This window comes from Blastomyces gilchristii (assembly GCF_000003855.2).
Source record: "Blastomyces gilchristii SLH14081 genomic scaffold supercont1.12, whole genome shotgun sequence".
NCBI classification, from domain to species: Eukaryota; Fungi; Ascomycota; class Eurotiomycetes; order Onygenales; family Ajellomycetaceae; genus Blastomyces; species Blastomyces gilchristii.
This window is the reverse complement of record NW_003101671.1, coordinates 407,032-479,120: the sequence shown is the minus strand read 5'-3', so window position 1 is coordinate 479,120 and position 72,089 is coordinate 407,032. Positions and strand designations below refer to the sequence as shown.

General features: G+C 33.2%; 8 protein-coding genes across 8 annotated transcripts; 3 read left to right on the top strand and 5 right to left on the bottom strand.

Moving 5' to 3' along the window:
* Positions 1 to 23,730: 23,730 nt before the first annotated feature.
* Positions 23,731 to 24,256, bottom strand: BDBG_17314 (uncharacterized protein; the record flags this gene model as incomplete). The annotated part of the gene is made up of 3 exons (XM_031725067.1): positions 23,731 to 23,820; positions 23,874 to 24,065; positions 24,165 to 24,256. Coding segments are annotated over 3 exons (373 nt in total), but the record flags the coding sequence as incomplete, so codon positions are not given.
* Positions 24,257 to 36,038: 11,782 nt separating this feature from the next.
* BDBG_17313 (uncharacterized protein) lies at positions 36,039 to 36,434 on the top strand (the record flags this gene model as incomplete). The annotated part of the gene is made up of 2 exons (XM_031725066.1): positions 36,039 to 36,085; positions 36,316 to 36,434. Coding segments are annotated over 2 exons (166 nt in total), but the record flags the coding sequence as incomplete, so codon positions are not given.
* Positions 36,435 to 37,766: 1,332 nt separating this feature from the next.
* Positions 37,767 to 38,222, bottom strand: BDBG_17312 (uncharacterized protein; the record flags this gene model as incomplete). The annotated part of the gene is made up of 1 exon (XM_031725065.1): positions 37,767 to 38,222. The coding sequence occupies exon 1, from the start codon at positions 38,187 to 38,189 to the stop codon at positions 37,767 to 37,769; it is 423 nt and encodes a 140-aa protein (XP_031579183.1). The 5' UTR covers positions 38,190 to 38,222.
* A 9,073-nt stretch (positions 38,223 to 47,295) lies between these two features.
* BDBG_05823 (O-acetylhomoserine (thiol)-lyase) lies at positions 47,296 to 49,945 on the top strand. The gene is made up of 6 exons (XM_002623603.2): positions 47,296 to 47,809; positions 47,912 to 47,966; positions 48,017 to 48,100; positions 48,183 to 48,542; positions 48,760 to 49,328; positions 49,423 to 49,945. Exons 1-6 carry the CDS (start codon positions 47,757 to 47,759, stop codon positions 49,619 to 49,621), a joined length of 1,320 nt encoding a protein of 439 aa, XP_002623649.1. The 5' UTR covers positions 47,296 to 47,756; the 3' UTR covers positions 49,622 to 49,945.
* Positions 49,946 to 52,657: 2,712 nt separating this feature from the next.
* On the top strand, positions 52,658 to 56,072 carry BDBG_05822 (uncharacterized protein). The gene is made up of 3 exons (XM_002623602.2): positions 52,658 to 54,010; positions 54,105 to 54,384; positions 54,496 to 56,072. The coding sequence occupies exons 1-3, from the start codon at positions 53,935 to 53,937 to the stop codon at positions 54,611 to 54,613; spliced, it is 474 nt and encodes a 157-aa protein (XP_002623648.1). The 5' UTR covers positions 52,658 to 53,934; the 3' UTR covers positions 54,614 to 56,072.
* Positions 56,073 to 56,698: 626 nt separating this feature from the next.
* On the bottom strand, positions 56,699 to 58,471 carry BDBG_17311 (uncharacterized protein; the record flags this gene model as incomplete). The annotated part of the gene is made up of 1 exon (XM_031725064.1): positions 56,699 to 58,471. The coding sequence occupies one exon, from the start codon at positions 58,469 to 58,471 to the stop codon at positions 56,699 to 56,701; it is 1,773 nt and encodes a 590-aa protein (XP_031579182.1).
* Positions 58,472 to 58,487: 16 nt separating this feature from the next.
* Positions 58,488 to 60,939, bottom strand: BDBG_17310 (uncharacterized protein; the record flags this gene model as incomplete). The annotated part of the gene is made up of 5 exons (XM_031725063.1): positions 58,488 to 60,004; positions 60,084 to 60,275; positions 60,376 to 60,499; positions 60,607 to 60,758; positions 60,927 to 60,939. 5 exons carry the CDS (start codon positions 60,937 to 60,939, stop codon positions 58,488 to 58,490), a joined length of 1,998 nt encoding a protein of 665 aa, XP_031579181.1.
* A 3,409-nt stretch (positions 60,940 to 64,348) lies between these two features.
* Positions 64,349 to 64,783, bottom strand: BDBG_17309 (uncharacterized protein; the record flags this gene model as incomplete). The annotated part of the gene is made up of 1 exon (XM_031725062.1): positions 64,349 to 64,783. One exon carries the CDS (start codon positions 64,781 to 64,783, stop codon positions 64,349 to 64,351), a length of 435 nt encoding a protein of 144 aa, XP_031579180.1.
* Between the last annotated feature and the right edge of the window lie 7,306 nt (positions 64,784 to 72,089).

The following is a 72,089-nucleotide window of genomic DNA, read 5'->3' as shown; positions in this document are numbered from 1 at the left end:
ACAGAGTGTCTGACAGAGAAACACTTCTCTTATAATATTTATCTCTGACTTCAATATCAAGATTCTAGAAGCAGGTGATCAATCTTGAGAGAATCAAATAAAGATTAGCCTGCTCAAGAAGATATTAACTTTTAAACTCTTAAAGACTCTTGTAAGTGTAGATAAAGACCAGACTTATGAAGATTTCTATGTATAACTTCAGATATTGAATAACTGTCTTATCAAGCTCAAGAGTATATAGAACAGTAGTAGAAGATGTTCCACTTCAGTTACTTATACACCTGCACTGAGAAATAACAACAATGATGTAGATGCCATGAATTGAGTAGACTTGAATATTTATACATAAGCAAGAGTCTCTGTCATCTGAACAGGCTTCTGAGTTTCTGAGATTACTTCTGAAGAAGTCTCTAACTGATGTTAATAAGAGATGTGCATTAATTGTAACTGATTAGAACACATTATTTTCAACTGCTGATCAGTCTACATATCTTCTCACTTAAGAGAAAGATCAGTATCTCTTTATTCAAAGAGTAAATCAGTGTCTGTTCACATCAATCACATTGCATTGAAGAAAGATTTAGAAGACAATTATAAAGAAGTCTTAATAAAATAGAGAAAAGATTATCTTCTGTTCAAATTCATAAACAGAAGCTTGAAGAGATTAAATGACAATAATTTAAAGAGAAAATAACAATGAATGCAATTCTTATATCTACTGTAGTCAATAATATATATAATATGAAAGTCATGATAGACAGCTATCTATGTTATTATACAATGATTAAATCTTCAGTCATAAGATGTTATAATCTTCAGTATATTCTCTTATTAAAACTCTGACTTCTTGTAGAATTTGATAATTCAAAAGACATTTACATCTGTTATATGATAAAACTAAACATAGATATCAGAGAATATCAATTTAAAGATGTCTATGTATATGAAGTTGATAATCTTGACTATAATTTTATACTAGAACTTGCCTGACTATCTGAACAAGACATCTTATTAAATGCTTAAAACAGGAGTTTAATATTCTCTAATAATGATAGAATTCATGAAGATAATATTTATAAGACTATGAACCTTACACAGATCTCTGTCAGTACTTATAACATACTCTGAAAAAGAAGTCACTGATAAGACTGCTGACAAAGTCACTGATAGTAGAATTATATATCAATTCATTTCACTAGTCTGACTGATTTTAAGAAAGCTTTAGAGAAGTTATTCTGTACTATAATAACAGATTCTTGTATAAAACTCTCTCAATAATATTATGAATATCTAGATATCTTCTTATAAGATAATATTATAAATATACTCTCTTTATAAGACTCAGAAGTGAATTATAGTATCAAGTTAGAACAGAAAAATAATAAGAACTCTGAGTTATTATAAGACTCTCTCTATAATATATCTCAAGATAAACTTCTTCTTCTTCAGAAGACACTCAATAATCTGTTAAATAAGAAATTTATATATATTAGTAACTCTTCTACTATAGCTTCTATTCTCTTTACAAAGAAATCAGGTGAAGAACTCTGATTCTGTGTGAACTATCAAGATCTGAATAGATTGACAATGAAAGATTATTATTTCTTATCTCTCATCAATGAAATTCTAGCATATATTAGATATGTCTGATAGTTTACAAAGCTAGATATTATCACTGTATTTCATAAGATTTGTATTACTGAAGAAGATGAATGACTTACAGCATTTCAAACATATTATAATCTCTTTAAATAAGTAGTCACACTCTTTGAACTGACTAATACTCTCAGTATATTTCAGAAGTATATTAACTAAGTACTCTGAGATTTTCTTAATGAGTTTGTATCTGTATATTTAAATGATATTCTCATCTTCATTGATAAATTCAGAAAGAAATATCAAGAATATATGTGAAGAGTATTACAATGATTATGAGAGACAGAACTACTAATAGATATTGATAAGTATGATTTTGAAGTCAAGAGTACAAAATACCTAGATTTTATTATAGAAGCTAGTAAGAATATTTGAATAAATTCTGAGAAGATCTCTGCTATTCTTGAGTGAGAAGCTTCATATACTATGAAAGATGTATAAAACTTCATCAGATTTACTAACTTCTATCAGTGATTTATATAAAACTTCTCACATATTATAAGATCACTCACAGAACTCATTAAGAAGAATTCAGTATTTCAGTGATCAGTAGATGCTGAAGCTGTATTTATATAAATAAAGAATATGTTTATTAATACCTCTTTACTAATAATATTTAATTCTGATTATAAGATAGTTGTTGAAGCTGATTTCTCTGACTACATCATAGAAGAAGCTATATTATAATATGATAATAAAGATGTCTTATAATTATGTGTCTTTATATCTAAGAAACTGAGTTCTGCTGAATGCAATTATGAGATCTATAATAAGAAACTTCTCATAATTATATACTATTTAGAAGAATGAGACTCTGAACTTCAAAATGTATTCAAATTTGAGATAATCACAGATTATAAGAATCTCAAGTATTTCATAACTATCTATAAACTTACTGAACATCAGATGTAATAATCTGAGCTATTAAGCTATTTTTATTTCACTATACATTATCACTTCAGCAGTCAGAAGTTGATAACAGATGCTCTCTTATAATAAGAGTAAGATATACCTTCTGATATAATAGACACTCATTGAATGAACTGAGAACACTGACTCTTAGATCTGAAGATATTAATTGATCAAAATGAAATATCTTATAATGTTATATATATTTCTTTGATTAGAACACTCTCTCTCTGAACTGTCACTGATACTGATATTGATATCTCAACTTCTCTCGCACTGAATAAACTGTGATATATAACAGCTCAAGCTGATAAACTTCTTCAGACTCTCACTGAACTAGTATAATAAGAAGTGTCTTAATTTTCTTCAGAACTATGTATAAAGACTGACATCTCAGAATGTTTAATCAATAATAATAATGCTTTATAATTTTATAAATGATATTGAGTCTCTCAGTTCAAACCTCTATGAACTTGAATAATGCAAGAGATGTATAATTTATATATAATTAGTCATCTGAGTTGTGAATAACTGTATTGAATAATCTCTCAAGAATTCTACTGATCTGAGATATTGAACAGTATCAGATACTTTATCTGAAACTATAACTACTGTTTCTCTATTACTTTATAAAAGAATTGTAGAAAAGATCTGCTTAAATCACTTAATATCTCTGATAGAATCTGATGAGATATGATAATTAACTTCACTATTGATCTCTCAACTGATTGAGTAAAGATGTAATATTAGAATCTTGTAATAAGATGAATACTGAACAAGTTACTGAAGCCTTTCTATAAAGCCTGTTCTATTGAATATATAAATTACTGAGATTCATAGTATCAGATCAAAGCTGTCAATTTGTAAGTACTCTCTGAACAAGAATCTGTCAAGTTTTTAAAATTACATGCTATTTGTTAACTGTCTATCACTCTGAGACTGATAATATATCAGAACAGACAATTCAGACTGTAAAGAATTATCTTTATAAGTTCTGCAATTACTTATAAGATGATTGATATAATCTTCTTCTACATGCAGAGTGTGGCAGGCTGCGCCCGATGAATCATATAGACTATTCCGTTACACTCCACAGATTTCAACCACTTCATTCTCAAACACATATGCTCCGATTCTCAGCCATTCTCAATCACTGATACACTTCACAGATTTCAATCACTTCATTCTCAAACACATACACTCCGATTCTCAGCCATTCTCAATCACTGATCCTCGGCTGCTATGAACGCGTGTATATTCTTCCACCTCAAAGCTCCACCGCGTACACCACCATATATACATATAAATATCCATCTCAATCACTGATTCTTGCACTTTCTCTTTCTTTTCTTCTCTAATATTTTTATCTTTGTTATATAAGATCTATCAATATTATACTGATCTATTCAGTGTAGATCTCTTACACTATAAAAATATTCATCATCTTCTTATTAGAAAATGATTATTCACACATTATCTTCTCATCAGAAATTATTATTATTATTATTCTTCAATTATAGATGTATGCAGTCAGAGACTATGACATCTACCTGAGAATCTTTAGTTCTCAGGGTTTTTCCTATATCTATAGAGTCAACTATTATACATTTATCAATTTCAAATATGCAAAATCAGAAAATTCCAGCCCAGAATACAAAAACTGTTTACAAATTGCAGTATTTCAACACCTTCTGATAGTTTGAAACCATTTGAAAATATTATGACAAAAGAAAAGAGAACATAGTCTTAAAGATAGACACATTAAATAGATAGAGAAAAGAACAGAAGGAAACAAGTACAGTAAAGAGAGACTATAACAAAACAAAATTATTAAAAGATGATATATAGCTGTTTTAACAGACTATATCTAGTCAATTTCCACCTCTTCATATTCAGATACTTCTGAATTCAGCCATTTTCTTGTAGCTGCTTGAGTTTCTGATAGAAAGTCTATTAAGTATTTAATTCCTGTCTCAGTTGAGAATAAGAATCTCATATTTAATTGATTTAGATCATACTTCTCTTTCAATCTGACTCTGAGACTATTGTATAATGCACAGTCTATTACAATATACTCAGGATTCTCATTTGTATTGCAGAATAAGCATTCTATTGAGTCAAATCTATCATTAAATCTTTGTATATAAGATTTGAAATAGCCATGTCCTAGTTTCAGCTGTATTAGAGATGAGAATATTTTCTTTTTACATTTAATTGAACAAGATTTCCACTTGGGTTTTGTTTCAAATCTTGAATAATGTATACTCTTCTTTTATTTCTGCCAGCTTTCATTTCACTTATCTAAACAAGATTCTTTTATTTTTCTCTTTATAAAAGACCAGGACACAATTTTTTGAATAGATCTGCTTAATTCTGCACCCTTTTTTGCAGCTGAATCAGCCAATTCATTGCCATGAATATTTATATGAGCAGGAACTCAGTGCAGATGAATTATCAGCTTTGATGTTCTTCTATTTTGAATTTTCAAAATAGAGTTTAAGATCAGTTCAAGATTCATTTGATCATTATGAATCTGACTATTTCTAAGTCTTTTTAAAGCAGCTTGACTATCAGAGAATATTCATACCTCTTTCAAATAATTTCCTCTTTTATGAGATTTTATTTCAATGAGTTTGAAAGCTTTCACTATTACAAATAGTTCAGCATCAAAGACTTCATATTCAGAGCCTAGATTTCAGAAATCTGAGATAAAATTGATATTATCTTCAGTATAAGCAATTCCTGCGCCTAATCTATTCAAGTTCTCATTTTTTGAGTCATCTGAATAAATCAGAATAGAGTCTTTTATATTGATTGTAGAAATTCTCTTCAAATGCTGTTCATATTCTTTCTCTTTTGATAGTTCATTTATTTGTAAGTCTATAAGAGATTCAAGCTTTTCTCTTCAGAGAGATAACTTCTCATGATCAACTTTTTCAACATTTAAAGAAGAAAATTGATTTTTAATCAGAGAGCATAGTCTGTACAGTTGAGAAGGCATTTTCTTTGAAGAGTTATTTTCATTTCAATCAATATTATGAGAATATCTGCTCTGATGAATTTCTTCAGAATGATAGATCTGTATTAACCTATTCTCTGATATCTATTATCTGACTTTGTGATGCAGATAAAAGATATCTGTGTTTTCAGAAATAAGAATGTGAATGTTGTACTCTTTTACACTTACAGATATGAGGCTTATATGTCTTGTCTGAGCTGTTGTTGTGAGAATAAGCTGTTCACACACTGTGTTCTGCTTTCTGCATTTCCCTGTGTCTCTCTCTCTCTTTCTGAGAAGCCTTGTATGTGTTATAATTACATGTATAACTCTAAGATCAGCAGGTGTTTGTTCAGTAACTGTTCTCATCTCTGATTTTACAATTTTCATACACTAATAATGATTCTTAGTTGCTCTGATGTCAGAGGTTATTCTAATTGAAGATAATAACATCACTGAGACTATTCTTTTCTGCTCTCAAGCTTCTTCTATCACTTTCTCTTTCTTCTCTGTGGGAAAGGTTATGCACATATCAGATTATAAGTGTTTAGTCTCAGATGACTTCTGTTATTCATCTGATTCTGTGTCTCTCTCTTCTGTTTCTTCTGTCTTCACTTTCCCTGCTCTGACTTCTGGTTCTGTGAGTCTCACACTCTTCTTCAATTTTTCTATGTGTATATGTACACATTTCTATATCAGCATTCCAGCCAATCTTGTGATAAATGACATTAATGTTGTATACAGAGTGATAGAGAAATTGAAGATATGTATAACATTGCTGTGAGAGTGGCTTGCAGCTCTCAAATCCCTTGCAGATCTTGAGTTTTGAGATTTTCTTTATTTTTGATGTTTTTCAGGTGATGTGATGTGAGAAATAGATTAAATGTGTGATATATGAAAATGAATGAGATATATATGATAATATTTATCTTTTGCAGCTGACTCTTACAGTTGATGATTAATTCATTATCTCTTTTCTTTTCTTATGCTTTTTCTTTATCTGCTAGTCACTACTCTTACATGATCTCTATATGATACAGTATTCAGTGACTAGATTCAGCAGCTTTCATCTTTTATAATTCTGTCTCATGCATTATACTGTCTCTCTTCACTCACTCAGATCACTACAGTGAACAGCTCATTGAAACTAATCTCACTTAATCTCTGAGTGTTCTCAGAGGTCAAGATAACTTGATCTCATACATTCACAGATGTTTCAGATAGTTCATTCTCTGTGATCTCTATAATTGAACTGATATAAACAGTCAAATTCAACTCTGAATTCCTTTTTCTTCTATGATCTGATTCATGTGTAAGTCTGCTGCTTTGAGATCACTCTTTACTGTGTTACATTTACTATCTGTGATATGTTATTATACAATCAGCTACAGTCTCATCACTTATTGAAGTGTGATATTCATCTGATTTCTTCATTGCTTTTCATTCTTTTCTTATAATTGTGAAAAGATTGGAATAAGTGAGATCATCTGATTTGTAAGTATCTATGATTTCTCTTACCTCACAAGACTTTTCAATTGTAAGTCTCTTCTTTTTCAATACTGATAATAGTGCTGTAAATGACTATAATTCACTCAGATCTTGCATCTTTGTTTTCATAAGTTATGAATCATTTATTAAGTTGTGTAAGACTCATCTCTCTAATTCTTTCAATGTGTATGTTTTCAGAGGATGTGATTTGAGTATTTTATATGACTCAAACCACCTAGATTGAAACTTCTCAGAACTCTCATTATGTATGAGAACTCACATTCTCATCTTAAGACTCAATTTCTTAACTAGTGAGTCTTGTATTCTTTTTGATTGAATTGCTCAGTTCAGGAGTAACTTGTTAGCTTTTACATGTGCATGGCTGATCTCTTTCAATCTTGATTCTGTGTCTGTAACTGTTGTATCTGTAACTACTGTTTTCTTTCTCATCTTTTCTGAAGCATTCTTCAGGATGCACGGATGCAATTCATACAACAGGTAGAATGATGAATGCTTGAAGACTGCATGCTGCTGAATTTGTGTGACTAATAGTGCCTGACTGAGATATTCATCTCATAATCTCATAGACTGGCTCACTCGATATTTCATCAGTATATTGCTCAAGATTTCATTCAAGTGTTTCATCTTCCTGTTCATCCGCGGATGATATGATGTTGTTCTATAATATCTTATCTGTAATTGACTCATGAAATGTCTCATCACTTCTTCTACAAGGTTCATATCATTATCAGTTAGAATCTCACACAGTATTTCATAGTTGATATAGATCTCATCATGTAGAAACTTCATCATCATCTTCTCTGTTATCTCTCAAACTGCTTTCACAACTGATCAGTCAGTAGCATAATCAATAGCAGTGATTATTCATCAATTTTCATTTGATATTCACAGTAATATGTCTATAAGGTTCATCTCTCATTATTTGAACAGTTATATCATATACTTCATCTGATGTTGCACTTTCTTGCATTCTAACCCTTTCTTAGATTCTTTCATAACCTGGTAATTCAGACACTCATGAGCATATGTCTGGATGTTCTCGGCCATGCTTGGCCAGTATGCTCTTGATTTAAGTACACTTATGAGTTCAGAGCTTTCTAAGTGACTGAATTCCTTGTACATGTGAGTCACTAAGTTGTGTCTAAATGAAGATTCTAGATAGAGAGCTTCTATGTATTCTAGATTGCAGTAAAGCACAATATTGTTTTTTAATTTCTTCAGCTTGAAGTTCAGAAGCATCTTTTCTACTACTCTTATGAGACACTTATCATCTGACATCTTGTCATTCTTCAAGTGAGAGATTATAATGTTCACTTATTCTGATTCCTTGCATCTTCTCAGTGTGTTTAATATGAATATTTCTTATGCCTAGTTTACAGGATTCTCACTCATGAAATCAGATTTATAACTGATTATATCAGGTATCACAGTGTCTGATCTCTTTCAGTATTTGATATAAAGATTGTATACTTGAAACTCTGAGATTCAATGTACTAAGTATTTGAAAGGTTTTATTATTGATTATAGATAGATAAGACTTTCATGATCTGTGATCACTATTGTCATATATCTGTTATTAATATATCTATCTTATAACACCAGTGTGTGCTTAATTGCTAGTAATTTCTTTTCATATACTGGGTAATTGAGCTCAGTGCCTGATAGTTTTCTATCATCATATATCATCAGATGCCACTTGCTGTTCTTACTCATCTGTAGAAGAGTGTCTCTAATAGCTCATTTGAATGTGTTTATCTCAATGTAGAAAGGTTTATCATAATCTGATTGAATAAGCACTGAGAATATTGTTATATATTCTCTCAGTGTGAGAAAAACCTCTTCACATACAGTATTTCAGATAATTGAATAAAACTTCTTCTTTCACAGATTTGTATCTGTTTCTCTTAAGAGATCTTTTGATATGGATAAAACTGAGTTAATTCACTTCTTTCCGAGATTCAATGAGAAAGGACTATCTCTAACTCTTTTAAATAGAGAGATTAAACCCAGTGTAAATGTCAAATGGTTAGGAGTATGGTTAAACTCCAAGTTGAATTTTAAATATCACATTCAACAAAGAACTGTCAAGGCAGAAAGACTATTGAACAACATAATCAGACTATCAAATACAGAGAGGGGTCTATCCTTCCAGGCTATGAGACAGTTATATATAGCCTGTATTACATCAGTAGCTGATTATGGAGTTCAAGTTTGATGGAATAATCAAGGGAATTTCACTGAACTCTTTCAAAGTCTGCAAAACAGAGCCTTGAGAAGAATTCTGAAAGCATTCAAATCATCTCCTATTAAAGCAATGGAAATTGAAGCTTCAATTCCTTCTCCTGCTATTAGATTTGAAAAGGCCTGTATGAACTATGCTCTGAGAGTTGTAAAGATGAGCTCAAATCATATAATCAGAGAAAGAGTCTCTTCTTCATTTCCATCAATTAACTCTGGTAATGAACTGGATTGAAATAGATTTCTTGATTGAAATGAAAATAACTCTTCAAAGAAAATGTCTTCTCAACTGTACAGACTATGCTCTCTGATTAAAAATCAATTTTCTTCTTTAAATGTTGAAAAAGTTGATCATGAGAAGTTATCTCCCTGGAGAGAAAAGCTTGAATCTCTTATAGACTTACAAATAAGTGAACTATCAAAAGAGAAAAAATATAAACAGCATTCAAAGAGAATTTCTACAATCAATATAAAAGACTCTATTCTGATTTATTCAGATGACTCAAAAAATGAGAACTTGAATAGATTAGGCGCAGGAATTGCTTATACTGAAGATAATATCAATTTTATCTCAGATTTCTGGAATCTAGGCTCTGAATGTGAAGTCTTTGATGCTGAACTATTTGCAATAGTGAAAGCTTTCAAACTCATTGAAATAAAATCTCATAAAAGAGAAAATTGTTTGAAAGAGGCATGAATATTCTCTGATAGTCAAGCTGCTTTAAAAAGACTTAGAAATAGTCAGATTCATAATGATCAAATGAATCTTGAACTGATCTTAAACTCTATTTTGAAAATTCAAAAGAGAAGAATATCAAAGCTGATAATTCATCTGCACTGGGTTCCTGCTCATATGAATATTCATGGCAATGAATTGGCTGATTCAGCTGCAAAAAAGGGTGCAGAATTAAGCAGATCTATTCAAAAAATTGTGTCCTGATCTTTTATAAAGAGAAAAATAAAAGAATCTTGTTTAGACAAGTGGAATGAAAGCTGGCAGAAACAAAAGAAGAGTATACATTATTCAAGATTTGAAACAAAACCCAAGTGGAAATCTTGTTCAATTAAATGTAAAAAGAAAATATTCTCATCTATAATACAGCTGAAACTAGAACATGGCTATTTCAAATCTTATATACAAAGATTTGATGATAGATTTGACTCAATAGAATGCTTATTCTGCAATACAAATGAGAATCCTGAGCATATTGTAATGCACTGTGCATTATACAATAGTCTCAGAGCCAGATTGAAAGAGAAGTATGATCTAAATCAATTAAATATGAGATTCTTATTCTCAACTGAGACAGGAATTAAATACTTAATAGACTTTCTATCAGAAACTCAAGCAGCTACAAGAAAATGACTAAATTCAGAATTATCTGAATATGAAGAGGAGGAAATCAATCAGATATAGTCTGTTAAAACAGCTATACACTCTCTTTTAATAATTTGTTTTGTTATAGTCTCTCTTTACTTTATCTTTTTCTTTATCTTTTTCTTTCAATTTCTTTCTATCTATCTATTTAATGTGTCTATCTTTGAGACTGTGTTCTTTTTCTCTTTTCCTTTGTCATGATATTATCAAATGATTTCAAAGTATCAAAAGATGTTAAAACACTGCAATTTGTAAACAGTTTTTGTATTCTGGGCTGGAATTTTCTGATTTTGCATATCTGAAATTGATGAATGTATAATAGTTAACTTTACAGACATAGGAAAAACCCTGAGAACTAAAAGTTCTCAGGTAGATGTCATAGTCTCTGACTGCATACATCTATAATTGAAGAATAATAATAATAATAATCTTAAGAGATCTGAGAGTGATGCAGATATTTGTGTGAAATCCTTGATAAATCTGTGATAATATGAGATTAACTCAAGAAACTGTTGTATATGATGTATATTTCTCAGTCACAGTTAATTTACTATAACATTCAATTTCTCTGAAATGAGATATATACAGTCATCACTCACTACATGTTCTATGAACTTCAACTCTTCTGTTTTAAACATATACTTGATTGATTTGATATAGAGCTTATACTCTATCAGAGTTGTAAGCACTTTATTAAGATACTTCAGATATTTGTTGTATAAGTTTGAAAAGACTAGAATGTTATTGAGATATATAAGACATGAGATTCTATTCTGTTTATAAAGAATTATATTCATCATTGTTTGAAAGATGACAGATGCATTTATCAGACTGAATAATATTATCAGAAATTCGAACTTTCTTTATTGTATATTAAATGCAGTTCACAGAACTGATAGTTTATCTATATAAATCTGTCAGTATTCTGAGAGAAGATCAATCTTTAATAGATATCAGGTGTTTTTAACTGTATTCAACTGTTGTTGAATCTGTGATAATGAATATTCATTCTTGATCATAAGCTTGTTGAGTGCTTGATAATTGATACACATTCATCACTTCTCATCTGCCTTTTTCATGAATAGAACTGGAAAGCCTTACATGCTTGATGAGAATCATATGAGATCACATTCTAGAAGGTCTGTGATCTGATGCTTCTGTTCTTCAAGATGCATTTGTGATAGACAGTATACATTCTGATTGACTGGTTTTGTGTCCTCTGTGTCAATCTCATGTACAAATCCTTGTTCTGGTGACAATTCTGATAAAAGATCTGTTTGAAAGATCTTTTCATGCTTCTTCAGAAGCTTCTTCATATACTTGTTCTTCTGTATATCTTTTATCTTGATTTTCTCTGCTTCCAGATCCTGTATAACATACAAGATACTTTTAAGTAAGGTCTTACAAATCATTCTCTTTACTTATTAATGTGTAAGCAGATTTAATCCTTCTATATCAGAGATATGAAATGTCCTTCTCATATGAGTTGATAGAATTGTATGAACTGTTTTCTTTCTATTAATCAACTGTATATGACATGTACATCATTGAATCTGCAGATTGAATCTTTGAAATTAATCAAGTCTGAGAATAAGATCATATTTCATGTTCTACAGCTCTCATGCTTAAATATAGTAAGATCATTCTCTGAAGTGCAAGAGAACTCTTACTCTTGCAGGTGATATTAAATATCAGTTATTAGATAATCTTATGTATCAGAGATTCTTCACTCAGCAGATCTCTTTCAGTCTTTAAATTATATAATTATTAATATATTGTGTAGAAGCTTCTATGTTCACTAACACTTTTACAGTCATCTCTCAATTCTTACTCAAGTGCTTCTTATACATTAATATTTCAGGTCTTAAGATATTAAGATGAGTGTTCACTTCATTCTTATCTGCATCTCAGTCAGAAGCCTGCTTTCTCTTAATATTTACAGAATTCAGAGAGTCATCTAACATGAGCATCTCTTTCACTTTGAAGACTTTTCATAGAATATCAGTGAGTGTCTCTGAGCTCACTGATTCTGCTAGTTTTTTAACTCTCTTACTTCTCTTAACTATGTATACTAAGTGTAATCTTTTATATCATGATTTTGATATCTACAGTTGAAGTAAGCTCAATACTTATAATATCAAGATTTTCACTCAGAGAATCTCTTCTTCAGAGAATTCAGTACTTTAGTGATGATATTCAGATCTAGATTTATCATATTCAGATGTGTGACTTGTGTCATAGAAGTCTGATTATCTGTTCTCTGCTGAGATATACTTGATTGCAGTATTTTCTATCATAATTGACTTACTTATTTCTGTATAATAAGAATATTATATGCTTTCTTCACTGTGTCTGACTATGAGATTAAGCATTTTCATTCCACTCTTAACTTGAGTGTAAGATCATGAATGAAAATCTGTAAATAGAAAGATGTTGAAAGCTTTTCATTCAATATGAGATAGTGTAAGCTGAAGTGTGTGAAGTATAATATAAGATTATTCACTTATCTACACTCAGTGAAGTGTTTGTAATGCTTATCTTGTATATTCACTTTCTCAAAGTTATGCAAGATTCATTTGGAAAACTTATTTCATATTTATAAGAATGAATATTGCTTCAGATCTGTGAGATTCATCTTTTTATCAGTTATTTATAATAACTTCACTTTTCTGTATAGAAACACAGCAGATCTTAAGACTTGTTGAAATTCTGTTAACTGTCTGTCTGTGAGTTCATGTTTAATCTGATAATATAATTACATCTGACTTAGTCAGCTGATTGCAGTATTATTTTTTCAGTTATTATTAAAGCTTGATAACTCTGACAGATCTTCTGACTTGATGTATTTCATACTCAGATTCTCATCCTGCACAGTGATCTCTGATGATGTGTATACTTCTGAAGAGATTATGAATAATTGTGATGAGATCTTCAGATTCAGTGTAGTTATCTGTCTGTGTAAACATTCAATTTTCTGCTGCAGGTCTAAGATCTGATTTTCTCTATTCTTATTGATAATGATGATTATGTCAGTGAAGCTCTTCATAGTGAATACTTAATCTGCAGTGAATGCTAATTATTATTTAACTTTTATCTCAGCCTGTCACTGTATATACAAGATCTTGATCTTGTTTAGAATTCTTGTATATGTATAAAGCTTCAATTTCAGTTCAGTAGTTTCAGCTGCTTTTCTTACTGCTTTGAGTAAATTCTCTGAGAGGTTCTGTATATCTTTCAGTTCAGATAGCAGAGAAGGATGTTATTTGTATTAACTAGAAAAGATATTCATTTCAGTGATTTCTTATTGATTGTATGATGTCTATTATTATATTGTTATATTATTATATCACTATATCATTATATTGCTATATTGTTATATGATTTCTGTTATCATTGTATGACTCTAGTGATGGTCACCTCTTCTTTTATCTCTTTAAGTGAAGAGTGATCTTCTTTGAATCTGGTTCACTGCTTTTATTTCTTTTCTCACATCTCATTCATTTGCATATGTGGTATTCACCTGGGCATGGAGTTTTCTCTTAATAAGTGAAGCAGTATCAATCAGATGCTCTTTCACTCATCACTCTTTGTATACTATCTTTTGAGATGTTCTAGAACCACACTGATATGATAACTATGAATCACTTCATAGATGAAATTATCACACTCTGAAGAAGCCTGCACTTCTCACTGGTTTTTAGACATGCTATCAGATGTGATTCAAAGATTGCTTCTCAGCATATGATTATAGGTGTACACTGGCTTCTTATATATTGTAATATTGTATGCTAAATTAATTAGTGGCTGCTATGGCCCCTTTACACTTGTAAGCAAGTTCAGAAGCGGCCGCGTTATTATCCGACAGTCGTACGTTCTTCCGAACCACCGTACGTTCTTCCGAACCACAGCAGTCCTTGACTACACACAACTATATAGACTGGAGTTCACGAATACTATTCATAACTCAGCTTGAATGCTATTATATATTTGATCTCTATATTTTGTCTTTCTATCACAAATACTTCTAGTAGTTAACAGTATATATCATGCCAAGCTGCAAATACCCGAATAATCGCCTGCGAGCACTTATTCTTACACTACTCCTGCTACTTCTGTTTCCACTTCTGTCTTTATTACCAGCTCTTCTCATTTCAAGGAAATATTATATAGACTTGATGAATTACATTTCTCAGTGTATATACTTCTGTCTTTCTTGCTGATTTCTAGAACAATTTATTGTATAAAGACTGCATATAACATAATTATTTAAAGCTCAGTTGCAGACACTGATTATTACATTTGTTTTAAATATTCATGATAAGATAATTGTTTATTCATATCAGAGAATCACTTTCCTTCTCAACAGTGTTAAAATTATAAGTTTTTTATTTTTTCATCTTCTCTTCTAACACTAATTTTTCTAGAGAAAATCATTATGAGTTTTATCATACATGAAGTTATGACATTCACAGATATTAAGAAACTTTTTACAACTGTAAAGTTCAATATCACAGAAATATCTGCTCTGATAAATTTCTTCAGAATGATAAATCTGTATCAGTCTATTCTCTGACATCTGTTATCTGACTTTATAATACAGGCAAAAGATATCTGTGTTGTCAGAAATAAGAATACAGATGTCACACTCTTTTACATCTGTGAGTGTGAGACTTGTATATCTTATCTGAGATGTTATTATGAGAATAAGCTGTTTATGTACTATGTTCTGCTTTCTGCATTCTCTCATATCTCTCTCTCTCTTTCTGAGGAGCCTCATATGTGTTGTAATTGTATATAAAATTCTAAGATCAGTGAATATTCATTCAGTAACTGTTCTCATCTCTGATTTTATAATTTTTGTATACTAATAATAGTTCTTAGTTACTTCAGTGTCAGAGATTATTGTAATTGAAGATGATAACACTGCTGAGACTATTCTCTTTCAAGCTTCTCTCAGTGCTTTCTCTCCCTTCTCTGTGAGAAAGATTGTGTATATACTAAGTTATAAGTGTTTAACTCTGAGTGACTTCTGCTGTTGTTTATTCAGTTCTGTGCCTTCTTCTTCTTCTGTCTCTGTCTCCTCTATTCTGGCTTCTGGTTCTGCGGGTTTCATACTCTTCTTCAATTTTTCTATACACACGCATACACATTTCTATATTGGCATTTCAGTCAATCTTGTGATAAATAATATTAATGTTGTACACAGAGCAGTAGAGAAATCAGAGACATGCACAGTGTTATTATAAGAGTGACTTACAGCTCTTGAATCTCTTACAGATCTCAAGTTTTAAGATTTCCTTTATCTTTAATATTTTTAAGATGATGTGGCATTGAAAATAGATTAGATATATAATATATGAAAATGAATGAGATGTATAATAACATTTGTCTTTTACAGCTGACTTTTACAGTTGATAATCAATTTATTATCTCTTTTCTTTTCTTATGCTTTTTTCTTTGTCTGCTAGTCACTACTCTTACATGATCTCTATATGATACAGTGTTTGATAACTAGATTCAGCAGCTTTCATCTTTTATAATTCTGTCTCATGTATTATACTGTCTCTCTTCACCTGCTCAGACTACTACAGTGAACAGCTTATTAAAACTAATCTCATCTGATCTCTTAGCATTCTCAGAGGTTGAGATGACTTAGTTTCATATATCTGTAAATGTTTCAGATGCTTCATTCTCTGTTATCTTCATAATTGAACTGATATAAATAGTTGAATTCAACTCTGAATTTCTTTCTCTTCTGTAATCTGACTTATATACAAGTCTATCACTTTGAGACTGCTCTTTATCATATTACATCTACTATCTACAGTGTATTATCATACAATCAGCTACAGTCTCATCACTTATTGAAGTGTGATATTCATCTAATTTCTTCATTTCTTTCTATTCTTTTCTTATAATTGTGAAAAGATTGAAATAAGTAAGATTATCTGATTCATAAGTGTCTATAATTTCTCTTACTTTGTGAGACTTTTCAATTATAAGTCTCTTCTTTTTCAATGCTGATAATAGTGCTGTAGATAATTATAATTCACTCAGATCTTATATCTTTACTTTTATAAGATATGAATTATTTATTAAGTTATATAAGATCTGTCTCTCTGATTCTTTCTATGCATATATTCTCAGAGAATATGATTTGAGTATTTTATATAACTCAAACCATCTTGATTGAAACTTCTCAGAACTCTCATTGTATATAAGAACTCACATTCTCATCTTGAGACTCAATTTCTTAACTAGTGAGTCTCATATTCTTTTCAATTGAATTGCTTGATTCAGAAGTAACTCATTAGCTTTTGCATGTATATGACTAATCTCTTTCAGTCTTGATTCTGTGTTTGTGACTGCTGCATCTGTGACTGTTGTATCTGTAACTGCTGTTCTCTCTCTCATCTTTTCTGAAGTATTCTTCAGAATGCGCGGATGCAGTTCATACAACAGATAGAATGATAAATGCTTAGAGACTATATACTGCTGAATTTGTGTAACTAATAGCACCTGATCAAGATATTCATTTCATAGTCATATAGACTTACTCACTAGATATTTTATTATAGACTGGCCGCCGTGACCATGAATTTCACATTTGGTTTCATTTGGTCTGGTCTCATACATTTCTTGGTGTGAATCCCGCTGGGACTAGTCATTAAAAAAACATGCAAAGTGACTATATATCAGATCTTAAAATGAAATCATGACTTGAAAAAAATGAGAAAGTGATCTCATTTAGTTCCATTTAGTCCCATTCCTGGCATAAAGTTACTATTTTTAGACATTTTAAGGTTTTTTTTAGACTATTTTTAATTTTTTAAAAAGTAAGGCTTTTTGATAACACTCAAATGAGATTTAAAGTCATTTAAAGCAATAAAAATAATTTAAATCGAGAAGTGGAAATTATAATCTCATTTGAAAAATGTGACAAGAGTAGACAGTAAGTCTCACTGAAATAGTATGAGACTACTATCTAATGTTAAAACCGTGTAATGGGATCAGTCGAATTGGTAATGAGACTATCAAAAAATCTGGTCCTGGTCTCAGACACGGTCACACGATCAGTCTATTTTATTAGCATGTTGTTCAAGATTTCATTCAAGTATTTCATCTTTTCATTTGTCTGCAGATGATATGATGTTGTTTCACAATATCTTATCTGTAACTGGTCTATGAAATGACTCACTACTTCTTCTACAAGGTTCATATTATTATCAGTTAGAATCTCACATGGCATTTCATAGTTGATATAGATCTCATTATATAGAAACTTTGTCATCATCTTCTCTGTCATCTCTGAAACTGCTTTTGCAACTGGCCAGTCAGTAGCATAGTCAATAGCAGTGACTATTCAATGATTTTCATTAGTGTTTACAGTAATATGTCTATAAGATTCACTTCTCATTGTTTAAATGGTTGTATCTTATATTTCATCTGATATTGTACTTTCTTGTATTCTAATCCTTTCTTAGATTCTTTTGTAACCTGATAATTTAAGCACTCATGAGTATATATCTGAATGTTCTCAGTCATGCTTGATCAGTACACTCTTGATTCAAGTACACTCATGAGTTCAGAGCTTTCTAAGTGACTGAATTCCTTATACATTCAAGTCACTAAGTCATATCTAAATGAATATTTCAGATAGAGAGCTTTCACATATTCTATATTATAATAAAGTATAACATCATTTTTCAATTTTCTCAGCTTAAAGTTCAGAAGTATCTCTTCTATCACTTTTATAAAATGCTTATCATCTGACATCTTGTCATTCTTCAAGTAAGAGATTATTGTATTCACTTATTCTGATTTCTTACATTCTCTCAGTATGTTTAATACAAACTTCTCTTATATCTGATTTACAGCACTCTCACTCATGAAATCAGGTCTGTGACTAATTGCATCAGATATCACTGTGTCTGATTTCTTTTAATATTTGATATAAAGATTGTATACTTGAAACTCTGAGATTCAGCATACTAAGCATTTGAAAGATTTTATCATTAATTATAGATAGATAAGACTTTCATAATCTGTGATCACTGTTATTATATGCCTGTAGTCACTATATCTATCTCATAATACCAGTGCATGCTTAATCACTAGCAATTCCTTTTTATACCCTGAGTAATTGAGCTCAGCGCCTGATAGTTTTCTATCATTGTATATCACTGAGTGCAGCTTGTTATTCTTACTTATCTGTAGAAGAGCATCTCTGATAGCTTATTCAGATATGTTTATCTTGATATAGAAAGATTTATCATAATCTGATTGAATAAGTACTGAGAATATTATCATATATTCTCTCAGTGTGAGAAAGATCTCTTCATATACAGTATTTCAGATAATTGACTGAAACTTCTTCTTCTGCAGATTATCATCTATTTCTCTTAAGAGATCTGAGAGTGATACAGCTATTCATATGAAATCCTTAATAAATCTGTGATAGTATGAGATTAATTTAAGAAATTATTGTATATGATGTATATTTCTCAGTTATAATCAATTCACTATGACATTCAATTTCTCTGAGATGAGGTGTATACAGTCATCACTTCTCACATGTTTCATGAACTTCAACTCTTCTGTTTCAAACACATACATGATTAATTTGATATAGAGCTTATACTCTATCACAGTTGTAAGCACTTTATTGAGATGCTTCAGATATTCATTATATAAGTTTGAGAAGACTAGAATGTTATTCAGATATACAAGATATGAGATTTCATTCTGTTTATAAAGAATTATATTCATCATTATTTAAAAGATGGCAGACATATTTATCAGACTGAATAATATTATCAGGAATTTGAACTTCTCTTATTATATATTAAATACTGTTCATGATACTGACAGTTTATCTATATGAATCTGCTAGTATTCTGAGAGAAGATTAATCTTTAATAGATATCAGGCATTTTTAACTGTATTCAACTATTGTTGAATTTATGACAGTGAATATTCATTCTTGATTATAAGCTTATTAAGTGCTTAATAATTGATACACATTCATCACTTCTCACTCATCTTTTTTATAAATAGAACTGAGAAGTCTTACATACTTAATAAGAATTATATAAGATTATGTTCTAGAAGATCTGTGATCTGACACTTCTGTTCTTTAAGATGCATTTGCAACAGAGAGTATATATTTTGATTGACTGATTTTGCATCTCTTATATTGATCTTATGCATAAATTCTCATTTCAGCAGTAATTTCAGTGAAAGATCTGTTCAGAAGATCTTCTTATACTTCTTCAGAAGTTTCTTCATACACTTGTTCTTCTGTATATTCTTTATCTTGGTTTTCTTCACTTCTGAGTTCTGTATGACATACAGAATGCTTTCAGATAAGATCTTGTAAATCATTCTCTTTACTTATTGATGTATAAGTAGATTTAACTCTTCTATATCAGAGATGTGAAATGTTCTTCTTATATCAGTTGATAGAATTATATGAACTGTTTTCTTTCTATCAGTTAACTGTATATAATATATACATCATTGAATCTGCAGATTAAATCTTTGAAATCAATTAAGTTTAAGAATAAGATTATATTTCATGTTCTACAGCTCTCATACTTAAATATAGCAAGATCATTCTCTGAAGTATAAGAAAACTCTTACTCTTACAAGTAATATTAAATATCAGTTATTAAATAATCTTATATATTAAGAATTCTTCACTCAGCAGACCTCTTTCAGTCTTTAAATTATATAATTATCAATATATTGTATAGAAGCTTCTGTGTTCATTAACACTTTTACAATTATCTCTCAATTCTTACTCAAGTGCTCTCTATATATTAATATTTCAGATCTCAAGATATTGAGATTAGTATTCTCTTTATTATTCTCATCTGCATCTTATTCAGAAGTCTGCTTTCTCTTGATATTTACAGAATTTAGAGAGTCATCTAACATAGGCATCTCTTTCACTTTGAAGACTTTTCATAGAATATCAGTAAGTGTCTTTAAGCTCACTGATTCTGCTAGTTTTTTGACTCTCTTGACTGTGCAGACTGTGCATAATCTTTTATATCATGATTTTGACATCTGCAGTTGAAGCAAGCTTGATACTTATAATATCAAGGTTTTCACTTAGAAAATCTCTTTTTCAGAGAATTCAGTGCTTTAGCAATAACATTCAAATCTAGATTTATCACATCTGAGTATGTAGCTTATGTCATAGAAGTCTGATTACTTGTTCTCTACTGAGATATACTCAATTGCAGTATTTTCTGTTATAATTGACTTACTTATTTCTGTATAATGAGAATATTATATACTTCTTTCACTGTATCTGATTATAAGATTAAGTATTTTCATTCTGCTCTCAATTCAGGTATAAGATTATGAATAAAGATCTGTAAACAGAAAGATGTTGAAAGCTCTTTATTCAATATAAGATAGTGTAAACTGAAGTGTATAAAGTATGATATAAGATTACTTACTTATCTACACTTAGTAAAGTATTTATAATACTTATCTTATATATTCACTTTCTCAAAGTTGTGCAAGATTCATTTGAAAAACTTATTTCATATTCATGACAATGAATATTATTCTGAGTCTGTAAGATTTATCTTTTTATCAGTCATTTATAATAACTTCACTTTTCTGTGTAGAAATACAGCAGATTTTAAGACTCATTGAAATTCTGTTAACTATCTGTCTGTAAGTTCACATTCAATTCAATAATATAATTGTATCTGACTTAGTCAGCTGATTACAGCATTATTTTTTCAGTTGTTATTAAAGCTTGATAGTTCTAACAGATCTTCTGACTTGATATATCTCATATTCACATTCTCATTCTGTATAGCAGTCTCTGATGATGTGTATACTTCTGAAGAGATTGTAAACAATTATAATAAAATCTTCAGATTCAGTGTAATTATCTGTCTATATAAATATTTAATCTCTCACTGCAGGTCTATGACCTGATTTTCTCTATTCTTATTAATGATGATAATTGTGTCAGCAAAGCTCTGCATAGTAAATACTTAATCTGCAGTGAATATTAATTATTGTTTGACTTCTATCTCAGTCTGTCACTGTATATACAAGACCTCAATCTCATTTAGAATTCTTGTATATGTATAAAGCTTCAATTTCAGTTCAGTAGTCTCAGCTGCTTTTCTTACTACTTTAAGTAAATTCTCTGAAAGGTTCTGCATATCTTCCAGTTCAGATAGTAGAGAAGAGTGTTTGTATTAACTAAAGAAGATGTTCATTTCAGTGATTTCTCATTGATTGTACAATTTCTATCATTATATTATTATATTATTATATTATTATATAATTTCTGATTTCTGTTTTCTATTATCATTGTATAACTTCAGTGATAATCACTCTTCTTTTTATTCTTCTTTTAAGTAGAAAGTGAACTTCTTTGCATCTGATTCGCTGCTCTCATTCTCTTTCTCATATCTCATCTGTTCACATATGTATCATTCATCTGAGTGTGAAGTTTTTCCTCAACAAATAAAACAGTATGAATTGAATACTTTTTCACTTACTGCTCTTTATACACTATCTTTTGAGACATTTTTAGAATCACACTGATATGATAACTATGAATCACTTCATAGATAGAATTATCATACTCTGAAGAAGCCTGTGCGTCTCACTGGTTTTTAGATATGCTATCAGATGTGATTCAAAGATTGCTTGAGTCAGTGTATAATTACAGATGTACACTGACTTCTTATATACAGTACACTAAATTAATTGATGACCGCTATGACTTCTTTACATTCGTAAGCAAGTTCGGAAGCAGCCGTGTTATTATCCGGCGGTCATACGTTCTTTCAAACCACATCAGATTCATAGTCTTGTAAATATCATCTTTGTAAACTCTATCATTGTTAGAGAATATTAAGCTCCTGTTTTAAGTAATTAATAAAATGTCTTATTTAGATAGTTAATTAAGTTCTAACATAAGATTATAATTAAGATTATTAACTTTATATACATAGATATCTTCATGTTAATGTTCTCTGATATCTATGTTTAGTTTTATTATATAATAAGTACAAACATCTTTTGAATCATCAAATTCTGTGAGAAGTCAGAGTTTTAATAAGAGAATATACTGAAGATTATAATGTCTTATAACTGAAGATTTAATTATTGTATAGTAACATAGATCACTATCTATTATAATCTTCATATTATATATATTATTTATTACAGTAGATATAAGAATTGTATTTATTATTATCTTTTCTTTAAATTATTATTATCTGATCTTTTCAAGCTTCTGTTTATGAATTTGAATAGAAGCTAATCTTTTCCCTGTTTTATCAGAGTATTTTTATAGTTATCTTCTGAATCTTTCTTCAATACAATATGATTAACACAGACAGACACTGATTCATTCTTTAAGTGAGAATAGACTGACTGTGTAACTGTGTCTGAGACCAGAATCAAACTTTACAGTTGTCACATTGTCTAAAAGCATTACTTCTGATCATGATTTATGTTCATTACATTGATTTCAAATTCTATTATTTCAAATATTAAAGATCTCAGATTCACTTTTCAAATAAAAATCTAGTCTCAGATAAAGAATATATTTGAATTCTTAGTCACATTTTCATTCTGATCTCATTATTGAAAATGGCATTAAATGAGATTATGAAATCATTTCTCACTTACATAATATCATAACATAGTACTCATTTGTTGAAAATTCAACAGAGAGTGTTATCAAATATTATTACTTTTCTAAACACAGATTATAATCAATATCATTTTAATTAAAAAAAAAATATAAAATACAAAAAATAACAAAAAAACAAAAAATAAAATAATAAGAAAAAATCACAACAAAAAAAAAAAAAAAAAAGAGAAAGAAAAAAAGAAGAGAAAGAAAAAAAGAGAAAGAAAGAGAAAGAAAAAAAAAAAAAGAAAAGAAAAAGAAAAAAATAATAAAAAAAAAATAAAAGAAAAAGAAAAAAATAAAAAATAAAAACAAAAAAAAATCAAGATTGCAGAGCTGCAGTATTCTTAAAATACTTACTTCTCAGAGTCTTTGCAATATTCATTATCAACTGTGTATCTCTCACAGTGAGAGTAATACAGCTGTGATGAGTTATTGTCTTAACATTATCTAATAAATAATCAGTATATATCTATATAAATGTGAATAATTAGAAAATATACACTTAAAAAGTGTGATCAGAGTGAACTCTGCTGCCACTTGAATGACATTAAGAACAGAATACTGAAATTGATGATTTTTCTCATTGATTTCACAGACAAGGCATGCAAAGATGATCTTGAGAAATATAAGATCTTCTGACTTCTGATAGAAACAGATCTCACAGAGAGACTTTATTTTCATCATATCAGAGACTGAGTGTTATTAAAAAGCATTACTTCAATACACATGCACTTACTACAGTAATTCACTCTCTGTGCATGTAGTCAAGAGTTGCAGCTTTTTCATATCACACAGCTCTCTCTGAGATGCTGCTGCTGATTTACAATTCATGCAGTCTCTCAGTTCAGCACACACTGTGTATATACAGCTCTGCATGCTGAGACTGTATTGATTATTATGATCTGATGTGACACTCACTTTTCACAGGCCATGTTTCATTTAATTGAGGAGAAGAGAGAATACAACTGCTGTTTTATTTGAGAGAAGATGAGTAATTGAATCTGTAGAAGATAATTTAATTTCTTCTGTATTTAAAATTTGATTAGTCTATACTCTTCAATTTGAGAGTTTCTGAGAGTGTTTTAATAGTTTTCATACTAGCTTGAAATTAGTGATTGATTGAAGAAGAGAAAAGAGAGAAGAAAGAAATGAGAATAACTTATCTTTATAATATAAAAATAGAGAATTGCTGCAATTATTTATTCTAGTAATAAAGATCTGTTTTCTGCATGTATTTCTGATACAGATTATATAATAACTGTATACAAAGAATATCAACAGTGCATGTATTAAATGAAGATAATATTGCTATATAACACTGTAGCTGTTTCTGTACATTACTGAAAGCTGTTAATATTTTCTTTAAGTCTCTTTATATTTGATAAGTCAGTAATATATTTCAATACACTTTCTCTTTCATCATCATCATTATCATTATTATTATTATCATTATCACTATCATCATCATTATTATTATTATCATTATCATTATTATTATTATTATTATATTATTTCTGATCATCTCTTCTGTCTTTATCTCTCTTCAACACTTATTAAAATCAATTATGTTATCTCTCTTCAAATATTCTGCAGTTCTGCAGATTATCAAGACATGTGAGCACTGTCACAGATTGAAGAGAGAGAAGAAGAAGATGTTCAAGTGAGAAAAGACAGATTATAAGATATATTATAATGTCTTGAAGAGACTCTGTAAAAGAGTAAAATAATAACAATTTTAAGTAACACTTCTGATAGATTTAGACTGAACTAAGTATAGAAATAATACAGATGATGCTGCCTGTGAGAGATTGAAGAAGAAGACAGTGAAGAGTCTTATACAGTAGTGATGAAATCAGAAGAAGTTCTGAGAATGATTTGAGACTAAGATGAAGAGAGAGAGAGAGAAGAAGAGTATTACTGTAAATAAGCAGCAGTAGAAGAAGATTAAGAGAATGTTAAAGTGAGAGACAAAGAAGTTAAAACTGATAAGTTTTTTATTTATTGAGAGATAATGATTTTTAATAACACTTCTGTTCTCTAATTAATTAGCAGAAGCTGACAGAGAAGAAGGGAATTAAGGCCTTATTCAGGTCTTGAATGTGCTTCATAATTCAGAACATTAAGAAGACAGCTCTGCTCTCTCCCTGATGGCTGAATGGTTAATGCGGCCACCTGGTAGCGCCTTGGCGTGGGAAACCAAGACGCGTGGGTTCGAAACCTGCAGGGGATACATTAAATCCGGAACTCAAGCACCTCAGATTTCTAATAAATACAGAGGTGTACAAATCACTTCAATGAATTGCTCTATGTTTCTGAGCTGGGAAGTTATTATTGCATGTATCTAATTGTCACTTCTTTGTATTTTCTTATGTTCTTGTTATCTTGACATGATCTCAACACCTGTATTTCCTCCTGTATAATCAACACTTAACCTGTATTTAACATTACGCAAGGACTCATCATAAGCTCCGCTTGCATATGAGTATAATGAAAGAATAATAATAATAATAATAATAACAGCTCTGCTCTCTGAGCATGTCAATCTGCTTACTGCTGAGATGAAACCTGAGGCAGCAGACTAGAAAATGTGAGATTTTAAGACACAGATTAACCTGGCTGAGAGAGAGCAGTGAGAACTCTTCTCTGAGAAGACAGTGAAGAGAGATTTTGAGATGATTATCATCTCAGATAAGAAGAAGAAGAAGAAGAAGAAGAATGAGAAGTGAATTATAAAGAATAATAAGAAGAATGAGAAAGAGCAGAAAGATAATAAGTAGAAAAAGTTTTTTTCTTTTTATATTAGTTAGTTATAAGTTCATAATTATTAATAATTGAAATTAATTTTGAGTTTTTAAAAATTATTGTACAAGTTGTAATCAAGTCAGGAATAATATATATATATATATATATCTATAATGTATAAGTATCAACATTTTTTCAACATTGATATTCACAATTATTAATATATTTTTAATAATATCATCTGATAATGCAATTTAGTAACACTCTCTTTCACAATATTAATATATTTCAAGAAATATGACAGAGATTAATCAAGATTATTTGTTTACTTTTATATATCAATGATATTCAATCTGAGTTAGTACTAAAATTATAACTAAGCTAAGAAACAAGATTATTTTCTCTTATATTAATTCTTCTTACACACATCAGTGATTAGTTATTGAAAATAAATTATCATCTTTCTCAAATTATTATTATGTCTTCTGAATTCACTTCTTTCACTTCTTTTATTTCTATTGAAGATTCATAAACTCTTCAAGAAATCACTGCGAATTACAAAGTCTATATTGTTTACAATTCAACACAGAATGCTCTCTTTCAATTATAATAAATAATTACTTCATTTTTCACATCTGATTTCAGGTCATGAAATTTATGAAATACTCAACACAAACACTGAGATGAACTATGAAATAATTATCAACAGATTGCATTGCAGATTACTGAAGAGTCATCTCTCTGCTACAATCACTGTAACTTTATTCAGAAACATTCATCATGAACTGATTATAGCTCTGAAGAAATTTTTCAACATCTGAAGTTATCAGAATGTAGATAATAAAAGAAAAATAATCAGAGGATTACTACTGAGCTGATAAGTTACTCTATCAGATAATAATTTTTGATAATACTAACTTTCTAATTTGAAGAAAATCATGTAAAAATAACTATGTATCAGTACTCTGATTTCATAACTCTTATCTGATAACTTCTGTGAATAATTACTTCATATATGTATATCTCTGAATCTTTCTCTTCAATCAATTGAAAACCCTGAATTTCAAACACTTCTTCAAATACTTAATTCAAATCTTTATATTTCACATTGATTCTGTCTTCAGTTCAACCTCAAGATATACTACAAAGTCAATATATAATATCTAGAATCAGAGTTGAAGAATCATTGAAGAGTGTCTCTCACAGTGAATACATGAACTAGTATAAATAATCTTGCATTTATAAGAGTTATATGTTATTACATTGATGAGAACTGAACTTATCAAGAGACATTAATTGAATTTAAATCATTGATCAGTAGTCATACTGAGAATTATATAGCAGAGATATTAATAATGGTGATTAAAAATGACTATTGAGATATTAGTCTCAGTCTTCTTATAATTACAACTGATAATGCTGTGAATAACTACACTATGATAAAGAGCTTAGAGTAAAAATTGACTTTGCATTTCTGAAATGATAAACAAGGTCATATTCTCTGTATTGCTCATGTGATTCAACTTGTAATATAAACACTAATAAAGAATCTTAATATTGAGATGAAGAATAATGAGATGACTGATTCTTAGAATGAGAATGAGATGAAAGTAATTACTTAAGTAACTTTTACATTCACTTTGTAAAAGATAATGTTTTTTAATAATACTTTTTAATATTGCTTTTTAATAATACTTTTTGATAATACTACTGTTAATTTTGAATAGATTGACTAATAATTTAAATATCACAGATTTGAAACATTGTTAATATGATTTGTATCTTCTCTAAATAATAATAATGATTTCATAATATTCAATAAATAAACAAATCAGTCACATCACTGAATATAATACAGAATGTTAGAACACAGTGAAGTTCAATATATGAGATAACTGTTCAGACTCTTCAATTATATCAGATGATTGATCATTGAGTGTAACACTCTAATTGAGAAAAGATTCAGATATTGAAACTTTCTGATATGAAGTGAACTCAGTTGAAATATATGATTGATTTACTGTTTCAGTTTTATAAGATAATAAAGACAGTCTCAATCACTTGTACATCAATACTGCAGTCAGTCTGATAAGTGTATAACAGTTTATTTACTTATCTTAAGAAGCAGTTAAATCACTTAAAAAGAAATTCAGTCTGAGATAATGCTATAGTGCAGGCTATTATTGCTGTAAGAAATAAACTGATATATTACTACAGTAAAACTGAACAATCTTTTACAGAGTACTATACTGTAGCAGCTCTACTAGATCTCTCTTATTAAGTTAATATCTACACTTCTCAAGATTGAACAGAGAAGAAATGAGACTCATATGTTAAATTAGTCTGAGACTACTACAATATCAACTATCAGAGATTTGAATAAGCAGATATTCAAGATATGAAGATAGTGAAATATAATTCTCTAGTAAGTAATGATCTTTGATAACACTTTATATTATATAGAACTATAATACTAACTTTGAAACAGAACTTACATACATTAATTACAACTGAAAATCAGGCAAAACTACATACTTATAAAACTGAATTTGACTGCTATCTTCAAGATAATCTGATGAATTTACACATTAAATCAATTCTAGAGTTATGAAAAATTATTGAGAGTATATATTCAACTATTACACTGATAATATGTGATATTCTGACAATTTCATTGACAGAGATAAGAATGAAGTGAAAGTTTAACTCAAGTTAAGATATTTATCACTATCACTGAGAACAATTACAGAGAGAAACAATCAAGAAACTCATAATTATAAAACATGAAATTATCAGACAGTTTAATATCTCTGATCACAGTATATCAGAGAAGTGTAGTTTTCATAAGAAAGTGAAGAATAAACTTATACAAGAATGTATTTAGTTGTTTCATGAGCATTATCAATAATTATTATCAAATTCTGATTATATAAGTAATCACTGAATGAACTGAATGAGACTGATTTTGATCTTCAGTCTCAGTCTCATTGTGGTTCGGAAGAACGTACGACCGTCGGATAATAACGCGGCCGCTTCCGAACTACTAGCGTACGAATGTAAAGAGGGCCATAGCGGCCACTAATTAATTTAGTGTACAAGATTCAATATATATAAGAAGCCGGCGTACGCCTGTAATTGTACACTGGCTTAAGGAACCTTTGAATCACATCTGATAGCATGTCTAAAAACCGGTGAGAAGCACAGGCTTCTCCAGAATGTGATAATTCCATCTATGAAGTGATTCATAGTTATCATGCCAGTGTGGTTCTAGAACACCTCAAAAGATAGTGTATGAAGAACAGTGAGTGAAAGAGCATTCAATTAATGCTGCTTTGCTTGTTGAAGGAAAACTCCATGCTCAGGTGAATGCCATGTATGCAAACAGATGAGATGTGAGAAAGAGAATGAAAGCAGTGAACCAGATTCAAAGAAGTTCACTCTCTACTTAAAAGAAGAATAAAAAGAGAGGGATGACCATCATTGAAGTTGTACAATGATAACAGAAATCATATAACAATATAATAATACAGTGATAATAATAGACATCATACAATTAACAACAAAATCACTGAAATGAATACCTTTTCTAGCTGATATGAACAACATTCTTCTCTGCTACCTGAACTGAAAGATATGCAGAACCTCTCAGAGGATTTACTCAAAGCAGTAAGAAAAGCAGCTGAGATCACTGAACTGAAATCAAAGCTCTGTATATATATAAGAATTCTAAATGAGATTGAGGCCTTGCATATGCAGTGACAGACTAAGATGAAAGCTAAATAACAATTGATATTCACTACAGATTAAGCATTCACTATAAAGAGCTTCACTGACACAATCATCATCATCAATAAGAATAGAGAAAATCAGATCTTAGATCTGCAGCAGGAGATCAAATGTTTATACAGATAGACAACTACATTAAACCTGAAGATCTTATCATAATCATTCACAATCTCTTCAGAAGTATACACATTATCAGAGATTACTGTGCAGAATGAGAATCTGAGCATGAAATACATCAAGCTGAGAGATCTGCTGAAGTCACTAAGCTTCAATGATGACTGAAAAAATGATGCTGCAATCAGCTGACTAAGTCAGATACAATCATATTATCAGATTAAATATGAACTCACAGACAGACAGTTAACAGAATTTCAACAAGTCTTAAGATCTGCTGCATTTCTATGCAGAAAAGCAAAGTCATTATAAATGACTGATAAAAAGATAAATCTCACAGACTCAGAGTGATATTCATTTTCATAAATATAGAATGAGTTTTTCAAATGAATCTTGCATAACTTTGAGAAAGTGAATATATAAGATAAGTATTACAAATGCTTCACTGAGTGTAGATAAGTGAGTAATCTTATATTATACTTCACACACTTCAGCTTACACTATCTTATATTGAATGAAGAACTTTCAACATCTTTCTATTTACAGATCTTTATTCATAATCTTATATCTGAGTTGAGAGTGAAATGAAAATGCTTAATCTTATAATCAGATACAGTAGAAGAAGCATACAACATTCTCATTATACAGAAATAAGTAAGTCAATTGTGATAGAAAATACTGCAGTTAAGTATATCTCAGTAAAGAACAGATAATCAGACTTCTATGATACAAGTTATACACTCAGACACAATAAATCTAGATCTGAATACTATTACTAAAGCACTGAATTTCCTGAAAAAGAAATTCTCTGAGTGAAAATCTTGATGTTGTAAGTATCAAGCTTACTTCAACTGTAGATGCTAAAATCATGATATAAAAGATTGCATTCAGCATACACAGTTAAGAGAAGCAAGAGAGTCAAAAAACTAGCAGAATCAGTGAGCTCAGAGATACTCACTGATATTCTATGAAAAGTCTTCAAAGTGAAAGAGATGCCTGTGTTAGATGACTCTCTGAATCCTGCAAATGTAAAGAAGAAGCAGGCTCTCAAATGAGATACAGATAAGAATGAAGTGAATACTCATCTCAATGTCTTGAGGCCTGAAATGTTAATGTATAAGAGACACTTGAGTAAGAATTGAGAGATGACTACAAAAGTGTTAACTGATACAGAAGCTTCTATATAATATATTAATAATTATATAATCTGAAGATTGAAAGAGATTCACTGAGTGAAGAATCTCTGATGCATAAGATTATCTGATAACTGATATTTAATATCACCTGTAAAAGTAAGAGTTCTCTTGCACTTTGAAGAATGATCTTGCTATATTTGAGCATGAGAGCTGCAGAACATGAAATACAATCTTATTCTCAGACTCAATTGATTTCAAAGATTCAATCTGCAGATTCAATGATGTACATATTATATACAGTTGACTGATAGGAAGAAAATGATTCATACAATTCTATCAACTGATATGAGAAGAACATTTCATGTCTCTGATATAGAAGGATTAAATCTGCTTACACACTAATAAGTAAAGAGAATGATTTATAAGACCTCATCTGAAAGTATTCTGTATATTATACAGAATCTGAAAGCAGAGGAAATTAAGATAAAGAATATACAGAAGAACAAGTGTATGAAGAAGCTTCTGAAGAAGTATGAAAAGATCTTCTGAACAGATCTTTCACTGAAATTATCACTGAAATGAGGATTTGTACATGAGATTGACACAGGGGATATAAAATCAGTCAATCAGAATGCATATTCTCTGTCATAAACATATCTTGAAGAACAGAAGTGTCAGATCACAGACCTTCTAGAACATGGTCTCATACAACTCTTATCAAGTGCATGGGGCTTTTTAGTCCTATTTGTGAAAAAGGCAGATGAAAAGTGACAGATGTGTATTGATTATTAAGCACTCAATAAGCTTATAATCAAGAATGAATATTCACTGCTATAGATTCAATAACAGTTGAATATAGTCAGAAACACTCAATATCTATCAAAGATTAATCTTCTCTCAGAATACTGACAGATTTACATAGACAAACTGTCAGTTCTGTAAACTGCATTTAATACACAATGAGAGAAGTTCAAATTTCTGATAATACTATTCAGTCTGATAAATGTATCTGTTATCTTTTAAACAATGATGAATACAATTCTTTATAAACAGAATGAAACCTTATATCTTATATAGCTTGATAACATTCTAGTCTTTTCAAACTTATATAACAAATATCTGAAGCATTTTAATAAAGTACTTATAACTCTGACAGAGTATAAGCTCTATATCAAATCAATCAAGTGTGTGTTTGAAACAGAAGAGTTGAAGTTCATAGAATATGTAGTGAGTGATGACTGTATATATCTCATTCTGAAGAAATTGAATGTTATAGTAAATTGACTGCAGCTGGGAAATGTACATTATGTATAACAGTTTCTTAAATTGATCTTATACTACTGCAGATTCATCAAGGATTTCACATGAATATCTGTATCACTCTCAGATCTCTTAAGAGAAATAGATGCAAATCTGTGAAAGAAGAAGTTTTATTCAATCATCTAAAATATTATGTGTGAAGAGGCTTTTCTCACACTGAGAGAATATATAACAATATTCTCAGTGCTTATTCAATCAGATTATAATAAATCTTTCTACATCAAGACAGATGCATCTGAATGAGCTATCAGAGACACTCTTCTACAGATGAGCAAGAATGACAAGCTGCACTCAGTGATGTATAATGATAGAAAACTATCAGACACTGAGCTCAATTACTCAGTGTATGAAAAGAAATTACTAGTAATTAAGCATGTGCTGATGTTGTGAAATAGATATATTAATAATAAGTATACAATAATAGTGATTATAGATCATGAAAGTCTCATCTATCTATAATTAATAATAAAACCTTTTAAATGCTTAGTATGTTGAATCTTGGAGTTTCAAGCATACAATCTTCATATTAAATACTGAAAGAGATTGAACACAGTGATGCCTGATACAATCAGTCACAGACCTGATTTCATGAGTGAGAATTCTGTGAACCAGGCACAAGAAATATTCACATTAAACACACTGAGAAGATGTAAGAAATTAGAATGAGTGAATATCATAATCTCTCACTTGAAGAATGACAAGGTGTCAGATAACAAGCATCTTGTGAGAGTAGTAGAAGAGATGCTTTCAAACTTCAAGCTGAGAAAATTAAGAAACAAAAATAATGTTGTGCTTTACCATGATCTAGAATACACAGAAGCTCTCTATCTAGAATCTTTATTTAGACATGACTTGATGACTCACATACACAAGGGATTCAGCCACTTAGAAAGCTCTGAACTCATGAGTGTACTCAAATCAAGAGTATACTGGCCAAGCATGGCTGAGAATATTCAGACATATGCTCATAAGTGTCTGAATTGCCAGGTCATAAAAGAATCTAAGAAAGGGTTAGAATGTGAGAAAGTGTAATATCAGATAAAGTGTATAATACAACTGTTCAAACAATGAGAAGTGAATCTCATAGATATATTACTGTGAATATCAAATGAAAATTGATGAATAATCACTGCTATTGATTACACTACTGGCTGGTCAGTCATAAAAGCAGTTTCAGAGACAATAGAGAAGATGATAGTGAAGTTCCTATATAATGAGATCTATGTTAACTATGAAATGCCGCGCGAGATTCTAACTGATAACAGTGCAAACCTTATGAGAGAAGCAGTGAGGCATTTCATAGGCCAGTTACAGATAAGATATTATAGAACAACATCATATCATCTGCAGATGAACAGAAAGATGAAATACTTGAATGAAATCTTGAACAACATGCTGATGAAATATCTAGTGAGCAAGTCTACAAGAATATGAGATGAATATCTTGAGCAGGTGCTATTGACCACACAGATTCAACAGCATGCAGTCTTCAAGTGTTCATTATTCTATCTGTTGTATGGATTGCATCCGCGCATCTCAAAGAATGCTTTGAAAAAGGTGAGAGAGAGAACAGCAGTTGCAGATGCAACAGTCACAGATGCAACAGTTACAGATGCAGCAGGAACAGCAGTTACAGACACAGCAGTAGCAGTTGCAGACACAGCAGTAGCAGTTGCAGATGCAGCAGTCGCGGACACAGAATCAAGATTGAAAGAGATCAGCCACACATGTGTAAAAGCTAATAAGTTACTTCTGAACTGAGCAATTCAATCAAAAAGAATACAAGACTCACTAGTTAAGAAATCAAGTCTCAAGATGAGAATGTGAGTTCTTATACATAATAAGAGTTCTGAGAAGTTTCAATCTAGATGATTTGAGTCATATAAAATACTCAAATCACATTCTCTGAGAATATACACATTGAAAGAATTAGAGAGACAGATCTTATATAACTTAATAAATAATTCACAACTTGTGAAAATAAAGATGTAAGACTTAAGTAGATTATAATTATTCACAGCACTATCATCAGTGTTGAAAAAGAAGAAGCTTATAATTAAAAAGTCTTATGAAGTAAGAGAAATCATAGATACTTATGAATCAGATGATCTCACTTATTTCAATAAGTTCATGATTATAAGAAAAGAATGAGAAGAAATGAAGAAATCAGATAGACATCACACTTTAATAAGTGATAAGACTGTAGTCAGTCATATAATAACACACTGCAGATAGCAGATACAACACAGTAAAGAGCAGTCTCAAAGCAGTAGACTTGTATATAAGTCAGATCACAGAAGAAAAAGAAATTCAGAGTTAGATTCAACTGTTTACATCAGTTCAATTGCAGAGATCACAGAGAATGAACTATCTGAAACATTCATAAACACATGAGATCAAGTTATCTCAACTTCTGAGAACACTCAGAGATCAGATAAGATTAGTTTCAATGAGCTGTTTACTGTAGTGATCTAAGCAGATGAAGAGAAACAGTATAATATATGAGACAGAATTATAAAAAGATGAAAGCTGTCAAACCTAGTCACTGAACACTGTACTATATAGAGATTACATAAGAATAGTGACTAGCAGATAAAGAAAAAGTATAAGAAAAGAAATAATGAATTAATCATCAACTGTAAGAGTCAGCTGTAAAAGATAAATGTTATTATACACATCTCATTCATTTTCATATATTATACATTAATCTATTTCCAATGCTACATCACCTGAAAAACATCAAAAATAAAGGAAATCTCAAAACTTGAGATCTGTAAGAAATTCAAGAGCTGTAAGCTACTCTTATAATAACACTGCACATGTCTCTGATTTCTCTATTACTCTATGTACAACATTAATGTCATTTATTGCAAGATTGGCTGGAATGTCAATATAGAAATGTGTACATGTATATATAGAGAAATTGAAGAAGAGTGCAGAACCTGCAGGACTAGAAGTCAGGGCAGGAGAAACAGAGATGAAAGAAACAGAAGAAGAAGAAGACACAGAATCAGATAAATGATGACAGAAGTCACTCAGCACTGAACACTTATAACTCAGTGTATGCATAACCTTCTCTACAGAGAAGAGAGAGAAAGTAATGAGAGAAGCTTAAGAATCAGAGAAAGTAGTCTTGACAGTGTTATCATTTTTGATTAGAATGATCTCTGACACTGAAGCAACTAAGAATCATTGTTAGTATATAAAAATTGCAAAAGTAGAAGTAATAATTACTAAATAAATACTCACTGATCTTAGAATTGTACATATAATTACAACATATATGAGGCTTCTCAGAAAGAGAGAGAGAGACATGAGAAAATGCAGAAAGTAGAACACAGTATATGAACAGCTCATTCTCACAATGATATCTCAGACAAGATGTATAAGCCTCACACTCATAAGTGTAAAAGAGTATGATATTTATATTCTCATTTCTGAAAACACAGATATCTTTTATCTGCATCACAAAGTCAGATAACAGATATTAGAGAATAGACTGATATAGATTTATCATTCTGAAGAAATTCATCAGAGTAAATATCTCTGTGATATTGAACTTTATAGTTATAAAAAGTTTCTTGATATCTGTGAATATCATGACTTTATATATAGTAAAACTCATAACAATTTTCTCTAAGAATAGAAAAATCAGCATTAGAAAGAAAAGATGAAAAAGAAAAAGACTTATAATCTTAACACTGTTGAAGAAGAGAATGATTCTCTGAGATAAATAGATAATTATCTCATTATAAATATTTAAAATGAATATAATAATCAGTATCTGTGACTGAGCTTTAGATAGTCATGTTGTATACTGTCTTTATATAATAGATTATTCTAGAAATCAGCAAGAAGAGCAGAAGTGTATATACTGAGAAACATAATTCACTGAGTCTACATAATATCTTCTTGAAACAGGGAGAGCTAGTAATAAAGGCAGAGATGATAAAACCAGAAGTAGTGAGAGTAGAGGTTGCGGGAACAGAGGTAGCAGGAGTGGGAGAACCAGACACAGAGACAGATGTAGAAGATTAAGAGAAAGTGGCAGAGAAAGAAACAGAGAAGACAGAGAGAGATATGAGAGACTCAGTCACACATGATACAGACAATTTCTTCATTATCATGTTCTTCAAGTTCTTGATCAATGATTCAACATTGAGTTCACTATTATTGACAGATATGAATCTGTCAATATATGAAGATTCTACATAAATAAAAACAACATATCAGTATCTGCATTTATGCAAAATTGTGTCAGAAAACATGATCAGAAACCTGCTGTGAAGAGAAATAGTCAAGAGTATATAAGAAGATGAAGAAGATGTATTATTCATAGTAGTATGTTCTGACAATTATTAGAAGATAACAAGTTCTGATCACATTTCACAACATGTTACACTTACTGCTAACAAACTACCTGGTATGAGTACTACAATAATACTTGTTATGGAAACAGAGAGTCATTGTCAGGAACGCGTACAATGTAATAGATGAACAGATAGAAAGAGTTGAACAGGAGAAGAGATAGAAACCTTGAATGATGATGACATTTGATAATGATGAAATGAAGAAGATGATTGAAGAATGAGAAAAGTTAGTGAATGAGTGATGTAATATAGTGAAAGTTTCTTTGTGAGAGTGTATGCAGAATACTAGCTGAATCAGAGATAGATCACACAATTATAAAACACTAGTGGCGAGCTAATCCGCATGAAGCTAGAGTGTATGACATGGTCACATGAGCGTGACTGAATCTGGTGAGAGAGAATGTGATTTGAAAGAACATACAACTGTCAGATAATAACACGGCCACTTCCAAACTACTAGTGTATGAATGTAAAGAGGGCCATAGCAGCCACTAATTAATTTAGCATATGAGATTCAATATATATAAGAAGCCGGCGTACGCCTGTAATCGTACACTGGCTTAAGAAATCTTTGAATCACATCATTCTGATTTTGAAAGAATGATCATCTTTCACAGTTTATTCTGAGAAATTACTCTCATTTCACTGTTCTTGAATTAAATCTAGTCATTTTTCACATCATTTCTCTCAGAAATGATTCATTTTCAGATTTTTTTAAGACTTGGTCCTGGTGAGACTCACATCAAGAAATGTATAAGGTCAGATTAAATGAGATTAAATGTGAAATTCATGGTCTCACTGGTCAGTCTAAGTGAGAAGATACTGATCTTTCTCTTAAGTGAGAAGATATATAGATTAATCAGTAGTTGAAAGCAATGTGTTCTGATCAGTTATAATTAATACACATCGCTATACATGTTATCTATCAGAACACAGCCAAAAACCGCTCCACCACGAACTCGCTCGATTTTTCGAATAAGAACCCGCCGATAGATCCATCGAAAAGCCCTCGATCATACGAGCATTTTGACCCCATCGCCGACTGCATACCCCGTGTGGTGGTGGAGTTATCCAGCCAAACGTGAACCAGACGTCGTTCAGAACTCCTGCGTGGGATTATCCCCCATTCTCCCCTACCACACCACAACCCCGGGCCAAATTGCCATACAAATTGTAAGGTGAAGAGACCTAGCCATATGCACCAATCTTCTCGATTTTGGAAGATCCCCGATCTGTAGTTGTGGAGATATCTGAGGAGCGACCTCCGCGAAAACCCTGTCCATCTTTGATGTTCCAAAACACCAACGCCAAGTCCCACCCTCGTACCGCCCTTCCCAATCTGGCCCATCCCCGGCAGAAAAATACAAAAAGATACCTCGGTGATAATATCAAGCACATAATCAACAGCCACTTCTGAAGTGCAACCTCCGCAGTCTGTCTTCAGTGTATCTAGACATCAATGCCAAGTCTCACCCTCGTACCACCCCTCTCAATCTGGCCCATCCCCAACAGAAAAGTACAAAAAGATACCTCAGTAACTGTACTTGATACATAATCAGCAGACACAACAACTATAAAATCAGTATATTTCAAGATCTGACTGAGCCTTTGATCCCTGCACAGTGAGATATATTAAATCTAGTTTTAATATCTCAATATTCAATAGATTCTGCAAGAGATTGAGAACAGCAACACTAGATTTCTATTGAATTTGAGAATTAACTCTATATTGATATAATCATTGACAAAGTCTTCTATTTTAAGATATAAATAACCAGTTCCTCTACATCCTGCTGGCAATATTTATATTATCATATAGAAACAGACTTATATTCTCTATAATATCAAGACTCTGAAGAGGGAAAGTCTTGATAAAGAGTATACAGTAGTGTATATCTTAGCAGTTTCTATCTCATTCTTCTGCAGCAGTTAATGCAAAAAAAAAAAAAAGATCTTAGAAATAGTTTTTTACTTCTCTTGAAAAAGTAAGGTGTTTTTCTCTGAGTTTTACACAATATTCTTACAAAGAATTAAAAACAGAGTTATTTTCTGTCATAATTTCATATTCTTTTAAGTAAGAATTACTTTTTCAGTGACTGAAGAGCTTTCATTAATACTTAATTCTTTTTTACACTCTTTATTAACTGATTTGAGTTGTACACTTGTTGTGTGAGAAGAATTGAATGATTTAGAATAAAATTGAATAGTTTTAATCAATTTCTCTGCAAAAAATTGATTTATTTTTTATCAGTTTTTCTCTTAAAAACTGTCATATCATCTGATTTATTATTAATTGATATCATACTTTTCCTCACTGTATCCCAAGAAAGAGATTGTAAAGATTTTATTGATTTATCTTAAAAATCAATTTTAGTTTATTAGATTCTCTTCAAAAATCTAACCTAGTTACTGAACTAGTATGAAAAAAATCAGGTGTTTTATACACAAAAGTCTTTTATTCTTCTTTTGAAACAGTCTGATCAACTTTTCAATTGAAAACAGACTTAGAAATATCTCAATTGAAACAGTCTGATGAACTTTTCATTGAGTGAAAACAATGAGTTCAAAAATACACTCAGTTGATGTGGAAAAAGATGCTTTCTCAAATGCTATTCCTGAGATTGAAATTCTGAAGAGAAGAAAGAAAGAAGAAATAGAGAAACAACAAGTTCTTGAAATACAGAAACTTGAAAAAGTAAGCAAGATTCTTGAAAAGCAGTGTCTGAGTGAGATGAATAAAGAAGTTCTGTTAATTCTTCATGCTCAGGCTAGATAACTACAGGAGATGATCAAGTTCAAACTTAGAATCTCAAACACAGTTCAAAAAACCTTGAAAATTCCTAGTACAATCACTGACTCTTCATCTTACTCTTCTTCTTCCTTTTTTCCTACTTCTTCTTCTTCTTTAAATCAGAAGAAAACATATGCTCAAGCAGCTGAATCTGCTGTCTCTAAACCTGCTATCTCAGAACCTGCTCAAAATCCTGAGAAAACTGAGAAGAATACTGCTCATGCCTCTATTCATAGAAAAGTGAAAAAGAAAATGCAAAAAGAGAAAAACTTTCAAATCTTCAGAAATAGAAGACTTATTCTCAAAGTCTCAAACCAGGACATTCTGCAAAGAAACAAGCTAAACTCAAATCTCATTTTCAGAATTAGAAATGAAATTAATCAGCAGTTCTTTTCTCAGTTGATAACTGATATTGAAGTTCAAAAACCAGTTATAGCTTCAATTGAGTTATTATTCTTTAAAAACTTCATCATTCTGACTTCAATGCCTGAATTCAGTGCTGAATTCCTTATTCAGAATGAGAATCTCTGAAAGTCAGCAGTAGAATCTTTGCTAAATACAATAATTCTATCTGAAAGAGATGAAAAGTGAGACAAATTCATTCTTCATAATATTTCAGTTGAAATTTTTGACTGTGAAGAAGGAATGCTACTTCTTAAAAATGAATTGAAAGAATACAATTCTATTCAACTGAGAAAGAAGCCTGTATAACTAAATTCAATTGAGTTCAGACAAAGCAGAAGAAATGTCTCTGTTCTAGTATATATAAAAACACTTGAACAGTCAAAGATCTCTGAAGTAAGAGTAGCAGGTTTGAAAATGAGAGTTTATAAATACAAAGACTCAAGAATGAATCTCAAAGCTCAAACACAGTGTTCAAACTGTCAAAGATATGAACACTTTGCAATCTCATGTTTTAGAGACTCAAAATATGTATTCTGTGTCAGAGATCACAAAACTAGTGAGCATAAATATGAAACATGCTCAAAAAGAGATGAAATTTGTCAATATACTCTGCTTAAGTACTCTAATTGTAAAGAAAAACATGCATCTAGCTCAAAAGAATGTATGTTTGCTCCTAGAACTCAAAAGAACTGAAGAAAAGATGAAGCTCAAAGTCAATCTAGAACTGAAGAGAAGAGTCAAGTCAGTAGACTTACAACTGCAAGCTTAAAAAGAAGAAACTCTCAACTATCTAAGTCTTCAAACTCCAATTCTCCAGCTAAATGTAAACAGAATTTGAATCCTCAAACTTCTATTAAGATTAGAGAATTAAGAAATGACTCTGATGATAAACTAGATATAATGTAAACAGTTGAGATTTCTACTTTTCAGAACAGTTATAATCTACTATCTGATAATAGTGATTAGATTCTACTCTACTCTCTTTTAGTATGAATATACAATAAAAACAACAAAAAAAGTTTAAAAACTCTTCAAAAATCACATTTATTCAAAATAATGTGAATAGAAACTCAAATTGTATTTATTCTTATCTTCAAATTACATTTGAATAAAAAGTTGATTTTATACTGCTTCAGAAGCCGAATTTTGATGCTGAGTAAAAATATATCATTTCTTATTCAAGCTACTACTGCTTTTTATCTCAAAAGTCTGAGATAAAGTCAAGAGTAGTGATCTATGAAAGAAAGAGATCAAGATATCAATTTAATCTAAGATTTGATATCATGTCTGACTCTGATATTCTGGTGAGTGATATTATAGATAAAGAAAATGAGTTTGATACTATACAGCTTATAAATATCTATAATGAAAAGTCATTGAAGAAAAATAACAATATCTGAACAATTGATAGAGGATTTCTGAACATAACTTCATCAAGAAACTTTATAATTGCAGAAGATTTCAATGCACATCATCTCTGATGAAATTCAGAATGCAAGAGAGTAGTGAGAGCTGATAATCTGGTTGAATGAATCTTTGAGCATTCAATAGATTTGATTAATAAGTCTGATTAACAAACATTCTTTAGAAAAGGTATGAAACAGAAGTCTATTATAGATCTAACCTTCATATCACAAAATCTAATGAAAAGAAGACTTGTAAACTGATTTATTAATTCAAATGAGACATCAGGATCAGATCATGAGATTATTCAATTTGATATTGAACTGAGTGAAAAACAAATGAGTGAAAATCCTCTTCTCTCTAATCAGTATAACTTTGAAAAAGCTGATTGAAAAGCAGTTGAAGAAAGCATAAAACTGTTAAAATCTGAAAGACAGAATGAGCTATATTGGAATTCTGGTCAAGATATCTCAAATGAAATACTTGAGAATAGAGTGAAGCTTATTACATCTATTATTCTAACAAGTGTTAGAGATAATATTTCAAAAAGAAAATCTTCTGAGTATTCAAAACCTTGATGAAATGAGAATATCTCATCTAAAAGAAAAGAATTAGCTACTACTAGAAGAAATTGAAAGAATGATGTAATATCTGATGAAGAGTTCAAAGCTATCAGAAATGAATATTTTTCAGATATTAAAAGAGTTAAAACAGACTGCTGGAATAAATTTCTTGAAGAAGCATAAGAAAAGGAAGTTTTTAAAGCTTTTAACTATACTAAAACAAGAAGTGTAGCAAAACTTCCAGCCTTAGAATATGAGTTTCAGAATGAATCATATACAGCAAACTCTTTTAAGGAAAAATGTCAAGCTTTCATGAGAATTCTCTTTCAGAACTCACCAGATTCAGATTCAGATTCAGAGAAAGAGAATATATCACTTCTCAACTACATTAATGAAAATAACTGGGAATGGCCTGATCATACACAAGATGAATTAGAGTCAGCTATCTTCTCAAGTTCTGTTAAAACTGCTGCAGGTCCTGATTCAATTAATCACTTGATTATTCAAAATACATATTTCTACTTAAAGAATGAATATTTTGAGCTCTTTTTCAATCTCTTGAAAAATGGATATCATTCTGAATGCTGAAGAGAAGCCACTGGAGTGATTCTTGTAAAACCTAATAGAAAAACTTCAATTCCTAAGTCATATAGAGTAATATCTCTATTGAACTGTCTAGAAAAGGTTTTAGAAAAGATAATAGCTACTTGACTATCTTTTATAAGCTCTATAGATGATTCTCTTTTATTCAGTGAATAAATAAGAGATAGAAAACAGTGTTCTGCAATTGACACTGTTCTCTCAGTTATTCATGATATTCAAATAGCAAAGCATGAGAGTCTGATCTCAACTGCAGTTTTTATTGATATAAAAGAAGCATTTAATCATGTTTCAAAGTCAAAGTTAATTCAGACATTGAAGATATTAAAACTGCCACTTTCTCTAATAAAATGAGTTAACTATTTTATATCTAAAAGAATTATACAACTCTTCTTTGATGGAATGAAATAAGATAAGACTGAGATAAAAATAGAAGTATCACAGAGATCTTCAATCTCACTCATTTTATTTGCAATATACACTGCATATCTATTCAAAAATAGAAATATAAGAATAGTGTGATCTCTGAGTTATATGAATGATATTGATCTAGTCTACAGCTCAAAAACTATCAAAGAGAATTTGAAAGTAATTAAAGAAGCTGCAAAGAAAATCTTTGTTAGAGTAGATATCAATCAAATTCAATTTAATATGAATAAAACTGAGTTAATTCATTTCTTTTCTAGATTCAATAAGAAAGAACTATCTCTAACTCTTTTAAATAGAGAGATTAAACCCAGTGTAAATGTCAAATAATTAGAAGTATGATTAAACTCCAAGTTGAATTTTAAATATCACATTCAATAAAGAACTGTCAAGGCAGAAAGACTATTGAACAACATAATCAGACTATTAAATACAGAGAGAGGTCTATTCTTCCAGACTATGAGACAGTTATATATAGCCTGTATTATATCAGTAGCTGATTATGAAGTTCAAGTTTGATGGAATAATCAAGGGAATTTCACTGAACTCTTTCAAAGTCTGTAAAACAGAGTCTTGAGAAGAATTCTGAGAGCATTTAAATCATCTCCTATTAAAGCAATGACAATTGAAGCTTCAATTCCTCCTCCTGCTATTAGATTTGAAAAGGCCTGTATGAACTATGCTCTGAGAGTTGTAAAGATGAGCTTAAATCATATAATCAGAGAAAGAGTCTCTTCTTCATTTTCATCAATTAACTCTGGAAATGAACTGAATTGGAATAGATTTCTTGATTGAAATGAAAATAATTCTTCAAAGAAAATGCCTTCTCAACTGTACAGACTATACTCTCTGATTAAAAATCAATTTTCTTCTTTAAATATTGAAAAAGTTGATCATGAGAAGTTATCTCTCTGAAGAGAAAAGCTTGAATCTCTTATAGACTTATAAATAAGTGAACTATTAAAAGAGAAAGAATATGAACAGCATTTGAAGAGAATTTCTACAATCAATATAAAAGACTCTATTCTGATTTATTCAGATGACTTCAAAAATGAGAATTTGAATAGATTAGATGCAGGTATTGCTTATACTGAAGATAATATTAATTTTATCTCAGATTTCTGAAATCTAGGCTCTGAATGTGAAGTCTTTGATACTGAACTATTTGCAATAGTGAAAGCTTTCAAACTCATTAAAATAAAATCTCATAAAAGAGGAAATTGTTTGAAAGAGATATGAATATTCTCTGATAGTCAAGCTACTTTAAAAAGACTTAGAAATAGTCAGATTCATAATGATCAAATGAATCTTGAACTGATCTTAAACTCTGTTTTGAAAATTCAAAAGAGAAGAATATCAAAGCTGATAATTCATCTGCACTGAATTCCTGCTCATATGAATATTCATGGCAATGAATTGGCTGATTCAGCTGTAAAAAAGGGTGTAGAATTAAGCAGATCTATTCAAAAAATTGTGTCCTGATCTTTTATGAAGAGAAAAATAAAAGAATCTTGTTTAGACAAGTGAAATGAAAGCTGGCAGAAACAAAAGAAGAGTATACATTATTCAAGATTTGAAACAAAACTCAAGTGAAAATCTTGTTCAATTAAATATAAAAAGAAAATATTCTCATCTATAATACAGCTGAAACTAGGACATGGCTATTTCAAATCTTATATACAAAGATTTAATGATAGATTTGACTTAATAGAATGCTCATTCTGTAATACAAATGAGAATCCTGAGCATATTATAATGCACTGTGCATTATACAATAGTCTCAGAGTCAGATTGAAAGAGAAGTATAATCTAAATCAATTAAATATGAGATTCTTATTCTCAACTGAGACAGGAATTAAATACTTAATAGACTTTCTATCAGAAACTCAAGCAGCTATAAGAAAATGGCTAAATTCAGAATTATCTGAATATGAAGAGAAGGAAATCAATCAGATGTAGTCTGTTAAAACAGCTATACACTCTCTTTTAATAATTTGTTTTGTTATAGTCTCTCTTTACTTTATCTTTTTCTTTATCTTTTTCTTTCAATTTCTTTCTATCTATCTATTTAATGTGTCTATCTTTGAGACTGTGTTCTTTTTCTCTTTTCTTTTGTTATGATATTGTCAAATGATTTCAAAGTATCAAAAGATGTTAAAACACTGCAATTTGTAAACAGTTTTTGTATTCTGAGCTGGAATTTTTTGATTTTGCATATCTGAAATTGATGAATGTATAATAGTTAACTTTACAGACATAGGAAAAACCCTGAGAACTAAAGTTCTCAGGTAGATGTCATAGTCTCTGACTGCATACATCTATAATTGAAGAATAATAATAATAATAATAATACACATCTCTTATTAATATTAATCAGTGACTTCTTCAGAAGTAATCTCAGAAACTTAAAAGTCTGTTCAGATAGCAGAGACTCTTGCTTATATATAGATATTTAAGTCTACTCAGTTTATAATATCTGTATAATTATTATTATTTCTCAGTGCAGATATATAAATAACTAAGATGTAATATTTTCTGTCACTGTTCTGTATACTCTTGAGCTTGATAAGATAATTATTTAATGTCTGAAGTTATACATAGAAATCTTCATAAGTCTGATCTTTATCTACACTTACAAGAGTCTGTAAGAGTTTGAAAGTTAATATCTTCTTAAGTATACTAATCTTTATTTAATTCTTTCAAGATTGATCATCTGCTTCTAGAATCTTGATATTAAAGTCAGATATGAATATTATAAGAGAAGTATTTCTCTGTCAGATACTCTGTAATCAATCTAATACTTTCTGTTATATAACAGTATTTCAGAACAGAATATTAAGATATTTAATAATATTATCAGATGTTTACAATACTGATTCACATACTTTTATTCATGATTGAAACTTCTGTTTCATGTGATCTTTCAATTATTCATTAATATATTAATCTTGATTAATTAGTGAACTGATGATATTTTTATCTACACTTAGTTTCATAAGCATTTTCAGTCTTCATGATGAGTAGAGAGTGAGATCAGAAGTATTAAAATATATAAGAGTATCTAAGTATTTCTTCAGCACTTGTATTATATTCATATTTAATTCTATCAGTGTTGAAATTGCAGAGATTTCTTTTTAAGTTAATTATTAAATTTCCTCATACTAATGTTATTGATTTATATATATATCAGCTATTTATTATTATTGTAATTTCAATATTACTTAAAGTCACTGTAATATTATATTTATACTCATATTCAAGAGTTCTTTCATGTTATCATTAAATATAATTATATCATTTATTAAATATGGAATATCTGTGAAATCTGAAGAAGTGTAATTATATAAATATCTCATATATCTAAAGTATCAGAACTCTTAAATCTTTCACTAATATTCTCTTTATAAGATCTTGTTACAGAGTCAGAGTAACTGATAAGCAAGCTTTTATTTAAGAACTTAATATTCACTTAACTGATTGATTATTTTTCTATTTCTTATATATTGTTATGCATTTGAATATCTTCTCAATAAGTAATCATTTCTAATAAGAAGACAATGAACATTTTTCAAGTGTGAGAGACTTATACTGAATAGATTGATATAATATTTATAGGTCTTATATAATAAAGTGAAAAATGTTAGAAAAGAAAAAGAAAGAGAAAGTACAGGAATCAGTGATTGAAATGAATATTTATATACATATGTGGTGGAGCTTCAAGGCGGAAGAATAGGAATTCCATGGGTTTTCAGCTGAGGATTGGCAACTGAGAATCGGAGCTTCAGCAGAGGGTCAACAACCGAGAATCGGGGCCTTGATAGGAATCTGTGGAGTGTAATGAAATAGTCTATATAATTGATCAGAGGCAGCCCGCCACAATTACGCTAGAATTAAATCTCAGTTAATATCTGATATTATAGAAGATTAATAGTAGTAGTAAAAACAGTTATTTTTAACTGTCTGATTATTAACTATTGTATGACTATATAGAGTTTTTTTTAAGGTTAAAATAAAGTTAATAATAAATATAAGTTAATAAAATATAATTCACAAGCAAGTCAGTCACATAATCAAAAGAGTTATTTGAATACATATATAAAATAAGTGAGTTTAATAAGAAGAAATATTTGTGAGAGCTGTAATCTCAGTGATAGTTTTGTTGAAATAGAGAGATTTAAATGTTATCACAAGTACAGAGTACTTGCATAGTGATATGAGTATAAGATTTGAATGTAAAAATAAACTGCGAGTCATCAAATCTAGATGAGGATCTCAGAGATATTAAATGAGGTGTAGTTTGTTGACAATTTCATACTAATTAATTGCTACCTATGAATAGCAGACTTTACTTTTAAAAGCATCATCCGTTAATTGCCCACAAAAATCGTGAATAAACTGGTATCTGCCCAGCCCGAGATCGCAGAGTACGAACAATCTCCACCGATCACGCCATTTTACGCCGGTTTGATTCCGTCCATTCTTTTTTCTTCCCTTCACTCGCTTCCCCCGCGATTGAGGAGATAGTTATATTTAGTCTGCTAGTTATATATTGGAGGGGCGGAATCGTCTTTCTTTCTCTCTCATTCTTTCTCCCCCGCTCTCGTGTCTGTATACCATACCTATCACAACTTTGATATACCACGATATACCACGATATATCACGATATATAACTCGCATTCGTTCCTTGTACTTGATATACCTCTCTGTCATTGTCTTATTCCCAAGATGGCCGGCGACGAAATCACTCAGCGCTTTGAGACGCTGCAATTGCATGCTGGGTAAGTAAAAATAACTCCTCCAAGCCCCGCCCTGTAACATAGTTATCACAATGTACTGTATATATATATCCCCAAGGTCACTAATGAATGCCATCATATCAGCTATACTCCAGATTCAGCCACCAACTCGCGCGCTGTTCCCATCTATGCTACTACCGTTGGTCTCCCAGGAATCCTTTCCTCCGTCCATCAACTAACTTGAGCCAGTCCTTCACCTTCAATGATTCCGCGCATGGCGCTCGACTCTTCGGCCTCAAGGAATTGGGCAATATCTACAGCCGCCTTGGCAATGTGTGTGACTATACATATATCCTAGCATTCTTCTTTGGAATTGTGTGGGGCAAAATAACGATACCAATAACAATGTGTACAGCCCACCGTTGAGGTCTTCGAGAAGCGTATAGCTGCACTGGAAGGTGGCGTGGCTGCCGTGGCCGCTTCGTCGGGCCAATCCGCCCAGTTCATGGCCATCGCTGCGCTCGCAGGCACCGGTGATAACATCGTCTCCACCACCAATCTCTACGGCGGCACCTACAACCAGTTCAAAGTCCTCCTGCCCCGTCTAGGTATCACCACCAGGTTCGTCACGGGCGATGATCCCGAGGACCTGGCGTCCAAGATCGACGATAAGACCAAAGCGGTCTACGTCGAGACGATTGGCAACCCGAGATATAACGTGCCCGACTTTGAGAAGATTGCGAAGGTTGCGCATGAGAAGGGGGTGCCGTTGGTGGTACGTCTTGTTTGCTCCCTGTAAAATGGAAAGCCAAGGGGCGGGGGCGGGGTGGAAGCGAGAGAATGTGAAACCACCCCACCACGCTCTTCTCATTCTCACCCCTCTCTCTCCTTGAACCGTGATCCAAAAAAAAAAAAAAAAAAAAAAAAAAAAAAAAAAAAAACAGGGCAAGAGATAGAGAAAAAATAAGCTAACTCTCGTGAAATGACCACAGGTGGACAACACCTTCGGTGCAGGCGGATACTTCGCACGCCCCATCGAGCACGGGGCGGACATCGTCGTGCACAGCGCCACGAAATGGATCGGCGGCCACGGTACCACCATCGCCGGCGTCGTCGTCGACAGCGGCAAGTTCGACTGGGGCAAACACTCCAAGCGCTTCCCGCAGTTCACCGAGCCGTCCCCAGGCTACCACGGCCTGAAAATGTGGGAAACGTTCGGTACGGCTACATTTGCTACCTTTGTCCGTCTCGATGTCCTGCGTGACCTCGGCAGCGCGCTGAATCCGTTTGCGGCGCAGCAGCTGCTACTGGGTATTGAGACGTTGTCGCTTCGCTGCGAGAGACATGCGAGCAATGCGATGGCGTTGGCCAGATGGCTAGAGAAGAATGAGAATGTCTCCTGGGTGTCGTATCCGGGCCTGCAGAGCCATCCTACCCATGAGACGGCGAAGAAATACCTAAAACGCGGGTTCGGTGGAGTGTTGTCGTTTGGTATCAAGGGAGGTGCGGAGGCTGGCAGCCAGGTTGTCGATGGGTTCAAGCTTATTTCAAACCTTGCCAAGTACGTCCTTTTCCCCAAAAAGAAAAAACAATGACCGATAATATTCTGAACAGCGCGGAATTTAAACTAACGGATATTGTAACAACCACAACAGTGTCGGTGACTGCAAGTCCCTAGCCATCCACCCCTGGTCAACGACACATGAGCAGCTCAGCAATGAGGAGCGAATTGCATCCGGCGTGACGGAGGACGGCATCCGTTTCTCTGTTGGCATTGAGCATATCGATGATATCATCGCGGATTTCGAGCAGTCATTTAAGGCTAGCAGCTCCCTGAATCACAAGACTACTTAAGATAAGTATACATATATATATACTTCATAGCTCTAACAGGATCAAGAGGTGATGGCGATGCACCTACTTAACCAGCAGAATATGGTTTATCCACGCTTGAAAAATGAAACGGGGTGGAATAGAAATGGGGGAAATGTTGAACTGGGGAAAATATAAGGGGTTCCGGTGCTGGGGTTTCAGGACCTCGCTGTATAGTCAGTTATCGCTCGCTACTACATACATACCTTCGAGAGGTTTTAACTAGGAGGTTAGACGGGAGGGTAAAATTTTGTAACTACAACGATGTTATGAAACGAAATGAAATGAATATTTTTTTTCATCCCCTCCGCGCCCCCCCCCCTTCCCTTCTTTTTTTCCCAGTGGAGGCACATGGCTACGCTACCTGGGTATATATATATTATGTAGATGTAATCGCGTACTCCAGTTAATTCGTTAATTCTTGAATTTGTAATCCTGATATCCCCAGAGCGGGAACATTGGGTCCTCTAGTTGCCTTTCTATTTATAACCTGCCAGGGAAATTGACACGCCCTACCAGTCAGTCATATTAGCTCATGAAATGATGGAGTCTGGCGGGTAACCTTAATGAGGCCTCCCCCTACGGTCCGGCTCCACGGAATGTTCTCGTTAATATTTATCTTCATTCTACAGCTTAAACAAACAAACTGTGGCGCGGGGTGGAGGCAAAACATGTTGCATATAAAAATAGGTGACCTTCTCCTCAACCTTGAGCCCTTTGATATAGCCGAGCTACCCTCGTGTGAAGTTCTACACCCAATTCGCAACTTTGCGAGCGACACTTCTTCACCCTTCATGGTTCACAATCTGCAACTGCATGGTGCTGATGCCAATGTCCTAGTTCCACGAAGCACAGTCCGAAGTCCTCGGCATCATAGGCTACGCTTGAGCCCAACGACACAAAAGAATGAAGGTATCCTGAACACAACCGACACCTGCGAGGAAAGAAAGGGAAAAAAAAAAAAAAAAAAAAAAAAAAAAAAAAAATCACTAGACAAGCACAGCACACGGGACAGGCAGCTGGTGACATCTTGTACATGTACAGTACATGTATTTCGACCCCCTCTCTCGACAAAACAGAGAATTTTGCGGAAGATATGGCCGACCATGCGTGGCTGGAGGCCTATATTTATTTATTTATTTATTTATTTATTTTTATTTTTATTTTTATTTTTATATATTAACAAAGGCTAGATGTCAGCGGGGTTGAGTTGAGGCTTCTAATACAAAATTGGCAACGGGATAACCATCTGATCTCTGATCTACATGATGTACATGTATGCACTGTTCATTAAAAATTGGATATGAGCTGGAGAGCTCCCCCTTCGAGTGTGAATGTGAATGTTCTTGCTTGTGTGTCTTCACAAGCGGTGCGAGAGAAAAAAAATAATTATCGAAAGCAATCAGCAATCTACCCGGCGCAAGACAATGTGTCTAGTCTATATCAGCCATTGAAAGCAGCATCACACCACTTTCCGCGCATGCCATGGCAGTTAGCAGCAGATCTCCAGCCCGTAATGAGGCTTCTCTAAAGAAGTAGTATACGTACCACGCATATCATGATATTGCTGAATGCTAGATTCAACGCCTCCAACAGACACAATGATCGCAGACCTTGGCTTTCATGAGTAAATCATGCATGTACCATGCAATGCCCGTTTGCGCTGAGTCTTGCGCCCAAGAGCGCGGGAGGGTTAGTTATAGTGACAAGTTGTGATGGGGATTGCAAGGGTTGGGTGATATCGCCGTATGTATGTATGTATGTATATATATATATTGATATTGTATTTGTGTAAAGCGGTTTTGATGGAGAGAGGTTGTGGTTAATCTGTCTGCACACACAAGACAATAAATGATGAAATACAGGAAGTTGTTCTCAGTATCCGGATATATTTTCTCGTCACCCGATAGATAGTAGTTAACTAGAGATTCAAAAATGGGTTGCGAGCGACACAGCCACACCGATAATAGATCATTCAGCTCCGCAATCTCAAGAGATCGCGGGACAACAAGCCAATCCCTAACCTTTTCTACGCAGTAAGCTACACCCGGGCGACAAATTGTGGCTGCAATGACGAATGGCGTGGGTTGTTTTTTGTCTTGGAGCAATGCGTAATAACAAACAAAGGACTCAGCCACACACACACTACTGCGTACGGCTGCGTATAACCACGACAAACTCCTCCTCCATACATTTTTGGCTCTCTACTAGAGAAAACGAGAAGACGAACCACGCGCACTTCAGTCTCCAGCCTCCAGGAGCCCGCATGGAGCCCGCGTGGCGTTGAGAATTGGCGTTTTACACCACGGAAAGAAGTAACCAAAATGCCAGCTGAGCTGAGGGTTTTTTAGCCTTTATTTTATGCTTGAACGGCGGTGAGTACGGCGGGACTACAAATTATCAACTTATTACAAACTAACTACGGAATACATGGCGTTGTCGCTGTGAGTAACAGTAACTGATGGGGATTTATTATTTACGAAGTAGAGGAATGGAGTTGGCAAGATATTTTTTTTGAGTTTCAAAAGCCTTGATTGAATGAATGTGGATAGTTAGTTATTGATTGCTGCTTAATATAAGTTAGCACAACAGCAATTAACTGCCCTCCCTCTGGTGTTGGCAATAATAAGTAGGATAGATTGTATGGAAAGATGATGTTGGGATCTTTTTTGGGGGAGAAAGCAGACGGATTTGCAGGAACTCTTCAGCATTTCATTTCAAGCATGCGAGAGTTAGTGTTATAGACAAAGGAGGGGTCATAGGTGTTAGACAGAGCTGTCTGTCACTGTCAGACAGTAGTTAGTAGTAGTAGTAGTACATACAGACTAGTTACTCCGTACATTCCTCTGATCTGAGGGGGTACAAGACCATACAAGATCAGTCAGTCAGTCAGTCAGTCAGTCGGTGTTGGTGGTTAGAAACCCTCATTCCTCATCCACTCCGACCCTGATCCCCTCCCTCGACGCTGTAATTCTTCCATTATTATTATTATTATTATTATTATTATTATTATTATTATTATTATTAATTATTCTACAGTAGTTACAACTTTCGACCCGAGTTCCCGCTCTTCAGAATCATAAACCCCCGGTCGCAACAAGCATTAACTGACAAGCACCAGTACAGTACAGTAGTTCTTAAGTTGGAGCTGGGATCATGGATACAACAATCATCCATTCCTGTCATGGCCCTCTAGCCCAGACTAACCTCTAGTTCCGCTGCTAGAACTGCTGTGGACTCTGACACAACAACTAGCCTGAAGGAGACATCGGGTGGGCGTCATATCGCGCCTCAGTGGAAACAATGATTTTTTCGGGAGTCATTCTTGTCGGCAAATTCTGGGCTGAGGATTCAAAGCATCCTATCGAAGTAGATGCGGGAAAGTGTTATGTATGGGATGCATCTTGCTATGGAAGTGGATGTGGAAGTGGATGTGGAAGTGGTGGTGGTGGTGGCAATGACTCGGCGCAAGAACCTTCACAACACTTCTTAGTTAGTTACGTCTTCTTTTGATATGGATAACTACTGCGTACAGGACAGTGTGACTGGTTAACTGGTTTTGGTGGTGGTTAATAAGTTGGTGATGACCGTGATTGATGTGCCTAGCGGTGATTCTATACGAAGACGGTCGGTCAGTAATCAGTGATCAGTGGTCATGCTGGGGGAGGGTTTGCCTTTTTTGTTTTTTCTGTTTCTTCTTCTTCTTGATAACTTAATTATTTTATATGAGATAAATAACTTAATAGTTATCAGCGTATACCCCATGAATAGCCAGTATTATTATTACGGCTGTATCCCATCATTCCCATCATCCTCCCTCTCCCACGTCATCGCCCTCCCAGCGGCCCCCGGAACCAGTTTGAATTTCTTCGCCGGCGCCACGAATAAATAACTTAAATAATACACTAACAAAGTTAGCGGCCTTGCGGGATCCTGATTCCTGGTCCTGAGCTTAATTAGTTATTTTAATTATCGGCTCGGCGGTTGTTGTTCTTGAAACCCAGAGTTAGATTATTTATAATAATAAGAATAAGAATCCCCTTCAATCCCGCGAACTACTTTACTCTTGAAGAACACGATCACCCGCCCGGTTGAGAATCGCCAAATTAATTCTTTTTATTTAAAATCACTCCCCCCCCCCCCCTCCTCTATCAAACCTCCACTCGACGCTCGTAAAGCTGATCGACTGGAAAAGTAATTCTTATTATTAGATCTCAGGTATCGCAGATCTATCGGATAATAAATAGCTACAGCTCAAAACACTGGAGAATATCAACGTCAGGATCAACTCCGCCATGCAGAACATCATTGTCGGCCTACGAGGCGCTCAGGTCGTCCTGGCCATCATCATCCTTGGCCTGACTGGATGGGGTATGTTCAGCTTCAGCTCCATTCACATTAACTATATATAATATATATAATATATATATATGATTATATGATATAACTAACAAACCCCAACCAGTCGTCAACCGCACCGGCGGCAACTCCGACGAAACGAACTTCCTCCTCTTCGACTCCATCTGGACCTTCATCATCGCCGTCCCGTATCTCGTCCTCGCGCCACTCTACCTCCAGAAGTTCGCGCACAAGTACGCCCTCATCGCCGTCGAGGCCGTCACCCTGCTCTTCTGGTTCGCAGGCTTCATCGCCGTAGCCGCCGTGCTGCCGCCCACCTCGGTGTGCAGGCATTCATCCGTCTGCAAGGGCTTGCAGGCTGCCACGGTGTTTGGCGCGTTTGAGTGGTTGGTTTTTTTTTTTTTTTTTTTTTTTTTTTTTTTTTTTGTTTTTCTTTCTTGGATATAGGATATATATATATATATATATATATATATTCATGCTAATGTAAATTCCAGGCTCCTCTTCGTCGCCACGACCGTCCTCGTCGTCGTCCTCCCCATCCTGCGTGGTGGTGGCGATAGCACCCCAAAGCCCGAAGCCGCGGTCGACATGCAGGCGCATCCAGGCGTATAAAAAGATAAAATAATAAAATAATACTGAAAAAAAAAAAAAAAAAAAGAAAAAAGAAAGAAAAAACCCCAAACTTGGGAAAGACCAACAAATTTTTTTGTCCTCGGGCGAACCGAACCCGGGATCACCTCGAACCCCCGCCCCACCTCTTCCAAGTTTTTCGCCCATTTTTGCCATTTTGCTCCCCACTCACAAGTCACACTTCACGCGAAATTGTTCCCTTTCCCAACAGAAGGGAACTCCATGACGGAAACCCGGACGGGCCGTGTTCGGCTTTTCAAAAATATATATATATATATATTTGATATTAGCTATTTATGGGTGCGGTGCAGTGGACGTATGGTTTATTCATCATTTTCAAATCGATAATGATACTATGACGATGGATATGGGTATGGGTGGGATATGAATATGGAAGATGAAATATGGCTGGAAATTTGTTTTTTTTTTTTTCTTTTCTCTGTTTCTTTCCCCCCGATACCCATGTTATTCATGTTTTAAACGATGCCTGCGAATCCTTTCTATCCCATTCCACTGAGCCCTTTTTCACCCTGGTTTTAACTCTTATTTCTTTACTTATTTATTTTCCCACCGCTCACCTACCTACCTACCTACCTATTATTATCATCAATGTTGTGGATGGAAATATACCCCAGCCAGCTCACGAGTTTTACCATGTCTTCTACTCCGCTCCTTTTTTATCTACATAACCACGTAAATATATAATGAACCCCCAAATGCTGAACTTTTCCCAGTTTATGTTCACAGCCCTTTCCTATTCGAAATTTTTTTTTTTTTTTTTTGTTTTTCCCCGTTACTGAATTTTGCGTAATTGGGCTATTATTAGGTAGTTAACGTTATATATCTGTATACACATGCAAGCTGCTTATATGAGAAACCAGTGTGGAATAATGAAGGGAAGGAATTTTATGCCTCTGTACATACTATTAGTACTCCATATATGTATTTCTTCTGAGTTAGTTCTCACCTTGCTTGCTTGCTTGCAACCTGCCCTGTGTGCAGTTTTTCAACATCAGATATAACTATCCCATGCAGTCTGTAAGAAAAGAAGTGATATCAAACTAATGCATGATTTTTTATTTTTTATTTTTTATTCTTTCACTGCAATTGAGAACTCCTTTTCATCTTCTCTTTTAAGTCCTTCAGTTATCTATCATCTTTCATCATGCAAAGCAGTGTCTTTTTCTTTCTTGCATACACCACATGCATGTAAAGTGTCATGACCTCAAATGCAAAACACCCTCAAGTGCTCCTTCAATGATCCCTGCACGGATAGGAAAACATGTAATGTACAAGGCTCTGCAGTGATGAATATTCCCTGCTCCCTGAGTGCTCAGGCCTGTAGGAGGCAGATGCATTATGAAGGGAAGCATATTCTAATGTAATATATTATTATGTTTATTAATTCCATGTCAAATGATCTTTTTGAATCAAAGCCCAAAATAAATTTCTTCTTTCTATTAAATAATCAGTGCTGTGATATTGAATAAAAAGCTAACTCATTGGGAAAAGTAAATCCAAAATAACATAACTCACACATGAGAAAGCGAGGTAGGTAGCTACATAAATTGGGTGATTGCTCCTGTCAAATTAATCAATTCAAATACAAATTCCTATATCTATTACACGTCAACACAGCATATCTGGAATAAACAACCTACCCCTCTTCTTTCTCTTCTGCATCTCCTACGCGACTCACTCGTCCCATCCCAACACCCATTCAGTTCCGTTGGCCCCAATGATCAACCTGATATACAGCCAGCTAAATAATAAATTATTCTTCAAATCCCCAACCCCCAAATCCCAATCCTAATCCCAACCCTGGCTCAGTTTGCTAGGCAAAACGCATACATCGTCGATGCATGCGCACAAAACTCTTATGACTTCGACGCGAGGAAATCGGCCGCCTATAGTCGTAGAAAAAAAAACAACAATCGAGACGAAACACACTCAGCCATCCATCCATGTTGTTATGTTTTTTTGAATATATATATATATATATTAAAAAGCACAAAAGAACAAACAACAAAAGGCATCGGGAAGGGACATTGCATATGTTGTTGGGTGTCAACCCACCTTATCAAGATTATAGTCAAACTTCTCCAGCGCCGCCAACGACTCGTCCCGCGGATACCCCATCCCCGTTAACCGCTGTAATATCATATCATCCTCGCCTGTATCAGCACTCAGCGCCCATCCGGGCGGCTTGGCTTCCTTGCCTGGAGGTTGTGGGAAGGAGGATAGGGCTGCAGAATCGGATGATGGCTGTCCTCCTTCGGACGAGGTGGGCTTGTTTGTTTCTTTAGGAGATTTAGCAACTTTTGAGCTGTCTAGGACGGAGAAGAGCGCGTCCCAGTCCTGCGGGGCGGTTCCGGCAGCGGGCGCTGATAGACTTGATTGTTGTAGTTGTTGTTGCTGGTTGTTGTCGAAGGTGAAAAAATCGGCGTTCGTTGTGTTGTTGCCGGAACTTGCGCCTGTGGTGGCATTGGCGATTGTGCTGGACTTAGATGGTAAGCCCGGTGAGTCGAATGTCATGTCGAAGTTCGAGGAATCCTTGTTGAAGGGAGATTCGAAGTCGTCGTCGTCGTCGTCGTCATCATCGTCTTCGTCATCATCGTCCGCTTCCTTCGCGGGAGCAAGCTCTAAACCGGCAAATGCAGCCTCAAAATCGGGCGTTGTGGGCTTCTTGCCTGGTAGAGTTGGCTGAGAGGCTCCGGTGCTGTCTTTTCCCATGTGTGTCAACCTATTTGATGTAGGGGCCTCAGCTCGGGAGTTCTCCTTAGAGGGGCCCTGGCCATTCATTTCAGGAGGCGATGTACTCTGCGATGACGGAGGCGGGAATGGGTGAGGCGACGAGATGCCCCGGGAAACTTGTTCATTTTGTCGTGGCGGTGAAACTGGCGAGAAGTCATCATCGAACCCCTTGGCAGCTTCGCTATCTGTACTGTCGTCATCGTCATCAAGCTCTCGTATGGGAGGGAACTCGCTGGCTCCTTCCTTTGACTTCCCACCAGCTACTTCGGGGAACCCAGAATCACCACCGTTTTTCACTTTCATTTGCGCAAACGCCTCTTCAAAGTCGTTGGCCTTCTGAGACGGGGACCGCGCATGCGTGATGCCGCCAAATAACTCGTCAAAACTGGCATCCTTCTTTGTCGATGCGGCTTGCGCTGACTTTACGGGGAAGAAACCAGGAATATTGGACACCTCGGCTTCTTGTCCGGTTTGGCTTGTGCTTCCGTCGGAATCGCTAGACGGTTTCTCAAGTTTCGTCTCAGGCTTTGGATCTTCACTCTCAAATGGAGATTTTGCTGACGAGCTTGTATCAGGCTCCGAGGTTACCGAAGTCCCAAATCGGCTAGTGGGCGGGGAGGGCCTGACCGAAGAAGCTTCAGATGTCTGGTGGCCTTCAATAGGAAGCTGGCTGGATGAAATCTGCCGAGATTGTGGGGGAGGAGGGGGTTCGGCTGAGCTGGGGGAAGCTGATGGTGTGAGCGTGCCGGACGTATCCGACGTCCTAGCGGGACCAGCCGCCAGTGGAGTTTGTTGGGCTGGCGACTCCGTTCGGAAAGTCGTCGGCGGTGGTGGAGTGAAGGTTGAAGGCACGGTGAACGATGGTCCGAATACATTGTCAAACACACTCTGAGCGTCTTTTGAGGGTTCTTGAGAAGATGATGATGGCGGTGGAGGAGAAAATGAATTATCGGATACACTTGCGGTTCGTCGGAAAAACGGGTTTGTTTGGCTGGCAGTTGAAGGAGCAGGGCTGGCGATAGGAGGAGGTTGCGAAGCAGACGATGGTAGTTCAGATGCTTGACGCTGTAACTCGTCCACCTCCATAGTCGTACTATCGATTTCACCCTGGATTCGATCCCCGCTCACCCTCAATAGTCGCAAGCTGTTTTTTGTTAATGGCTACCAGGCCCTTCTGTTGACGAGCTGCGGACCGGGCTTTATCTAGAAGCGGCTTCAATTGACTAACTTGTGCGTTAGCCTGCCGGATTTGTTCCTTGAGACTAGCATTCTCACGTTGGTCAGCGTCCAGGGCAGCATTCACTTGGTTATACTGGTTTTGCAGATCCTGGCGGCTAGCCTCGATCAAGGCAAAATCTTGCTGAAGCTTTTTTGTTTCCGTGCGAGACGCTGTTAATCGATCTTCTAGAGCCTTGAAATCCTTTGCTTCCTGCTCATACATTGCTCTTGCCTGCGCAAGGCGAGCCTCGAAGTCCTTCTTCTGTTGACTGTTTTGGGCTAGATCCTGTTCCGCTGCCGCACGTTTCCCCTGCACGTTCTGCATCTCTCTCGACAAGCTACCGATCTGATTGGAGAGATTGGCTAAATCTACAGATTCCTGGGATAGCTTCTTGCTCGCTTCAACATCTACATTCGCCAACAAATCATCTGCAGACGGTGGTGGAGATCGCTGTTGTACCGGTGCGTTCGGCAAGCCAGTGGTATGTGGGGTAAGGCTCTGCCCAAAACTTGAGGAGGGGACGAAGGGCTTGAATGTTGACGTCGCACTCGCGCTAAGCGGCGACTGAGTGAGTGATGACGGAGGCTGGAGAGCAGGATTCGAGCCACCTGTAGTCTGTGCCACTTGGACCGGGGCTCCGAAAACGTCGAGTCCGAATAAATCCTCTGCCGCGGAGCGTTGGGCTGTATTTTGGGGGACAATTCCAGCTGCTGGAGCTGGAGGTGGAACTTGGCGTCGCATACTTGGAGGAATCAAAGCTGGGGGTAATGCTTGCGGTAAAGGTTCTCGGGTAGTGCGCTGTTGCCGAACCAGGTACATGGCAACAGCAAACTCATCCTTGCTCAGCTGCCCGTCAGAATCGATATCAGCCAGGTCCCAAATAGAAGCCAACGTTTCCTCCGGCAACTGCGCATTAGTGAAGAATTCAACAGCCTGATCGCCAGTAATGTATCCCAGGTTCGCTTTATCAACAGTTCCAAACACCGTATCAAAGTGCACTTTTTCTTGTGGGGTGATCATCCAATCACCACCAGTGGACTGCGTGGGAATGGTTGACTGGAACTGTGGCGGCCGGTTGAGTGGGCTTTGAGCTCGCTGGGTTCCCGATCCGCTGAACTGCTTTGGAATTGCGGGTACGGGAGGTATGTCTGAGGACGATCGCGAGCTGGTCGATGTGCGGACTCCTCCACGCCGAGCAGCTGCATCGTACAAACCTGGAGGTAAGCTCTGCGGTAATATTCTCATCGTACCATTCCTGTACGCGCTTAACAAATGCATGGCGATAATGAACTCTGTCGCATCCAACGCGCCTCGCTGTTTCGTATCAGCCAAATTCCAGATTCTACCCAAAATTTCGTTCGGCAGTCTTGCTCGTTCGAATATCTGTTTCGCATGTTCACCTGTATTTTGTCCGTGTGTTGTAAGCTTCTGTGTTCGGTCCAACCTACCCAGGGACTGGCTTTCGAAAAAATTAAGTACCTGAGAGGAGCCCATTCTGAACCTCCGATCTCTCAAACAGGGAGGTGAACTTTGTAACATCCTCGGGGACCAACGGCGGGACCCTAACGGGGCCGGCTCCGGGGGGAGGGCTGGATGCGATAGGCGGCGGAGCCTGCGGGGTAGGCTCCATAATATCTTTGCTCAAGCCCGAAAACTTTGGTAGAGGACCGGCTGAATTGGGGGAAAGCCAAGTAAGCCTCAAAGCAGACAAGTGTGAATGACGATGATGCCTTGTGAGAACAAAGAAGATGAGGGGGATGGGTCGACTTACGCTGCAGAGCCAATTCTTCTGTCGGGGCGCGGCCCGCCTGCGCATGTCCGATCAATCGCATAACTACTCCAAACCCAGACGGGGTAAGAAGTCCACGGTTCTGTGTATCTGCAATTTGCCATATCTACATTCCACCCCGACACAAAAGAGAAAAACAAAAAAAAAAAGTCAGAATATTCAATCTACGTTTCTCCCCCTTCCGGATCTGTATGACTTTCACAGAAAACTTACCAAACCCAATGTCTCCGGTGGGAGACTGGTCTTCTCAAAGAAGGAAACGGCCACTTCACCAGTCACGACGCCGAGATTCGTCTTATCTGCTACTTGGAACAGTTTATAAAACACGCGCTTCTCCTCCGGCGTCAGGTTCAGGTTCGGATGGCCTGCATTATGAAGAGGCAAAACAAACAGGAGATTCGTCAGCACACTGTAGGAAGAGCTAGAAATAAGATGTAGGGCGTAGATATAAACGACATGTTGTCATGCGCTGATAACAAGTGTTCATACGGGCAGGACGTAGGTATGTCGGGATGCTATGCGATCTCACTCACCTCCGTCCGTCATGGTGTCAAATCAGCACCCCTTTTTATTCGTTCTCTCCCATAAACAGTGTATTTCCGCGAGTGCTTTTTTCACAGCTGATATGTTTTGCTTTTTCGTATGCGCAGTCGGGGAAGATAGAGCCCGGGGTAGATCACGGAATTGGCGGATAGCATGGAATAAAAGGAACCGCGTAATGAGAATCAGGGGGTGGAGAGCCACCCGAGAAAGATGGATGGGAGGGTGGCGTGGATAGAGGAGCGCAATAACAAAAACCGAAGGCAGATAGGGGGGAATTAATCAATGCTTCACTTATGCAAGTGGAGCATCTGGCTGTGATATATATAGGAGACGACAGCGGCTGCGGTGGTGAGGCACGTACCAAACAGGTAGTTAACTCAGGCGCAGTTGAGCCGGAGCAACATTGAAACAGTCAGCAAACCTGAATTGTGCTAGTGTACTCCGTAACTAGTAACTTAATGTAATCAAATCACTCAACACTTGTTTTCACACCATTTCATGATTACTACAATGAAATCTCTTAATGTTATAAAAAAACCAACTTTTCCATGTAAAAAACACTGTAATATAACATCACATACACTTCATTAAAATATTTAAATGTTCTGACTCATATAGCTCAGATTAATCTTCAAATATTTATTCTTTTTTCATTCCGCACTTTTCATACTTTCTTTACAGTATTTACATTTCTTATACATTTCTTTATATTCATTTTTAATCTTTGTTATTATTATTATTATTATTATTCTTCAATTATAGATGTATGTAGTCAGACACTATGACATCTATCTGAGAACTTTTAGTTCTCAGAGTTTTTTTTCTAATATTCATAAAGTTAACTATTATACATTTATCAATTTCAGATATGTAAAATCAGAAAATTCCAGCTCAGAATATAAAAACTTTTTACAAATTGCAGTATTTTAACACCTTCTGATACTTTGAAATCATTTGAAAATATTATGATAAAAGAAAAGAGAACAAAGTCTTAACAATAGTCATATTAAATCAGTAAATAGAAAAGAATAGAAAAGAAAAGAAAAAGTAAAAAGAGACTATAATAAAATAAAATTATTAAAAGATAGTATATAGCTGTTTTAACAGACTATATCTGATCAATTTTCACCTTTTCATATTCAGATATTTCTGAATTCAGTTATTTTCTTATAACTGCTTGAGTTTCTGATAGAAAGTCTATTAAGTATTTAATTTCTATCTCAGTTAAGAATAAGAATCTTATATTTAATTAATTTAAATCATACTTTTCTTTCAATCTGACTCTGAGACTATTGTATAATACACAATACATTATTTTAATCTTTGTATTCATAGCATGTATTACTTAACACTCTGTAACATGATTTCATATCATATTATATATAAGAGGTCTACACTGAATAGAGCGGTATTATATTGATAGGTCTTATATAACAAAGAGAAAAATGTTAGAGAAGGAAAGAAAGAGAAAGTGTAGAAATCAGCAATTAAGATGAATATTTATACATGTATATAATGACTGAGAATCAGTGATTGAGAATGGCTGAGAACTGAAGTGTATATGTTCAAGAGTGAAACAGAAGAATGTATGAAGTATGATGAAATAGTCTATATAATTGATCAGGCACAGCCTGTCACATTAGCCTTCTTCTTTCAGAAGCAGTTCTCATCAGTCAAGAGTCACTATTTCAGATAACACAGAACTCAGAGTTCAGGTCAGTTAATTGTAGCTGACTTATTTCATAAAATATTACTGACTGTAACTGTGAGATCTCTCATTGAGAATATTCTCAATCTCTCACTCAAGCTCATTATCTTCTTCTATGATGTCTGATGACTGTCAGTCAGAAGTCAGCTGAGAAGAGAATGAATCAGTGACAGTGTGACAGAGTAAGCTTGTATAAAATACATCATGAATCTCTGATAATATGTTAAGACAGTAGTTATAACTATCTAGAACTTCTATCACTTTATATCTAATATAATGATAATCTAGTGTATAAGATGAATATATAATTTATATATTCTGAAGATTCAATCATATCAGATCTTCTATCTTATATTGTTCAGCAGAGTCTCAGTGAATATTAATTTAATTCTCTTAATCTTGTTTCACAGTTATTATGAAGATCTCTGTTCAATCACAGATATTTCAGAGCTTTGTTACTATATTATCAGTGATTTGAATCAGACTACAGAGATTTGATGTGAACTGTATAATCTCTAGAAGATTCAATAAATGTCAAGCTTTTATAAGAACTCTCTTTCATAACTCATCAGATTCAGATTCAGAGGAAGAGAATATATCACTTCTCAACTATATTGATGAAAATGACTGGGAATGGCCTGATCTTACTCAAGATGAATTAGAGTCAGTTATCTTCTCAAGTTCAGTTAAGACTGCTGCAGAGCCTGATTCAATTAATCACTTGATTATTCAAAATACATACTTCTACTTAAAGAATGAATATTTTGAGCTCTTTTTCAATCTCTTGAAAAATGGATATCATTCTGAATGCTGGAGAGAAGCCACTGAAGTGATTCTTATAAAATCTAATGAAAAAACTTCAATTCTTAAGTCATATAGAGTAATATCTCTATTGAACTGTCTAGAAAAGGTTTTAGAAAAGATAATAGCTACTCAACTATCTTTTATAAGCTCTATCAGTAATTCTCTTTTATTCAGTAAATAAATGAGAGATAGAAAACAGTATTCTGCAATTGACACTGTTCTCTCAGTTGTTTATAATATTTAAATAGCAAAGCATAAAGATCTGGTCTCAACTGCAGTTTTTATTGATATAAAAGAAGATTTTGATCATGTTTCAAAGTCAAAGTTAATTCAGATATTGAAGATGTTAAAACTGCCACTTTCTCTAATAAAATGAGTTAACTGTTTTATATCTAAAAGAATTATACAACTTTTCTTTGATGGAATGAAACAAGACAAGACTGAGATAAAAATAAAAGTACTGTAAGAATCTTCAATCTCACTCATTTTATTTGCAATATACACTGCATATCTATTCAAAAATAGAAATATGAGAATAGTGCAATCTTCAAGTTATATAAATGATATTGATCTAGTCTACAGCTCAAAAACTATCAAAGATAATTTAAAAGTGATTGAAGAAGCTGTAAAGAAAATCTTTGTTAGAGTAGATATCAATTAAATTCAATTTGATATGAATAAAACTGAGTTAATTCATTTCTTTTCTAGATTCAATGAGAAAGAACTATCTCTAACTCTTTTAAATAGAGAGATTTAACCCAGTGTTAATATCAAATGATTAGAAGTATGATTAAACTTCAAGTTGAATTTTAAATATTACATTCAACAAAGAACTGTCAAGACAGAAAGACTATTGAACAATATAATCAGACTATCAAATACAGAGAGAGGTCTATTCTTTCAGGCTATGAGACAGTTATATATATTTGACCGCTCCACCACGAACTCGCTCGATTTTTCGAATAAGAACCCGCCGATAGATCCATTGAAAAGCCCTCGATCATACAAGCATTCTGACCCCATCGCCGACCGCATACCCTGTGTAGTGGTGGAGTTATCCAGCCAAACGTGAACCGGACGTTGTTTGAAACTCCTGTGTGGGATTATCCCCCGTTCTCCCCTACCACACCACAACCCCGGGCCAGAGTGCCATACAAATTGTAAGATGAAGTGACCTAGCCATATGCACCAATCTTCTCGATTTTGGAAGATCCCTGACCTGTAGTTGTGGAGATATCCAAGGAGCAACCTCCGCGAAAACCCTGTCCATCTTTGATGTTCCAAAACACCAATGCCAAGTCTCACCCTCGTACCGCCCTTCCCAATCTGGCCCATCCCCAGCAGAAAAATACAAAAAGATACCTCAGTGATAATATCAAGCACATAATCAACAGACTCTTCTGAAGTGCAATCTCCACAGTCTGTCACCAGTGTATCTAGACTTCAACACCAAGTCTCACCCTTGTACTACCCCTCTCAATCTGGCCCATCCCCGGCAGAATGATACAAAAAGATACCTTGGCAACAGCATTCAATACATAATCAGTGAACAATGAGTCAACAGCACATCAACAACTATAAAATCAGTATATTTCAAGATCTGACTGAGCCTTTGATCTCTGCACAGTGAGATATATTAAATCTAGTTTTAATATCTCAATATTCACTAGATTCTGCAAGAAATTGAGAACAGCAACACTAGATTTCTATTAAATTTGAAAATTAACTCTATATTAATATAATCATTGATAAAGTCTTCTATTTTGAGATATAAATAACCAGTTTCTCTACATCCTGCTGACAATATTTATATTATTATATAGAAACAGACTTATATTCTCTATAATATCAAGACTCTGAAGAGAGAAAGTCTTGATAGAGAGTATACAGTAGTACATATCTTAGCAGTTTCTATCTCATTCTTCTGTAGCAGTTAATGCAAAAAAAAAAAGATCTTAGAAATAGTTTTTTACTTCTCTTGAAAAAGTAAGATGTTTTTCTCTGAGTTTTACACAATATTCTTTCAAAGAATTAAAAACAGAGTTGTTTTCTATTATAATTTCATATTCTTTTAAGTAAGAATTACTTTTTCAGTGACTGAAGAGCTTTTATTAATACTTAATTCTTTTTTACACTCTTTATTAACTGATTTGAGTTGCACACTTATTGTGTGAGAAGAATTGAATGATTTAGAATAAAATTGAATAGTTTTAATCAATTTCTCTGTAAAAAATTAATTTATTTTTTGTCAGTTTTTCTCTCAAAAACTGTCATATTATCTGATTTATTATCAATTGATATCATACTTTTTCTCACTGTATCCCAAGAAAGAGATTGTAAAGATTTTATTGATTTATCTCAAAAATTAATTTTAGTTTATTAGATTCTCTTCAAAAATCTAATCTAGTTACTGAACTAGTGTGAAAAAAATCAGGTATTTTATATACAAAAGTCTTTTATTCTTCTTTTGAAACAGTCTGACCAACTTTTCAATTGAAAACAGACTTAGAAATATCTCAATTGAAACAGTCTGATCAACTTTTCATTGAGTGAAAATAATGAGTTCAAAAATACACTCAGTTGATGTGAAAAAAGATGCTTTCTCAAATACTATTCCTGAGATTGAAATTCTGAAGAGAAGAAAGAAAGAAGAAATAGAGAAATAACAAGTTCTTGAAATACAGAAACTTGAAAAAGTAAGCAAGATTCTTGAAAAGCAGTGTCTAAGTGAGATAAATGAAGAAGTTCTGTTAATTCTTCATACTCAGATTAGATAACTACAGAAGATAATCAAGTTCAAACTTGAAATCTCAAACACAGTTTAAAAAACCTTGAAAATTCCTAGTACAATCACTGACTCTTCATCTTACTCTTCTTCTTTCTTTTTTTCTACTTCTTCTTCTTCTTTGAATTAGAAGAAAACATATACTCAAGCAGCTGAATCTACTGTCTCTAAATCTGCTATCTCAAAACCTGCTCAAAATCCTGAGAAAACTGAGAAGAATACTGCTCATGCCTCTATTCATAGAAAAGTGAAAAAGAAAATATAAAAAGAGAAAAACTTTCAAATCTTCAGAAATAGAAGACTTATTCTCAAAGTCTTAAATCAGAACATTCTGCAAAGAAACAGACTAAACTTAAATCTCATTTTCAGAATTAGAAATGAAATTAATCAGCAGTTCTTTTCTCAGTTGATGACTGATATTGAAGTTCAAAAATCAGTTATAGCTTCAATTGAGTTATTATTCTTTGAAAACTTCATCATTCTGACTACAATGTCTGAATTCAGTACTGAATTCCTTATTCAGAATGAGAATCTCTGAAAGTCAGCAGTAGAATCTTTGCTAAACACAATAATTCTATCTGAAAGAGATGAAAAGTGAGACAAATTCATTCTTCATAATATTTCAGTTGAAATTTTTGACTGTGAAGAAGAAATGCTACTTCTCAAAAATGAATTGAAAGAATACAACTCTATTCAACTGAGAAAGAAGCCTGTATGACTAAATTCAATTGAGTTCAGACAAAGCAGGAGAAATGCCTCTGTTCTAGTATATATAAAAACACTTGAACAGTCAAAGATCTCTGAAGTAAGAGTAGCAGGTTTGAAAATGAGAGTTCATGAATATAAAGACTCAAGAATGAATCTCAAAGCTCAAACACAGTGTTCAAACTGTCAAAGATATAAACACTTTGCAATCTCATGTTTTAGAGACTCAAAATATGCATTCTGTGCCAGAGATTATAAAACTAGTGAGTATAAATGTGAAACATGCTCAAAAAGAGATGAAATATGTTAATACACTCTGCTTAAGTGCTCTAATTGCAAAGAAAAACATACATCTAGCTTAAAAGAATGTATGTTTACTTCTAGAACTTAAAAGAACTGGAGAAAAGATGAAGCTCAAAGTCAATCTAGAACTGAAGAGAAGAGTCAAGTCAGTAGACTTACAACTGCAAGCTTAAAAAGAAGAAACTCTCAACTATCTAAATCTTCAAACTTCAATTCTCCAGCTAAATGTAAACAGAATTTGAATCCTTAAACTTCTGTTAAGATTAGAGAATTGAGAAATGACTCTGATAATAAACTAGATATAATGTAAGCAGTTAAAATCCCTACTTTTTAAAATAGTTATAATCTACTATCTGATGATAGTGACTAGATCCTACTCTATCTCTACTCTCTTTTAGTATGAATATACAACAAAAACAATAAAAAAAGTTTAAAAACTCTTCAAAAATCATATTTATTCAAAATAATGTGAATAGAAACTCAAATTATATTTATTCTTGTCTTTAAATTATATTTGAATAAAAAGTTGATTTTGTACTACTTCAGAAACTGAATTTTGATGCTGAGCAGAATTATATCATTTCTCATTCAAGCTACTACTGCTTTCTATCTCAAAAGTCTGAGATAAAGTCAAGAGTAGTGATCTATAAAAGAAAGAGATCAAGATATCAATTTAATCTAAGATTTAATATCATGTCTGACTCTGATATTCTGATGAGTGATATTATAGATAAAGAAAATGAGTTTAATACTATACAGCTCATAAATATCTGTAATGAAAAGTCATTGAAGAAAAATAACAATATCTGAATAATTGATAGAGAATTTCTGAACATAACTCTATCAAGAAACTCTATAATTGTAGAAGATTTCAATACACATTATCTCTGATAAAATTCAGAATACAAGAGAGCAGTGAGAGCTGATAATCTGATTGAATGAATCTTTGAGCATTTAATAGATTTGATTAATAAGTCTGATCAACAAACATTCTTTAGAAAAGACATGAAATAGAAGTCTATTATAGATCTAATCTTCATGTCACAAAATCTAATGAAAAGAAAACTTGTAAACTGATTTATTGATTTAAATAAGACATCAGAATCAGATTATGAGGTTATTCAATTTGATATTGAACTGAGTGAAAAATAAATGAGTGAAAATTCTCTTCTCTCTAATCAGTATAACTTTGAAAAAGCTGATTGAAAAGCAGTTGAAGAATATATAAAACTGTTAAAATCTGAAAGACAGAATAAGCTATATTAGAATTCTGGTCAAGATATCTCAAATGAAATACTTAAGAATAGAGTGAAGCTTATTACATCTATTATTCTAACAAGTGTTAGAGATAATATTTCAAAAAGAAAATCTTCTGAGTATTCAAAACCTTGATGAAATGAGAATATCTCATCTAAAAGGAAAGAATTAGCTACTGCTAGAAGAGATTGAAAGAATGATGTAATATCTGATGAAGAGTTCAAAGCTGTCAGAAATGAATATTTCTCAGATATTAAAAGAGCTAAAACAGACTGCTGGAATAAATTTCTTGAAGAAGCATAAGAGAAGGAAGTTTTTAAAGCTTTTAACTATACTAAAACAAGAAGTGTAGCAAAACTTTCAGCCTTAGAATATAAGTTTCAGAATGAATTATATACAGTAAACTCTTTTGAGAAAAAATATCAAGCTTTTATAAGAAGTCTCTTTCAGAACTCATCAGATTCAGATTCAGATTCAGAGAAAGAGAATATATCACTTCTCAACTACATTGATGAAAATGACTGAAAATGGCCTGATCTTACACAAGATGAATTAGAGTCAGCTATCTTCTCAAGTTCTGTTAAAACTGCTGCAGGTCCTGATTCAATTAATCACTTGATTATTCAAAATACATATTCCTACTTAAAGAATGAATATTTTGAGCTCTTTTTCAATCTCTTGAAAAATGAATATCATTCTGAATGCTGAAGAGAAGCCACTGAAGTGATTCTTGCAAAACCTAATAGAAAAACTTCAATTTCTAAGTCATATAGAGTAATATCTCTATTGAACTGTCTAGAAAAGGTTTTAGAAAAGATAATAGCTACTCAACTATCTTTTATAAGCTCTATAGATGATTCTCTTTTATTCAGTGAATAAATGAGAGATAGAAAACAGTGTTCTGTAATTAACACTGTTCTCTCAGTTATTCATAATATTCAAATAACAAAGCATGAGAGTCTGGTCTCAACTGCAGTTTTTATTGATATAAAAGAAGCATTTAATCATGTTTCAAAGTCAAAGTTAATTCAGACATTAAAGATATTAAAACTGTCACTTTCTCTAATAAAATGAGTTAACTGTTTTATATCTAAAAGAATTATACAACTCTTCTTTGATGGAATGAAATAAGATAAGACTGAGATAAAAATAGAAGTATTACAGAGATCTTCAATCTCACTCATTTTATTTGCAATATACACTGCATATCTATTCAAAAATAGAAATATGAGAATAGTGCAATCTTCAAGTTATGTGAATGATATTGATCTAGTCTACAGCTCAAAAACTATCAAAGAGAATTTAAAAGTAATTGAAGAAGCTGCAAAGAAAATCTTTGTTAGAGTAGATATCAATTAAATTCAATTTAATATGAATAAAACTGAGTTAATTCAATTCTTTCCTAGATTCAATGAGAAAGAACTATCTCTAACTCTTTTAAATAGAGAGATTAAACCCAGTGTAAATGTCAAATGATTAGAAGTATGGTTAAACTCTAAGTTGAATTTTAAATATTACATTCAACAAAGAACTGTCAAGGCAGAAAGACTATTGAACAATATAATCAGACTATCAAATACAGAGAGAGGTCTATTCTTCCAGGCTATGAGACAGTTATATATAGCCTGTATTATATCAGTAGCTGATTATGAAGTTCAAGTTTGATGAAATAATCAAGGGAATTTCACTGAACTCTTTCAAAGTCTGTAAAACAGAGTCTTGAGAAGAATTCTGAGAGCATTCAAATCATCTTCTATTAAAGCAATGAAAATTGAAGCTTCAATTCCTCCTTCTGCTATTAGATTTAAAAAGGCCTGTATGAACTATGCTCTGAGAGTTGTAAAGATGAGCTCAAATCATATAATTAGAGAAAGAGTCTCTTCTTCATTTTCATCAATTAACTCTGAAAATGAACTGGATTGAAATAGATTTCTTGATTGAAATGAAAATAATTCTTCAAAGAAAATGTCTTCTCAACTATACAGAATATGCTCTCTGATTAAAAATCAATTTTCTTCTTTAAATATTGAAAAAGTTGATCATGAGAAGTTATCACTCTGAAGAGAAAAGCTTGAACCTCTTATAGACTTATAAATAAGTGAACTATTAAAAGAGAAAGAATATGAACAGCATTTGAAGAGAATTTCTACAATCAATATAAAAGACTCTATTCTGATTTATTCAGATGACTCAAAAAATGAGAACTTGAATAGATTAGATGCAGGCATTTCTTATACTGAAGATAATATCAATTTTATCTCAGATTTCTGGAATCTAGGCTGTGAATGTAAAGTCTTTGATGCTGAACTATTTGCAATAGTGAAAGCTTTCAAACTCATTGAAATAAAATCTCATAAAAGAGGAAATTATTTGAAAGAGGCATGAATATTCTCTGATAGTCAAGCTGTTTTAAAAAGACTTAGAAATAGTCAGATTCATAATAATCAAATGAATCTTGAACTGATCTTAAACTCTGTTTTAAAAATTCAAAAGAGAAGAACATTAAAGCTGATAATTCATCTGCACTGAGTTCCTGCTTATATGAATATTCATGACAATGAATTGGCTGATTCAGCTGCAAAAAAGAGTGCAGAATTAAGCAGATCTTTTCAAAAAATTATATCCTGATCTTTTATAAAGAGAAAAATAAAAGAATCTTGTTTAGACAAGTGAAATGAAAGCTGGCAGAAATAAAAGAAGAGTATACATTATTCAAGATTTGAAACAAAACCCAAGTGAAAATCTTGTTCAATTAAATCTAAAAAGAAAATATTCTCATCTATAATATAGCTGAAACTAGGACATGGCTATTTCAAATCTTATATACAAAGATTTGATGATAGATTTGACTCAATAGAATGCTCATTCTGTAATACAAATAAGAATCCTGAGTATATTGTAATACACTGTGCATTATACAATAGTCTCAGAGCCAGATTGAAAGAGAAGTATGATCTAAATCAATTAAATATGAGATTCTTATTCTCAACTGAGACAGGAATTAAATACTTAATAGACTTTCTATCAGAAACTCAAGCAGCTACAAGAAAATGACTAAATTCAGAATTATCTGAATATGAAGAGAAGGAAATCAATCAGATATAGTCTGTTAAAACAGCTATACACTCTCTTTTAATAATTTGTTTTGTTATAGTCTCTCTTTACTTTATCTTTTTCTTTATCTGTTCCTTTCAATTTCTTTCTATACTATCTATTTAATGTGTCTATCTTTGAGACTGTGTTCTTTTTCTCTTTTTCTTTGTCATGATATTGTCAAATGATTTCAAAGTATCAAAAGATGTTAAAACACTGCAATTTGTAAACAGTTTTTGTATTCTGGGCTGGAATTTTCTGATTTTGCATATCTGAAATTGATGAATGTATAATAGTTAACTTTACAGACATAGGAAAAACCCTGAGAACTAAAAGTTCTCAGGTAGATGTCATAGTCTCTGACTGCATACATCTATAATTGAAGAATAATAATAATAACAGTTATATATAGTCTGTATTACATCAGTAGCTGATTATGAAGTTCAAGTTTGATGAAATAATCAAGAAAATTTCACTGAACTCTTTCAAAGTCTGCAA

What these genes read in the sequence shown, in the direction of transcription:
- BDBG_05823 (XM_002623603.2), top strand. Translation starts at nt 47,757, where the DNA reads ATGGCCGGCGACGAAATCACTCAGCGCTTTGAGACGCTGCAATTGCAT. An exon ending in ACGCTGCAATTGCATGCTGG is followed by an intron (nt 47,810 to 47,911) that starts GTAAGTAAAAAT and finishes CCATCATATCAG; the next exon opens with CTATACTCCAGATTCAGCCA. An exon ending in CTTATTTCAAACCTTGCCAA is followed by an intron (nt 49,329 to 49,422) that starts GTACGTCCTTTT and finishes CAACCACAACAG; the next exon opens with TGTCGGTGACTGCAAGTCCC.
- BDBG_05822 (XM_002623602.2), top strand. Translation starts at nt 53,935, where the DNA reads ATGCAGAACATCATTGTCGGCCTACGAGGCGCTCAGGTCGTCCTGGCC. An exon ending in CCTTGGCCTGACTGGATGGG is followed by an intron (nt 54,011 to 54,104) that starts GTATGTTCAGCT and finishes AACCCCAACCAG; the next exon opens with TCGTCAACCGCACCGGCGGC. An exon ending in GTGTTTGGCGCGTTTGAGTG is followed by an intron (nt 54,385 to 54,495) that starts GTTGGTTTTTTT and finishes TGTAAATTCCAG; the next exon opens with GCTCCTCTTCGTCGCCACGA.